This window comes from Cornus florida, unplaced genomic scaffold (genome assembly GCF_030987335.1).
Source record: "Cornus florida cultivar Cherokee Brave unplaced genomic scaffold, ASM3098733v1 CherokeeBrave_3.0.0_Hap2_Chr01, whole genome shotgun sequence".
NCBI lineage: Eukaryota > Viridiplantae > Streptophyta > Magnoliopsida > Cornales > Cornaceae > Cornus > Cornus florida.
The window spans coordinates 41,671,687-41,732,634 of record NW_026775571.1 but is presented as its reverse complement, the minus strand read 5'-3'; the positions used below and the strand labels follow the sequence as shown (position 1 = coordinate 41,732,634).

The 60,948-nt window shown below is 35.0% G+C and overlaps 1 protein-coding gene across 3 annotated transcripts; it reads right to left on the bottom strand.

The window, feature by feature from the left end:
* Positions 1 to 543: 543 nt before the first annotated feature.
* Positions 544 to 26,733, bottom strand: LOC132295322 (uncharacterized). 3 transcript variants are annotated; one of them, XM_059793539.1, is made up of 10 exons: positions 26,429 to 26,729; positions 24,004 to 24,181; positions 23,737 to 23,895; positions 16,545 to 16,638; positions 13,271 to 13,341; positions 10,078 to 10,129; positions 9,573 to 9,621; positions 9,338 to 9,475; positions 987 to 1,106; positions 544 to 912 (listed from the first exon to the last, which is right to left on the bottom strand). In XM_059793539.1, the coding sequence occupies exons 1-10, from the start codon at positions 26,629 to 26,631 to the stop codon at positions 777 to 779; spliced, it is 1,200 nt and encodes a 399-aa protein (XP_059649522.1). In that variant the 5' UTR covers positions 26,632 to 26,729; the 3' UTR covers positions 544 to 776. The 3 variants fall into 3 exon arrangements, with proteins under 3 accessions (XP_059649522.1, XP_059649530.1, XP_059649540.1); XM_059793547.1 differs by having other exon boundaries at positions 24,004 to 24,178; XM_059793557.1 differs by lacking the exon at positions 987 to 1,106 and having other exon boundaries at positions 26,429 to 26,733.
* Positions 26,734 to 60,948: the final 34,215 nt, after the last annotated feature.

Genomic DNA, 60,948 nt, shown 5'->3' with positions numbered 1-60,948 from the left:
AAATTCTAACACAAATTACCTATTTATTTATTTATTATAAATAGATTTCCAAAAAATAATATAATTTCTATAAAACTCTACCACAAATTATCTATTTTTTTTTTTTTTTAAACTCTATCACATATAACATGTATTTATCTATTTATTATGAGTTTTTTAATGAAGGAAATCTAATTAGACAATGATATATTTAAAGAAAATAAATATTTTTCTTAAAAAAAATACAAAAAATATTTTTAAATTAATATAAAAAGAGTTACAAAAAATTGTAATTTTTTTTGTAACGTTTATTGTTACAAGCTCCAAATCAACAATTAGAAAAAATATATATAAAAACAAAAATTCTATAAGTTATAAAACATTCATCACGTGCGATGCACGTGCCTTTTCCTAGTGTACGTGTGTGTGTGTGTGTGTATATATATATATATATATATATATATATACAGTAGCATAATAATCGGTAAGTCTACATCATGATGTTTACTACACCACAATTTTTCTTAGAATGTGACTCTAATCACTTTTCAAATATGCAGATGGTTTGTTTGAGAATGAGAGACATTGCAGTATATAGTAATAAATTTGGAATGATCAGTGTTCTGATGACAATCACATCTTAGAAGAAGATCAAGTCTGGTATTGCAGTATAATAATAGATGATCTATGCTATTGACCATTTTCCTCTTAATCGATCATATAATTTGAAAGGAAATACAATCTAGTAAATTAGAATGTATGTCTCGAACTATAATTTGCTCAGATAATATTATATTTCATGCACATAGAGCAGCTGTGAAAAGATGATCACACCTACTTTCAATGAACTTTTGCCGAAATTCCTCAAACTTCCCTTTGTGGATTGCTCCCCTGATTGCGCGGAAGAACCCCAGATAATGGTGAGTGTTGTGTCTGCAAAATATATTAAACGCTCGTAAACAACAAACAACAAGAACAACAACAAAAATGTGAGAAAGAAGTTGCACATTTCTAGTAGAGTCTGAGCCAGCATTTCATGGACATTGAGTAGATGATTAATGTATGCTTTTGTATGATTCTGGCAAGTATGGCAGCCACAGCTATCGAGAATTGGCGACGTATCTTTCCTGGCAAAATAAAGAACTCAGAAAAATGTATCGCCTCACAATAATTAATCTTTAGTGATGATTTTTTTGCGGAGAATGAAGAAAAACTTGGAAGAAAGAAAATAAGCTCCAATTCACAACTGATTACATTGACCTAAAAAATAATAAATAAATAAATAAAAACCTCTTAGCAGTGGTCTGGTGTAAATATCAAATGGTTGTAAAACCCAAATACAAACAGATGCCATAATAGCTCGGAACATGTCAAATGATATTGAGGAGTGTCTTAGTGTGTATCCTTCTTTGGCAGCATAGAGCTACTCGTCGTGTACTATAGAAATGACATTAGGATTTTCATGAGTAAAACTTCTACTTATCACTTATCTCCAAAAATAATAACCAAATAATATTACCAGTGAGGTCATCATCCTTACTATTGTTAAAAGTCGTCGTTATTTTTTGGTTTCCCAAGGGTACCTATTGTAATTTTATTTGCCTTGATATAAATAGGAGAGGGGTGTGTACGAACGTATACCCATCAGATTTCATTGTCCAATCTCTCTCTCTCTTCTATTCTATAGCCCTAGACACATTATTTTATAGAATTCAACTTCTATATTTGGCCATTAGCTAATAGTAGAAAAAATAATGTGATAATTTCTGCAAACCTGAGGAATGGCCAAAGTTATTTTAGAAACTTCAGGGAGGTCCCTGCAACTTTCAAAAACTCATGGGAGATAATATATTATTTTCAGGGAAAAGAAACGGTTCATCGATCCGTCAAGTACTGGCAATGAAAATAAGCAACAGCTATGCACGTGGACAATTAGAAATGCATCATTTGAGGAAGGATTTAGGGTCCAAAAGAGAGAGAAAGCGCGAAAGAATAAAGCAGTTAAGAATTACTTCAGCCGCTAGAATCATTGTCAAATAAAAATAAATAAATAAACAACAACAAAAGTCATATCCATAGAGTAACTATGGTTGGATTACAGGAAACAAGTTAGTGTTTTATGTAAACTGAGTTCAGCCCTAATATTATGGATATTTGCGTTCTTCACAAAATCTAGTTATAGAAGCCAACTATTGCTAAAAATTATTAGAGATGCTTACCAAATTTCCAAATTTCAGCACATTCAAATGACAATAATATGTTCTATCTCTCAACCCAACCCACCCCACCCCCCCCAAATTGAAAGACTCGAGAAAGAGTCTCTCTAGCACTTCCTCTCTCAGTCTCTCAAGGGTTCCAGTGGCTTTTCCACTGCCTGGAGCTGGCTTTCTTCTTCTCAGTTCTCATATGTTCTTCATCCTTTCAGACCTCATTCCTCTATTTCTTATCAATCTCTTCCCACCACGTAGTTTTGTTCTTACATCCTCTGGCTGAACTCAGTTCTGTGTCATGTTGGCGGGTATCCAAGCTGGGCATGTATCTAGATCGGGAAACCAAGACAATTCTAGAACTCTAAATCAAGTCAAAGATACAGTAGATGTCCAAGTCCAGGCTCAGGAGGGATGGAGAAAGCTCACTCAATTGAGAATATCGATGATGCTGTTCCTGATAGTCATGAAAGAAACAAGGACTTGGATGCAGTTCTAAAGGAAATTGGTTCTTTGAAGAAATGATTGCAGGAAATCCAGGGGAAACCAATAAAGGCAGAGAATTTGCTCCAGAGGGTGGTTACTAGAGATATCCAAGTTATGGAGGTGCCTGAGGTCAAGGTAGAAATGGTTAAGAGATACAACTAAAGATCGAGATGAAGACCTCGATTTGCTAGTCCTTCTGTATTAATCAGAAATAAACTGCAAGATGAGGAGTCAATTGCTGAAAAGGTGCCACCCATTAAAGTGGGAAACAGAGCTGCTCAAATCCCATAAGAAAAGAAAAGAACAAAAAAAATATCTGCAATTCCCATTTTGGATAAGGCTACAAAACTCAATATTCCTAGGGCAGATGTGGAATTAGGTTTAGACCCAAATAATAAACCTGGTTCCAGACAAGATCCGAAAAAATCTGGGGCCAATATTCTCAAATCAAACCCAGCTAACTGTAACAGAAGAATGGCTCTGCATCTTTTCAAACTCAAAGTTGGATAATAGATTTGATGTGTAGCCTCCCCCCTGCGCAGCTGATTGATTTTGAAATGGAGTGATCCAGCTGCTTGGTTGGCTACTTTATGATAAGAAATTACCCTTTCTTATTCTTAAATCAATGGCACAAAAGATCTGGGGAAACAACACGTTTTTAGAGGTTCTATACAATGCTAAGGACTTCTTTTTTTATTTTTCCTTCTTCAGATTTGCTTCAGAAGCTGAGAAGGATACTATATTTGATAGGGCTTTGGCATTTCCTCAACAGACTTCCGGTTCTGGAAAAATGGGAGAAGGGGACTACTCTAGTCTCTCGATAACGAGAAAGCTGGACAAAATTCCAATTTGGGTAAAACTCTATAACATTCGTCCAGAATATTGGAATAAATTTTTCCCAAGTTATATATCAAGTGCTTTGGGGAAACCATTGTGTGCATATTCCATGGCAAAAATGAAGAAATGTCTCAACTATGCTAGAGTATGTATTGAAATTAATATTTGTGATGAATTGATTGAAGAATTTGATATCTGAATGAGTAATTCAGAAGCTATTCAGACAGAGGCCGAGCATCAACGAAGCTGACCACTTGTTCATTTTGTCATGTGTTTATTTATACTACCTCAGCTTGTCTGAAGAATGCCACTGAGCTGAACCCTTGTTCGGGCTAAGGAATATGAGGATGGTCAGAATGTCAAGAACAATTGGAAACTAGTGAATAGAAAATGGAAAATTGCATTTCAGGAGTTTGATAATACCTCTATGCATCAAGGGGAAACATCAACTCTCCACAACGTTAATCATGATAGCAATCAGTTCCTCCAAATGATGCTAGTATCTCAGTCAGACAAGGATGACCATGAAGGTAAAGAGAGTGATAAGAATAATCCAGATACGGTAATTAATGAAGGTCAGAATGATGATGATGTTGGCTCATACCACCTACCTACTCAAGAGGAATCAAACAGCAGTTATGAGATGGACAAAAATCAATCTCTGTCCCAAACAAATGCAAATCCATTGCAGAACTGGATTAAGCTAATTGAGAAGATGTCAATACTTCCCCAGAGGTGGAGGTGCAGTCCAAGTGCCAGTAAGAAGACCAAGAAGAAAGCTGGTGTTGCTAGCGGCAAAGCTAGAAAAAGGAATACTTATTACCTTGGGAGGTAGATTTCTTCTCCCATCTTCTGTTTATGATGATTGGTTGCTGGAATATGAGGGGTCTCAACATCTCAACTAAACATATGGTAGTTAAGAAGTTCATTAAGCTATATAAATATACCTTTAGTTTGTACTTTGGAAAAAACTTATCAAAAAAAAAAAAATTTGTACTTTGGAAACCAAAGTCATAAGTACAAATATGAATGGAATCTTTAGAACTACTATCCCTAAAAGATTGAATGATCTTAACAACTATAATTGGTCAACTTTGGCTAGGATCTGGATGTGTTGGGATCCAAACAGATCGGAAATTGTTGTAAATAATAAAAATATAAGTGAAGAGAGAAATGAAACAAGAACGCATGGATATTACGTGGTTCAGTCACTAGGATCCACAGCACAAAGAGCCAAAAGGGCTACATCACTTTCATAATAGTGTCTCTTATTAATCTGTGTATACAATGATCACCTCTATTTACAGGTGAAATAATAAAAACATGTGATAAATATGATATAGGAAAGATTCCTAAAATCACTCCCATGATTCGATCATATCAATATCATATCGAGAAGTAATTTAAGGGCTTAAATCACTCCAATAATGATATTCCCCAAACATGACCTCTTCCAACAGAAATTAAGGTTATGGGTGAGACAGATCAAACCATGCACCACTCGGTTTACTTGAAAGAGCTTGACGAAGAATGTTTTAAATATGCGGGGAGCTAATGACGAGTGGGGGGCAGCTGGCAAGCAGTTTGAAATTCAAAAAGGATGATCACGTGCTGGGGATGTTAAATATGATTTCACATGAAATGGCTAGCTCGTGCTCATAATAATTTCATAAATTATATAGGTGGATTCGGTGATCAAGTTTTATTGGTGGTGGGGTCTTAATCAATGAGCTTAATTGAGGGCTAGATTACCGGAATTGTCCTTGAAGTTAACAATTGCTAATACATGGTTCTCATTTTTGTAATATATCTTATACTACTAAGTTGTTCCGAATTATGGAGATCAATGGTCCGGTCCATTCGAGGAAATCCTTTAAAATTTCAAAGGATAGTACTACCATATGAGGGGTCTCAACACCTGAAATAAACAATGGTAGTTAAGAAATTCATTAAGCTATATAAATATACCTTTAGTTTGTACTTTGGAAACTACTTATCAAAAAAAAAAGTCCGTACTTCGGAAACGAAAGTCAGAAGTATGAATATGGATGGAATTTTTAGAGCTACTATCTCTAAAAGACAGAATAATCTTAACAATTATAATTGGTCAACTTTGGCTAGGATCCGGATGTGTTGGGATCCAAACAGATCGGAAATTGTTGGAAATAATAAAATATAAGTGAAGAGAGAAATGAAACAAGAAGAACACAAAGATATTACGTGGTTCAGCCACTAGGGCCGAAATCCACAAGCACAAAGAGCCGAAAGGGCTACATCACTTTCATAATATTCTCTCTTAATCTGTGTATACAATGATCACCTCTATTTACAGGAGAAAGAATTCAAACATGTGATAAATATGATATAGGAAAGATTCCTAAAATCACTCCCATGATTCACTCATATCAATATCATGTCAAGAAGTAATTTAAGGGCTTAAATCACTCCTATAATGATATTCCCCAAACATGACATCTTCCAATAGAAATTAAGGTTGTGGGTGAGACGGATCAAACCATGCACCTCAGGGTTTACTTGAAAGAGCTTGATGAAGAATGTTTTGAATATGCGGGGAAGTAATGATGAGTGGGGGGCAGCTGGCAAGCAGTTTGAAATTTAAAAAGGAAGATCACGTGCAGGGGAGGTGGTGCTTAATCCCTCTGTGGGCTTTAGTCAAAATGGACCAAATGTTTGGCAGATAAACCAATTCAGCTCGGTCCCTAAGCTAATAGTAGGAAATAAAGACTACTTGGACCATGAGAATTGGCTGGCCCATCCCATGTCGACTTTCAACAAGCTGAGGGGAACACAGGCCATAACTCTAGGGTTTGATCGTCTTCAAGTACTGAAGATCTGGAACCGTAATCAGAATTGGGCTGCAGAAAAGCGTTGCACGCAAAGTGGGCTAGACCACAACCAACTCAATGCAAAGGCCCAGCCCAGCAAAGAGGTAAATCAACCCTCATCTCCATCGACTTCTCAAATGGAAAATCTGGGAGAGGGGGGAGGCGGCCTGGAGGAACACAGTGTTGACATTGGGAGGGGAGGAAATCTGCCAGTGCTCGAAGGCAGATATCACAACCGCGTGATAGGAAGATCTGACGCTGAATGTGAACGCAAAGGAGCGAGGTCCCTTTGCCGGAAAGCCATTTGGTGCAGAGCAAGTGGCAGGACGATGGGGTAATTACTGTGTGTCGGAAAGGACTGTGCAGTGGCTCTACTGGAGTATTAGAAATTGCATAGTGGGGAAGATGAAGCTCTTCAGGAAGGAGATAAGGGAGAGAACAAGAGAGGTGGTATTGATAGTATGACAGAATATAGTGCTGATGAAGGCCACAGTACACAATCCAAGTGGTGTTCAGAAAAATCCTTTGATGGTGATAATTTGAATGGAAGGGAGGTGCAACTTTGTAAATTTTATGGACCCAAATATAATGGAAGAAATAAAAGCACAAGAGGCAGAAGAGATGCAAGCTTTGGCTGTTATGGAGCTTCAAGAGGGGGAAGAAATTCTGGACCGAGGTAACAGGGTAAATCAAACTGAGTGGAGAACGGAAAATATTAAGATATTAGCAAGGGCTTGGGGCTGACTTATGAGGGGCATGAAGATTTCAATTGGACCAAGTAGGCTAATTTCATAGATTAAACATTTTCATTGTACTTTTATTTCAATTTCCAGTTAGTTAGAAAGTAGTCAAAAGCGAGCCAAGTGTATATTACCTATGAGGGGAAGATAAAGCTACTACAAAGGAAAAATGTTAATACTCTAATACAAGGGTATAAAGATAAATTTACACTGTGATGCACACTCACCAAATTAGGTACACGCATTGCATAATCATGGCATCTTAATTTCAAAGTTTTCAAAACTTAATTTGATTCCAAATATGCATAAGCATGCACATGATTTTACATTAAAAATAATTTCTGTAAATTTTTCGCAAAGTATCAAAACTACAGGATTCTCAACCGAACAACATATCGATCGAGACTAACTGAAGTTGTGTCAATCGATTGACACATCTCTCCATCGATTGACAGGGTCCACAGAGTTCTAATAGGGGTAACATTCTGTTTTTAAATCCAATTAAAACAGAACTCTTGGTTGCATATAAATACATATCATCTCATAATACTAAATGAGTGCAGAGAGATTATTTTAATTTATATACACAAGATTAACATCTCATTCATGATTTACATCTATTTTTGAGACATTACATGTGAGATCATTGGGTGCATCTTTGTTTTTCAACATTCATCATATGCACTAGTATATTGGCGAGATGTAGTTCAATGTATATCTTTGTTGCACTGATCAAGCATATTCAACACATCCAAGCAATTCATATGAGATTGTCAACTGGAAACTACTGGCTAAGACTAATCACTAGAGAAGCAGATTTGTGGTTGCAAATGTTGGACACGAGCTGAAGGAAGGCCTGGAGATCTTCAAAGGATTGAAGATTTGGTGTTCTATTGTCTATAGAGGTAACTAGGGATTCAAGAGCACTGAACTATAACCTAGGGCGTATCTGTTTCTTTATAGTGGATTAGTTTGTCTGGACTAGGTCTCGTGATTTTATGACTCTCAATTGAGAGTTTTTTCACGTCAAAATCTAGTGCCCGTTTATATTACGGTTTCACATTTATATGCACTGCTTATCTTGAGCGATATAATATATTTTTGTTTATCAAGTTATTGTCCAAGCTAAAACCTAATTAAAACAAAATAAACTAATTTTTTTTACAAGACCTATTCATCCCCCGTCCAGGCCTAAATCAGAGGACTTTGCGTGTTCCGGTTCTAACATTTGCATACAATTGTATAAAAGAAGAGGCCCAAGCTATGTTCCAATCAATTAAAGATGAGAGGAAAACTGCAAGGGAAATCAGGGTTCTCAACAGAGCAAGTGAGGTTTAAAAGAGGTGAAAGGGAGTTGAGAAATCTGATTTCTTATGTAAATTACGACAGTAAAAATGAAAAAGGATGGTGAGAGTAGTGAGAGTGGAAGAAAGCGGGAGGAGAGATCAATCATTTCTACATGAAGTTAAAAATTAGATCATGGAACATGACCTGGATAGAAGGATGGTAGTGAAGATGGTGTTGAGGAAGTGCGGTGTCCAGGTGGTTTGCTTGCAGGAATCCAAATTGGCATCAGATCTGGTGGAGATTATTCTGAGCTTTATTGGGAGGTAGATACATAGATTGGGTGTGTCTTGATGCAGAACGCACTATGGGCGGAATTTTTGTTTTGTGGGATAGGTGTTGGGTCTTTAATTGGAGGTGGAGAAGGGAAGATATACTCTTTCGAGTTTACTTTTGAAAAAGATGGGTCAAGTTGGGATGGAACTTCCTATGGAGTGCATGGGTAGGTCAAGTTAGTCCGATTCCCTTATGAGAGATCCACAGGGAGTAGGTGGACGGCAGTTATAAAGGAGTTAATTGACGAGTAACAACTGATTGAGTTGCCTATGGAAGTAGAACACATCACTTGGCCCTGTGTCCAGGAGACTCCAACTCTTTTCAAATTGAACAAATTCATGTTGTTAGGAGATTGGGAAAACAATTTCTGGATGTTGCTCAAGTGGCTATGGCAAGAGTAATATGGGATCACATTCCTGAATTTTCTATATTTCAAAAGAGTAAATAAATAAAGAGGAAAAAAGGAACAATAAGAAACTGAACCAATCTCCACAGAGAAAGAAAATTCAATTGTTATTTCAATAGAAAGTCTAAACCTTGATAGCCAGAAGGAAAGAACAAGAAATAGCAAGTTCCTTGAGCAAGTTAAAAAAAAAAAAAATAACAATATTTAGTCAGATACCTGTATATTGTTGCTTTCAGATTAATCTTGGTGTGGTCGCTTCCTATATCACTTAACTGTGAATAAGATGCACGTCCCTCGATTTTGCAGAGCGGAAAGGTAAGTGCAAAGCCTCCAAGTGTAAGATGATAAATATACCTTAAAAAAGTACAAAGGCACTCAAAATTTAACAAGAAACACATCAAAGAGAGAAAATCTCAGGACAATCATGCTGGAAATGGAATGAGCAACATACGTGGAGTCAAAGAGATCAATGCCAGCAGCAACACCCTGCAAGACCTCCTCTGCAAGAAAAAAAGACATTCACTTAGCAACAAAACATGTACCAGGATGGTTCCCCTCTGCCAACACAAACATCAGGAAAAAAAAATGCATTTGAGTATTGACAACATTATACTGGGATAATGTGGCTAAATCTGAACTGCTTTATTTTTAAAAAAATTTAAAAAAAAAACATTAGATGGTCAATAGAAGGGAGTCGCAAGTTATGAACCACATTGCTCCAACCAAATCCGAGCCAACTTAAAGGATCAAGTGATCAACAGCAGACCTCAATCTGCACTAGAACCTAAACTAAAATTGACATTCATTCTAGCGGTGTGTGAGGAACTACACAGTTCTGCTTTCCAATCATAACAAGAGGTTTAAAATAGAGTTTGACTCATCCCCTAAGAAATGAAAAATGAAAAGAGAAATGAACTTAATACAACTAGAAAGAATAATAAACATCAACATGATACCTGGAAGTCCAAGGCCAGAAACCTGCCGCGGCTTTTCATCTGTTAAATTATCCTGAGCATTAACGTCATATGTAGTTAGGAAACATTAAATTTTCTATTTTGTAAAAGTGAAATCATTACCTAAATAGAAAGATTGAGAAGAAATATAAAAAGAAGAGAAATGAGAGAATTGTGTAAAGACTTGAATGAGATTAATCACTCATTCATAGCTCTAGTATTTATAGATAAAAAGAGCACATGCTCATATTACAAGAAAGGAAATTAAATCAAATCTAAATCAAATCAAAGCATATTCTAAAGCATATTCTATGGCATATTCTATAGCATAATCAAATTTCTACTAATCCATAAATCATGGCTATCATATCTGCTAACACTCCCCCTCAAGTTGGTGCGTAGAAATATGAAACGCCCAACTTGGACAATGCATTCTCAAACAAAATCTTACTGACACCCTTTGTAAGAATGTCTACAAGCTGCTGAAAGCTTGTGACAAATGGAGTGCAAATTTGACCAGCAATGATTTTCTCCCAGATGAAGTGCCGATCAACAAATCAACAATGTCTCCACAGACCATAAACAATTAACAATGTCTCCACAGACCATAAACAATTAACAATGTCTCCCCAGACCGTAAACAACCAACAATGTCTACTCGGACCTTAAACAACCAACAATGTCTCTTCAGACCATTTCCCTTCGTACACATGTTTAAAACATATAGATGGAAGAATCAATAATGTCTCTTTAGACCATTCCCCTTCATACATATGTTTAAACAATGTAGATGAGAGAATCAACAATGTCTCTTCAGACCATAAAAAGAAACAACTATATCTCCTCAGACCATTTCTAAATAGGTGGTGCCAAACTCGCAACGCTCTTATTGAGGTCGGACCACCCTGCCTACCCGACACCTACGAGATGGGCGATTTCACCTTAGACCATTCCCGAATGGGTGGTGCCGAACTCGCAATGCCCTCATTGCAGTCGGACCACCTTGACTCTAATACAAAGAAGAAATATAAAAAGAAGAAAATTAAGAGAATTGTGTAAAGACTTGAATGAGATTAATCACTCATTCATAGCTCTAGTATTTATAGATAAAAAGAGCACATGCTCATATTACAAGAAAGGAAATTAAATCAAATCTAAATCAAATCAAAGCATATTCTATCGCATATTCTATAGCATAATCAAATTTCTACTAATATGGTAAGTCATTCCATAAATCGTGGCTATCATATCTGCAAACAAATTGGCATATGGATAATGTTGCCGATGAAGAGTCAAAGTGAACATAACCCCAGTCAACATGTATTTAGTCGTTAAACTTTTCATCTTCAATTAACAAGCAGTCGAACTGAATAAAGCAAATCTTTCCATTTTGATCATCTACTTCAGTACTTGACATGTAGCTCCCACAATACCAAAAGCCATTCATAAGAATTTTCAAGAAACTATTTTGCTAGTACTCTCTTTGATGGAGGATGTTCAGAATGGAAGCATCATCATTATACTAATTAATGGATTTGACACCTAAACATGTTAATGTCATCACCATTGCCTTGATCCCATTCAAATGGGGTCAGCCACATGAACTAATCTTTTCCATTCTTATCCATCATAAGCCATGTCTCTTGCCATATATAGTAGTTTTTTAATATCATTTCTTTTCTTTTAACTTCAAGCCAAGTTCATCTTAGTCCACTTCTTTGCCTCATACCATTTATTTAACTTGTGTTTCTTACTGATGCATTTCAGGCCTATTTTCTATGTGACCATTTCATCTAAAGCCAAATTTATACTTTACCACTAATAGGTGTCAACATCTAATCCTTCACCAACATGTTGATTACAATCTTATATTTTTTCGTTACTCCTAGCATCCATTTCAACATCCTCATTTCAGTAATGTGAGTGCGTTCTTTTTTTATTCTTTTCAATCCATATAAGATAGTTACTCTAATTACCGTTTTTTCCTTTTTTTTTTCGATAAGTCGCTACTCTAATCACTGTCTTATACAATTTCTCTTTTAACATATTTGGTATTCTCCAATCACATAAAATACCACTGGCATATAACAAAATTTGCCCATGCTGTTCTAATCCTACTTATTATATGGTCATCTATTTCCCCGTCTATTTCTATTATCAATCATAAATACCAAATTATTTTTGAATAATCCTCCAACCTGAAATTATTATCATTACACAAATTGTGCAATTACATTTCATATATTCTGTTTTACTTCTAATTTTCAAACCCTTTAACCCTAATGCATTTTCCAGGTTTCCAATTCTATATACCAGCATATAACAAGATTGCCCCCTTAGGTATTGTTACATAATTGAAGCAATTCAAAACCATGAGAAAAAGTACAAGACTCACGCCATGTAAATGTCAATAAGGATGCAACCATTTACTGAAGCAAAACAGGACAACTTTCTACTAGTCTCAAATGAACCAAAGCCCAAATGGATGTCCTGCATGAAAGAACTTAATCTAGTTTTGAACTGGAGTTGATACAAATTTGTATATGTACAAATCTATTTATAAAGAATGACAGCCATATGAGGCTCAAAAAAAGGAAATTTAAAGAGAAAAATATTGCAAATTGATCAGATCTCAAGCAGCTATTTACACAGAAAACTCATAGAATCGTGTACCATTTTGAGTCAAGTCCTATATTATGTTTCAAGTTCGTTGGCAGTTGGTTTAAATTTATATATGTTTTCATCTTTCTTATGTTTTACGAGTCAAAAGTGTTTGGGTAATTCTAAAGATTTGCTAGATTTTGGTTGTAGCAGCGCTCAATTGTCATATTCTGCATCATGACAGTTTAGCCCTCGTGTGAGCTATAGTAGGTACTTTTTTATGTACCACCAGTCAAAGCCTTCAATTTTCAAGTATGGAGTCCGATAGAGAGCTAGTAGAGCCTAAAACTCTCTATATATAATTCAATAGTAGCAAGTTGGAGAGAAATTAGTATAAGCTTTTCAAGCACTTTGGGAACGCGTGATGAAATTCTATATATATATATATATATATATATATATATATATATATATTCAGCTTCAAAGACATTTTCTATATAATATAAGAATGCTGCTTTCTATTTCCAGAACTAATGAAATTCCCCAACAAATTTAAGGAAAGAAATGAAGCTTCCATACTAGAATACAATCTTACTGTAACTGCATTAAGAAGAGCAGTGCGCTCATCCATGCTCTCTCCAAGCCCAAACCCCCCAATCCAATAACCTGCATATGACATTTAGAACAAAATAATACTAGTCTACAAATTGAATTCAATATATTAACACAAACAAATAATTCATGGCATCTTTAAAAAAGAACAATATCACAACAATGACAATAACTCATCCCATTTATCAATTGTTTCAACTTTCATTCCCTATTGGTTGCAACAATTTTCTATTATTTTGCCACCCTTCACCCACAACTTAGTCATTCTTCCAAAAATGATTTACTGAATTAATCTACTTTCCTATTTTCTTTTCTTCTGATAAAGGCAAAAAAATAAGTTAGGAAAATGATGTTCTACAATTCTCATCTTTTCAAATTCTTTCTTTGAAAAATATTCTTTCCAAAATAATCTTCTAAGGATATTCCTCTTCCAAAACTTTCCCATGCTAACAATGCTCTTCTTTCAAAAAGACACCATTGCATAAACAATTTCTAGAGTACCGACATAGACAGGACAGGACACAACACCGACATGGATGTGGGACACTAGTAGGACATGGCTGGAGAAGACAAAACAGAATAGGAAGGGAAAAAAAGAAGAACTGAAGAAATACTAACCTGTTCGATTGATCTTTGCCGCAGCCAAAACATGCATTATTGAAGATCCTCTAGGAATGTCTTCCCGATCACCGATTAAGAGGCTAGGGGCTAGGGTTTTATCTCTCTACAGCCGCATAATCGTAAATGAAGAGAGAGGAAAAAGAAATCATAAAAGCAGGCTGCAACCCTAACGTTTTTAAATAGTTTAAAAAGTTACAATTGCAGTTTTGCCCCCAACTTTTACATTTCCTCAAAAATACCTAAAAGTAATGCTAATCCCAATATTTTATGTTCTTTTTCAATGTTATCCTTAATTTTAATTCGTCATTTTAAACACTCTATAACAATTATTTCAAGGATTCGTTGACACATTATCGGTGTCTACGTATCCCAAATCTTAACGATTAGAAGGATCTGACATCTAGACAGGCACCTGTGTCCAACACTCAAACTCAAGTCCAAGTAACATAGCCTTTGAAATTGTTTCTTTGAAAAATATCCTTTCCAAAATAATCTTTTAAGGATATTCCTTTTCAATAACTTTCCGTTGCTAAAAAATTAAAAATGCTCTTCTTTTAGAAATATTTCCATTCCATAAACAAAATATTTCTTAATATAACATTTAATCTTTTTTCTTTTAATATACTCCCTCTGTCCCAAAATACTTGTCCACCTTGGGAACTGTGACTCACAAAATTGTGACTCACAGTTCCCAAGGTGGACAAGTATTTTGGGACGGAGGGAGTATTATTTATATATATATATATATCAATGAATAATATTTGTATGTATTCACATAATCTGTGTGTTTAGATGTATATAAGGTAGTTGAATCTCCATAATGAATTATAATTATTTTATTAAATCTACAATAATGTCAAACAATAGTAAATGTACATTATGTGCATTTCCCATATTGGTTCTCTTTAAGTGGGTAAATCACTTGAATAACACAAAATTCACAAATATCTTCCTGAATTTGTATATAATATGTAGTACTTGTTTGCTTATTATATTTATACATACATAGATTTTGTTAACTCCCTTTAGAACTTAGCTGAAGCAAAACCTTTTTTCCGTCTGTTGGGCACTACTAGACATACTTGTCCATAATACACAAACTGTACATTTAAAATATGAAATACACACATTTACAAGCTGCTAGTAGGAGATTTCTTGGTATAACACTGAGTCACCTTCCATGGGATCTTATAGTTATATCAGGTATATATATATTTATCCTCCATGATTTATGATCTTTGCATAGACCCAACCAATTTACTGATCCAAATCACAACTATCTTGATCCCAAAATTGATACATCCAAATTTGTTTAATATGTAATGACGGTATCTGGGTATTTATCGGTTTTTCTCTCTTTTGCTTTATTTAAGCTACTGTCTAAGGTTCCAAATTTGATATTTATTAGCTGGAACACACGCATGATAGGGAAGTTTGAATGCATATTACATGCAGAACTGTGTGGGGTCTGCAAATTAAAACAATTAGCTCACGGATTTTTAAATTGGATCCCGAATTGGGGGCACATCTGCTTTCAAACTGCTGATTCATGCACCAAAGGTGAGAGTGACCACCCTCTTCCACAAATCATGTGACTAATGCAATGACCCTTACCTATATACCCTGCCGTTAAGATACACTTGGATTAAATTTGGGCCAAAGAGATAAAATCACTATAATGCCCTAGGCGTCCTTTTGCACCTTAACCCATCATTAAAGTCATGGATCATTTCGAGCGCGGAGGGTAAAAACATTCCTAATCACTCACGCATCCAGTTATGCTGCTGTAATTGTTTTATAATATCCAAAATTGACCAAAAAAGTTAGAAATGCAATTGAACCCATGACCTGATATGTGGAAGCATTGGTTACTCGTTGAGCTACTTCTTGTATAGAAAAAGTTTGACTAATTTATTTATCTAACCAAATGTTAAACCACTAAAAAACAAAAATATCTTTTACATATATTTACATACATTTTACACTGATTTAGAAAAGTGGAAAATGAACAAATAATAAATTAATATGATGTTGTATTATGTGGAATAGAAACATATATGTGCAACATATAAATACTCTAAAGACGCTGCTAAAAGAAAATTTTACACTTAGGCACTCTAGTTCTCTCTCCCACTCTGTGTGACTTGGTTGGAGGGATCAACTGGGTTGAAGAGAGTAGGAGAGAGAATAGAGTCTAGCTTCGTGGAAGGGTCAGCCCACTACTAGAAAGTAACCCCATTTTTTACTTCTTCCATTTCTTAATTGTTGTGCAACTAACATTGTAGCCATTATTGGCATGGGAGTCTGGCCTATTTGTCAACGTGTGGCCACCCCTTGCCAGAGGCCAAAGTTCATGGGTCTAAGTGAAATTTTCCACTAGATTATATAAGTAATATGAGATTATGTACCCATACATTGCTAATATACAAGATGGATTTACTCATGTGCAGTCACTATTCTCTAAACATAAGGAATAATGAGATAATCAGAAGGTCGTGATTAAACATGAAATGGACTGTCTGCTGACCTGTATTCCCAAGAAGATAACATGTCAAGAGTTCTAACTAAACAGGCACTATAACAAAAAAAATAAATAGATAAATAATAAAAATAAAAATAAAAAGATTTGTAGTAACCTGATACATTTCGCCTCACAACTTCCTGTGCACAACGTCGGCGTTCTTCCATGCTAGAGCCTCCAACAATGGCTCCAAAAACATCTCCACCTGTCTACAGTTCACGGATTAATACAAGTGGCATGTCTTTTTTCTCAGTAAACAAAACCATTATCTCCAACTAACAATTCTGTATTCACCCATTAGCTACATAGACTAACCAGTAGTTCCAATAATAAATAAACACAAAAAAAAATTAAGGATTCATAGGTAAATATTATTGGGAAAAATACCACTAAGTCCTAACTTTTCCCTTCATATAAGCCCATTAATAATTCCTACTTTTGGAATCATTTTCATTTAAGTTCTAAACCTGTGACGTACCACATAGACTGGGGCGAGAAATTCTTGGCACTTACCTGTCTAGATGCGTTTTGAAAACCGTGAGCACGGATAGTCATAAACATAGCACTTAGTGGGAAAAGATTTAGTGCTTTTAGCATGATGATAAGCAAACCATCTTAACCATACATAGTTTGATGGCAGCCAATTGATGACCCCTCACCAAAAGGAAAAATCAAATAAAAGATAAATGGATTAATTGAAATAGTTCCATGACATGTTCCAAAGGAGCTGAAGATTTTGACACAAAATTTCTGCATACACCAAAAGGAGGTTACAATAGATTTCCCTATCTTACAATAAGAGAGTTCATTGGAGTCCCCTTCGGGTTTTTTTTTTTTTTTTTTTATTGGTCTTGCAATTTTTTATACATAACATTCCCTTTGGCTAATCCCACTATATTGAGGATCATGATTTTTACCCCAACCATCAAAAATTAAAATTATAAAGCAAGTTGATGGAGCCCCAATGAGTTAATTAGGTCCCATCCAAATGAAAGATAAACGTTTCCTTTTCTATTTTACCTTCAGAACAACAAAAGATTCCAATTAAATACTATTCAACTGTCAGATAATCAAACCACGTAAGCTGTTGATAGTCAACTGCTCCAATTTTTTTGTTCCTGAATGTGGAGATATATTATCATTAAAATACAGCAATAAAGTACAGAATACAAGACAGAGTCAAACAGACTCAGACAAAACCTCCATTGGATAGGACAGAACCCTAACCAAAGGTGCAAGAATGAAGGAATAAACCAAAACTACAAAATGGAGAGAAGTCCTGCACTTGCATGCCCAAAGCAGTAGCAGCCTCCATACAAAATGTCAACTGCCACAGACTCAATTGATCTCCCCTGTCCATCTGCATTCTGCTTTTTTCTCTCTTCCACACATTCCATAGGATAAGAGTGAAAAAATAACTAAAAAGCTGAGCCTTTGCTTGTACTGTAGAACCATGGTTACAAAACCAGTGAACTGCCTCTTCAAAGGAACCCAGACTCATGAGATCATTCCACCCACAAAAATCAGCAAACCAACTCCGTTAGGAAGTAGCAAAATCACAGCACCAAAACAAGCGGTCAACTTAATCATCACTCTTCATACAATTATGACATATAAAAGTAAGGACCGGGCCTCTTCTTCTAAGATTAAACAAGGTAGGAATGGAATTCTGTAAAATAAGCACAGAAGTGATCAACACTCTAGGCCTATTCTTGTTCTAAACCAGGTTATACCGACTCACCTTTGCAGCCTTACTCCTCACCTGATTCCAAGCAGATTTAAAACAAAATCTCCCATGCTTCATTCAATGCAATCCTTACCTTGATGGAACTGGAATCTTTGTAAAAAAATTTGGATTGCTGGTGGCCAGTTATGAGGAACTCTCCACTGCCCACCGACTAGCAATTCTGCCAACGTTGCTTCCTTTTGAAGAGCAGGACTATACAACCTTCTAAAGCCATAAGCTTGAAGCAAAGAAGCTCCCTGAAACCATGGATTCAAAAGCAGTCTAAACCTTCTGCTATCCTTGATTTGAAACTGAAGGTGCAGAAGAAAGTCCTCTCTAATGACAAATAAATTCCTCCACGCTGCAAAATCCCCTGCAGGGCCTGCACTTGCATTACATGATCAAAAATTGGTTCTTTTCAAGTACTTATCTTTGAACCATACAAACAACAAAGACTCTTTAGATTTGCATAAACTCCCACAGAAGCACAAACTTAGCAGCAATATCAATATTGCTCAAACTTCTGATACCAAAACCACCCTCACTCTTAGGCAATGCAACTTTATCCCATTTCATCAAATGCAATTTCCTACTGTCATTCTTCTTACCCCATAAGAAGTCTCTGACTTCCCTATTAAGAGTACTCTGAATTCCCACAGAAAAAAAAAAACTGCTGCCCATTAATAATAGTAAGAAGAGAGAACAGAGTTCACCAATTGAATTCTCCCAGCCAGAAAAACATTGAAGCTACTCCATAAAGAAATCTTAGCATTCACCTTGTCCACCAAATCAGAAAACTGAGAATTTCTAAGGTTCTTATCAGACAAAGGTAACCCAAGGTAAGTCATAGGAAGAGTACCTATGTTGAACTTCAAGATTCTCTGAATGCTCTTCTGTCTTCTCACAGACTTAGAAAAGAAAACCAAACTCTTCTCAATACTAACTTGAAGGCCAGACCAGTCCCCAATCTGATTAAACACCTCAGCAAGGACCTTGGCATTTGCAACAGAAGCTCTACAAATCAGAAAGAGATCATCTGCAAAAAAAGAAATGGGATACTCTCTGACCTAACCTTCTGACATATTTACGCAGCTCCAGCAGACCCTCATCCACGTTCTGGTTCAAGGATTGGGAAATATAATCAGTTACAAGGCAAAATAATAAGGGAGATAAAATACACCCTTGCCTTAACCCTCTTCCAGGCTTGACAAGTCCCTGAAGTAACACAGCACATTATCCATCTGATCCAAACATCTCCAAAACCATACCAGTGAAGAATATGCTCTAGGAATGTCCATGATACTGAATCAAAAGATTTGACCAAATCCACTTCAAGGCCATAGTTGAATCCATGCTTCTACTCCCAAACCCCTTTAACAAATCTTGGGCCATAATGATGTTACTCAGAATTCTCCTACCTTTCAAGAAGGCCACTTGTTCCTTGCCAATTAAATTGCCTGCAGTCCTGATCTCACACAATCAGACTTTTTTTGGAACCAGAGTAATGAAGGTACTAGTAAGTCCTTGAGGAAGACAGGAAGTGTGGAGAAAATTCTGAATAGCTTGCAACACATCACCCTTGATCACCTCCCAATACCTCTGGTAAAACCTATTAAGAAAACCATTAGGTCCTGGAGCTATCAGGCTTGGAGCTCATCACTGCAATCCTCACTTCCTCTTCTGTAATCCCAGCCTCCAGATTCATCCTCTCCTCATCCATCAAAGTTTTCCTAGGAGTAAAGTGAGGCGGAGCAAAAAAATGAACTTCATAATATAAACCAGTATAAAAGTCCACAATCCATTGCCTAATAGTACTTGATCCATAGAACTGTTGCCATTCCAATTCTGCAAAAGAGTAATAACATTGAAAGCTCTCCTTTGTTTAGTCTTCTGGTGAAAATATGCAGTACACTTACCATTATCCTTCATCCACACCATTCTAGATTTCTGCACCTTAGAATTTCTTCCATCTTCAAGGCAGACTCAAGATTCTCCCTAGCAGAATACTCCCTTAGGATCAGATCCTCATTAAAAGGATCATCCAACAAAGCAGATTGCAACTTGGACAAACTGTCTCTACAATGGCTGACATCTCGTTTCATTCAGAGATAGTCCCTTTCTTTTTATTCCATTCCTTGATATCTCATCTCACCAAACTCAACCTCTTCAGAAATCAATGAATTGGAATTCCTTGCACAGGTTGATTCCAAGCCTGCTCCACAATCAGGTGAACTTCATCCATCATACCCCAAGCTTTCAATAATTTAAAAGGCTTAGGACCCACACAGCAGTCCTCTGAAGATTGAATAGCCAAACCAAAATGATCTGAAATTGAAGCCGAAGAAAGCATCACTTTAGAGTTCAAAAATTGAACACTAACTGTTAACCAAACCCCTATCCAATCTAGCACATATTCGTCTTCTGGTAAATTGATTATTAGTCCAAGTCCAGCCCCAGTTGAGAACTGGAAGATCAAACAACCCACAACCATCAACCACTGCACTAAACTCATCAACAATAGCTTGAGGGACAGCCAACCCTCCACGTTTCTCACAATGGGCTTTAATAACATTCCAATCCCCCACTGCAATCCATGGACCATCCACCAATTGAAACTGATCAAGCATAGATTGCCACAAAATTCTTCTCTCCCTCACTGTATTAGCAGCATATACAGCTGAGAAAAAGAAAATTTTTTGAGTGGCAATGATTGTGACTTGCATAAACAAACACTGGGCAGATTCTTGCAACACGACGACATCAAAAACAAAGGGATTCCACCCAACCCACACCCTACGATTCTCAGAACTATTATAATTAGCTATCCAATTATACCTAGCTCTGATTGCATAAGAAAACGCCCAAAATTAGAAACACTAACCCTGGTTTCAAATAGCCAAAACCAAAGAGAGAAAAAGATGAGATCCATGCTTGCACTTCTCTCTGCATCTGAGGTCTATTTAGACCTCTCACATTGCAACTTCCTAGCATTGAGCATGAGAATGAGGTGGAATTTGACCACCTACCCCCATAGCCCTAGTAATTCTATCCAATTGAGGGACCTGTGTCTTCTTCTTCTTCTTATGTTTGCTCACAGACCCTTCCGGGGAAGTTTTCTTAACTGGAGAAGAGAAGACAAAGCCATCATCAATAGCACCTTCTTCACTCACATTCTCCCCTCCTGCACCATCTCTTGTCCCTGGATGATCTGCAGTAATAGGCACATTACAATCCTCTCTCTCAGTCAAGTCGTTCGGCACTTTGATTTCATCATCCACAGGTCCTTGTAGAGCCTCAAAATGGTCTTGAATAGAGAGAGATGAAATTGCCTTATCCTTGCCCTTTCCCTGACCAGAATTGCCTCTTAAACTTGTCTCTGGAGAATGATCATCTTTCTTCAGCTGCTGTTCCACACTATCATCCTCAACAAGAACTAAACACCCCTTCTTCTTCTCCACCCATTGGCTAACCACCTTAGGCTTGTTCCTAATTTGAACCTTTGAAGGACGATCACTTTCTACACGACCCACCCTCTTGCAAAGATTACAATATTGGGGTTTCCTAAATCGGTGACAATCTTGTTACATGGCCAAAAATGTGTTGTGAGGATTGAATTTTGATCAGGATAATAATACAAGCTAGATATAGCTACCTACCCAAGATGAGACTTTTCTTTATGATCGTGTTGCAGAATAATTATAGGAGTGATTTAAGCCCTTCTTAAATCACTCCTTGACAGAATGTTAATGTTGCTATACTTGGGAAACAAGTTGTTGCCGTATTTATATTTGACTTTCAGTATAATTCCTTTATTACAAGTCTTTCCCAATTCACCTATAAATAGAGGTGGTTATTGTAAACAAAATCAAGAGAAAAGGTAATGAAAGAGATGGAGCCATTTGGGCTTTGTGTGTCACGGATTTAAGCCCTGTGGCTGAACCGCATTATATTCTTGTATTCTTCATGTTTTAATTTATCTCTTCAACTTTTATTTTTCTTTCAACATGATATCAGAGCAAGTTTATCATACCCTAGTCTATATTCTACTCGTCTCGGATCTTCGGATCAACTCATCTCGTCTCTTCTCGTCTCGGATCTTCGGATCAACTTGCCTCGGATCTCCGGATCAATTCATCTCAGATTTACTTATCTCAGACTCTCAACAACTTCACATTTAATTTCAAGTTGGACATTTGAGTTAAATCTCCGTGTACCAACTTGAGGGGGGGTGTTGGAGAATAATTATAGGAGTGATTTAAGCCCTTAAATCACTCCTTGACAGAATGTTAATGTTGTTATACTTGGGCAACAAGTCATTGCCATATTTATATTTGACTTTCTGTATAATTCCTTTATTACAAGTCTATCCCAATTCACCTATAAATAGAGGTGGTTATTGTAAACAAAATCAAGAGAGAAGGTAATGAAAGAGATGTAGCCCTTTACGCTTTCTGTGTCATGGATGTAAGCCTTAGTGGCTGAACCACGTTATATTCTTGTGTTCTTCATGTTTTAATTTATCTCTTCAACTTTTATTTTTCTTTCAACAGATCGTATACTTCCCTTGCTTTGTTGCCTGACCCAGTTGGTACGGAAGTTGGAACAAGGAAGCGTGACCTAGTGAATAGCTCAAGAGAAGGTGAATTGCCCTGTGAAGAAGCGGCTGGCTGGAGTAGGCTTTTCAAAGGAATTTTATAGTGACCCATCCCGACAGCGAACCATGATATTAACACCTTGAATAGCCCGTTTAACTGGGATCTCGACCTTGTACCTTTCTAGTGATGCCCTCATCGGATTAACAAACCACAATCTCAATAGAAAAAATGCCTTCCCGGCTGCCATGAACGAATTAACTCGCTCTCTTTCTTTTCTATTTGGTAATGTGTGCTGGGCCCTTTTCAAAGGAATTTTAAAGCAAGCTCTCTTATTCTTAAGGCTAAGATTGCAGGATTGCTTTTTACAACTAGTGTTCATGCTCTATGGACAGATACAACAGTTCGAGCATGCATAGGTAGGTTACTGTGCTACTTGAATGTAAAAGAGAGAAATGTATTTGTTTTAGGTTGCTCTTTCTTCGTTAAGACACTGAAGAAGAAAAAAAAATCATTCCCTTGTTAAGAGTGGTGAGATCCTTCTTTGATCTTCTTTTAGTAATATCCTACTTCCTTGGATTAGTATCGGGACGCATATATCAAAAGCTTACTGTGCTACATGGAAAAAAAAAAAACACTCTTTTTCCTTTTCCCCAAAAGCACAACTGCGATAACCTTTTTATCAATTTTATGCAAATAGGTTTCAAACAAATGGTCAGTTCTCAGCTTCCTCAAGTCGAATACCAAAACACTAGTCATGAATTACCATAGTAATGGAGTTTGAATAGATGGATATGCACTGTCAAAGGTGTTTATAAGCCATCTTCTTGTCAAGAAATAATGTTTCACCTCTAAACTCAAAGAATGTATTCTGCAATCCACAACAATATTATATGACATGGTGACTAGTAATATATTTAATATGGATTTCAAACAATGATTCTTATTAAATCCAAAATAAAAGACGCATATATGCAGACAGTATATACCATGTTTAATGATATGCAATCATCAAGCCATCTCACAGTACGATCTACCGAGGTTTTATTCCTCTTCTCGGAAACCCAAGCTGGTACTTCATCGGCTAAAGAGGCCCATAAGTTTGGTTTCATGGAAGAAATCATCCCCATAAACTCTACAGGTTTTATCTGTATGCATACAATAATTTGGAAAAATCCAGCAATCAATCCAACAACATTGTAAAAAACCAAATAAAGGGAAAGTTCATGCAATTAAGCAAACAAATTAAGAAGTACCAAGACACGACCACAAGGAGTCTCAAAAGATGCTCCAGTCTTGTTAGTGCTATTGAATTCCGGAAGACATACAACAGAATCCCTTAGGACTGCAGCAAATCCATATTCTTGCAAACCAACCATCTTGTGCAGTCCTCCAATATTTGCTATTGTTTTGGAAGACAGACCCTCCATGCTGCTGAACCAAACGATGAAACATAAGTGATTCAGTCTACAGGAAAATTATAAAATTTCTAGGTATATGGAACCTACAATTACCGTTCTTTTTTTTTTTTTTTCTTTTTTTTTTTTTTTTTACTTTAGGAAATCAGAAAAGTGAGATTTGCATTAAACAGAATCTCTAGTCCTTGTCCCGTGCAAGATGCAATAGTGCATAACAAATAGGACTCAAACAAATAAGAAATCTAAGATTTGCATTGCAGAAGGTTTTGAGTTTATTAAGTTATTAATCTACCTGAGGTGAGTTATTATTTATCATAATCCTGGTTCTATACACGGAATTCAAATGCCAAAAAATTTCTCCATATCGAACACAACCCGGGCGCCAAGCTATGGAGATCAATGTGTTTGTAGAAGCGAATCGTGTGTGGAGCAAATCTGTGGACAGAGCTGACAGACTGAAAACTCAAGTGGAGTGTTTGGCGCCAATCCATGTCATGAGGTAATTAGGGGTTTTCAAGGGTTTGAGAAACTGGTAAATCAGTTGTAAGAACTTCTTTCTCATCAGTAATTTTGATCTGCCAGGACTAGACTATGTCTCATGGTTCTTCCCTGTTAGGTTTTTTCATGTAACAATTGTGTGTTCTAGTTGTAATAGAAGGTATGGGGCGGAGAGGGAAACTATAAATAAAATGGGATGAGGTTATTAAAAATGATTTTTAAAAGTTAAATATAGTAGGTAAAATGGCTTGTAATAGAAAAGCTTGGAGAAAGAGAATTCATGTGGCTGATCCCATTCATAAGGGAATAAGGCAAGGATGATGATGATAATGAATTGTGTCTTCATTGGGGTTGCTTGGCTTATATGTTTTTGCTCCATATACTTAATTGGTTCATATTGTTGTATTCTACATATAATTGTTATAAGTTAAAAATTAGTTATTGTTAGTTAAAATCAAATAAGATCTATTCACCCTTCTGGATTTATTTTAGGGTCTTCCGCTTACCCTATATCAAAGTTTCGAGTTACAATATCCTGTATTTCTTAATAATAACTCCATGACTAAGTCATAGTTTTATTAACCTTGTTCAATTTGATTTGAATTATGATTCTCACTCTAATGGCACATCAAGGCAGATTTCATCAAGAAAAAAATTTCGAATACACTCATAGAAAAGTTCCTGGGTAGAAAAATATATGCAAATTTTTTTCCTGTTCCTGTGAATGTCCTTTACTTGCTTCCCAATGTTCCATAGCATCATTCAGTAGGTTGATAATGCAATAGTTTATGGAGCTTTAAATATCTAGTTTGATTTAATTTATAGGTACCGAAACACTTTTTTTACCATTCTTGAGGCCTTTTTTTTAACGATTAATTTATTATAATTTTACTAAATGACTTCATTGATCCCACATCACTTCAAAGACTTGATAGGAATACCATCTACTCCAAAAGTCATCCCACTTTCATCTTCTTCAATGCATTTCTAGTTTCAAATTCTACAATTCTTATAGCATAGAAAACCTTTGTTTTATTTATATCTTTCAAAAAAAAAAAATTCTCATTGGTAGCTTTATGCCAATTTTTTTATAACAAGCCCATTTTGCTTTTATTCTTCCAGACTTCCTCATCCCACCACAAAGTCTTTTTCATGAGCCTGAACATTGAACCTCTTATGTCATTCCTATGTTTAGAAAAAGTAAAAACGACAAAGGAAAAAACTTGCATTCAAGTGTATTATTTAACCATTATCATTTTTATTTCAAACATTTCTAGCTTTTTTCCCAAAACATATAACATGTTTATTTTTGCTAATTGGGTTATTTCCTAGTATTATTTTCTTTTATCAGATAAGTTTTTTTCTTCTTCTTCTCTTGGACAAAGCTTCAAAATTTTGCTAATTAAAACATGTGATTGAAAAAGTTGTAATTGATATTTGTGATCAATTTGATTCTAATTCATCTTTTGGCTAAAAAAAAAAAAAAGGAAAAAGATTGCGGCTTAGCATCAGTACAAATACATATAATATGTACAAATAAACACATGAATAAACTGTGCTAAAAAAAGAGAGAAAGAAAGAAAAAACACACTGGCACACACACCCACACATGAATAAACACGCATACATACAGAAGTGTTGGGGTGATGGCATTCATGTGAGGAAACATATCACAAACATCTGATGTGCAATTATGTAGATTTCATAAATATATATAGATATATGTATATATTAGTTTTAGAAAGATATTAAAAAAAAGACTTACAAGTGAAGAGGACTAGTTTGAAGAAGGTGGGAATCAGGGGAAGGGAGGGAGGGAAGGAGGTCAGGGGAGATGAAAGCGGGCAGCCCTTTACGGGCCGAAAGGAGTAGTGCTGGAGTTTCTACTGGATACGGGCAGCTCTCCAACTGAACAACCCCTGCCCTTGCTTTACTTCCATTGCTCCATGCTTTCACCACAAACTTCATCCTCTTCCCTATTTCTCTCTCTACCTCTCTCTCTCTAGAATCGGCCTGGTTTTGTTGTCTTCTCGCCGTCCGGCCGTGAATTCTCTCTCTATATAACCTTCGGGTAAATTACACTTATTTCCCCTCAAGTTTTGAATAATATACTCACCTCCCCCATAGTTAGGGATGGCAACGGGGCGGGTTTGGAGCGGGTTTCTCTAAATCCCGCCTCGCCCCTTTTAATTTTTGTCAAGTTCATGCCCGCCCCGAGACCCGCGACGGGTTGGATTTTCATATCCAACCCCGCCCCGTTAGGAAATACTGTGCCCCCGTACCTGCCCCACTAACAAATTTTTTTCTCCCACTTTTTGGAACTTAAACTCCTGCTATTTAAATGTGCAAAGCCTAAGAATGACACAACATAAATAAAATTATGTATCCTAATAAAAAAAAATAAATAAATAACATGCACATAACATAATTCAGAGAATATAATAAACAAAAATAAAAGTTTAATACAACCAAATCACAAGAAGTTTTAAGCTCCAACTTGCACCATAACTAAAACAAAAGCAAATTCAATACCAAGTTTACATCCCAAATTAGGATTATAAGAGATGGGTAATTGGGTAAGCCGCTAAAATAACTTATATATATATATATAGTTATATAGTTATATGCGGGGTGGGGCGGGGCGGGGCGGGGCCCCTAGGTTATGCATATTGAACCCTTATCCGCCCCGTGACCCTCGACGGGTACAAAATTTGTATCCATGTCCGCCCCAACGGTATAACAAGTGTTCCCATATCCGTTATTAAAGGGGCGGGACGGGGCGGGGCGGTAAAAATTGACATCCCTACCCATAGTTACTCCGTTAGTCCAGTTACAATCAAAGGCCATGTAGACACTATCACTCCCTCAAGCTGAAAATATCTATTTTACCCTTAAAATTTATGTGAAAACACTTTTGTCCATTTAAATTAGGGGTGGCAAAATTATACATAACAGGATAACACGATACGAACACGACACGGTTTGGGCGGGTTTGGGTTTAGTATAAATGGGTTTGGGTCGGATAAGGGTCGACACGATTAGAACATGAAAAAGTTGGGTTGGGTTCGGGTTCAACCCGCGTAACTCGTTTAATTAAACGGGTTAAATGGGTCGTGTCAACGCGGATACGACCCAACCCATTTACAACCCATTTAAAATATAAAATAGTAAATTGTGAAATAGGAGAGGGTAAATTAGTAAATTTGTCCATATAGGTGTAAAATAAAAAATATAAGAAAAAAAGCACTAACCCTATCGCATTCGCATACGACATATTCCATTTTCTTGTTTCTGTCGACAAAGAGTTAGAGAGCAAAAGGCGATTAAGAAGTACGAACCCTAGCTTTGAGCCTTTGATCGTCTTCGATTTCTCATGTGATTTTTTCCTTCTATCGAGTTCTAACACAAAGTCACAATTAACAAAGGTACAGATCATTCGATTTCAATTCCTATTTCATTTCTTATCTCTTATATTCATTATTCACTATTTCTATTTTTTTGTTTCTACCGACAGAGAGCAAAGGCGATTACGAACCCTAGCTTTGATCGTCTTCGATTCCTCATGTGGCAGTTTTACAAGCAGCATACTAAAATATAGTTTTTATCACTACGAGCTTGATATTCCGAGGTTCTTTTTAGCAAATATGGTTAGTGTTAGTGCTTTCTTTATTTGTGTGTTGTGTTGATTGGTTCATTGGTGTTTCTTCTGAGATTTGACAGGAGATGGTCGAAGGGAGAGTAATCAAATCTTTGCTTAGGCTCAAAATCTAATGAATGTTTCAGACACTATCTCTATATTTTCAATTAATACTGGTTCTGTTTTTAGTATATGAGATATGGGCTATTTAATCTAATTTCTTCCTTCTGTCGAGTTCTAACAAAGGTACAGATAAATTTCTTTGATCATCTTTAGCTTTCTTCCCAGAAAGACGAAGCTGGACCACCATCTATAAGTCATATATATATATATATATATATATATATGTCTGTGTGTATTTCTAATATTCTATGTAAGCACACACATGTATGTATGTCAGTGTAATTCTTGTTCTTTTTTAATTTCTTTTATGCTTGGATTAAATCGTTTAGAAATATTGTGTATTTTTTACTAAAGTATAAAGTTTCCTCATTCCACAAACATTTTTGAGTTAAATAATTTCTTAGACATCTACACTCACTTATATTTTATTTTCTGCGGAAAAATTTTTTGAAATACTTTTTGTTGAAACAAAAGAAAATTTCTATGTTATAATTATTTTGTATTAAAGTCTAGAGATTATTACAGAAAAAAGAATTTGGGTGTATTAGAAATTAGAACAATAACTAATCTTTTCTTAAAATAAGAAATATATATTAAATTAACTTAGTAATTTATTTTTGTATTCTATTATCTTATCTTTTTACTTTTCTTTTATTTCGGTGCAAACTTGTATATGGACGCTGCTACTGATATTCAAATAAACCTTGAAGATGTTGAAGAAAGTGGCGATGAAGTTGAAGAGATACAAGGAGATAAGGAAGCTTTCAAACCAAAAAAAGCTGTAAAACGAAAAAGAAAATTCACCTCTGCTGTTTGGAAATATTTTAAGATACGTCCTCTTGCTAAAGACAAGAAGCCAAGATGCGAGTGCAATAAATGCGGGATTGTTTATTTGTGTAGTTCGAAGTATGGAACTGGGAATATGAAGCAGCATATTGATAATTGTATCAGAAAGGACACACGTGATATAGGTCAGCTTCTTTTATCTCAAGTGCATTCATCAAAATTTGATCCTGAAAAGTTTCGTGAATTATTGACTACTGCTATTATAATGCATGAGCTACCTTTTCAATTTGTTGAGTATGAGGGCATTAGAGCAGTATGTCGATATTTATGTGAAGATTTTCAACCTATTAGTAGGAATACTGCCAAGGCTGATATCTTGAAAATGTATAAAACTGAAAAGGGTAGGCTTCGACACTTGTTAGGATCAGTGCAGGGTAGGATTTGTTTGACATCTGATTTATTGACTTCTTTAACTACCGATAGGTACTTATGCCTCACTGCACATTTTATTGATGATAATTGGCAATTACAGAAAAGAATCTTGAACTTTTGCTACATGCCATCACCACATAATGGGGTTACCATAAATGAAAAAATTTACACATTGTTAACCAAATGGGGGATTGAGAAAAAACTGTTTTCAATCACTTTGGATAATGTTTTTTCAAATACTTCATTTGTTGACATGTTGAAGTGTCAATTAAATTTAAATGATGCATTGTTAAGTGATGGTAATTATTTTCACATTCGGTGTTGTGCTCATATTTTGAATTTGATTGTGCAAGATGGTTTAAAAGAAATTGATGAATCTGTCATTAAGATTCGTGAAAGTGTTAAGTATGTTAAAGATTCTCCGGGGAGAAAACAAAAATTTTTGGAATGCATTTCTCATGTGTCTTTGGATTCTAAGAAAGGTTTAAGGCAAGATATTTCTACAAGATGGAACTCAACATTTATTATGCTTGAGTGTGCCATTTATTATCGTCGTGCATTTTGTCACATGGCATTAAGTGACTCAAACTATAAGCATTGTCCATCTAAAGATGAGTGGAGCAAAGTGGAGAAGATTTGCAATTTCTTAGGAGAATTTTATAACGTCACCAAAGTCTTTTCTGGAACAAAATATGCTACAACAAATTTGTACTTTCCTGCTGTGTTTTTAGTTCAACGAAAATTGCTAACTGAAAAGGAGAGTTTGGATGAGTTCTTGTCTAACATGGCCACTAAAATGTATTCGAAATTCTCTAAATATTGGTCAGAATTTAACATGATCCTTGCTATTGCTGTGATTTTAGACCCTCGTTTCAAGCTTTATTTTGTGGCTTTTAGTTACACGAAGATTTATGGTTATGATTCTAGAGAGATCAAAAGGGTCCGTGATAACTTGTTTAGTCTCTTTAATGAGTATTTGCATGATTTTCCTTCTCCTATGAGCACAAAAGCCACTTCATAAACAGTTGAAAGTTGTTCTTATAAAAGAGAAGAAGCACTTTGGACAAAATAGAGTAGAGAAATCATGAAGGTAATTTGATATTTTATTTTTTCATTTACGTATTTTAACTAGTTTTACTTTATTCTTGTAAAATATTTATTTGAGTACTTGCTTTTACTTATTTATTTTTTATATAGGAATTTGATAGTTTTGAAAGTGATGAATTTGCTAGTGCTCAAAAATCAGAATTAGAATTGTATTTGGATGAGCTAAAGGTTGACAGGAACGTAGACCTTGATGTGCTTGTATATTGGAAGGCCAACCAGTTCAGGTATCCAGTACTTTCTCGTATGGCTCGAGATGTATTAAGCATTCCAGTGTCTACGGTTGCTTTCGAGGCTGCTTTTAGTGTTGGTGGTCGAATTCTTGATCAGTTCCGTAGTTGTCTTAAACCCGAGAATGTGGAGGCTTTGGTTTGCACAAGAGATTGGTTATTTAATATAAAAGGTAATCAATTCAAATTTCTATTAATTAAATTAAATTTACTTTCATTGGTATTTATATTAATTTTTCTTTTGGTGTTTTTAAATGAAGAGAGCATGTAACTTCAATTGGATGACCTTGTTATGGAGTTTGATGATTTGACCATAAGTAATAAAGAGGGCGTTCCTTCAGCACAATGTTTAAACACCTGTGCTGATATGGTTTAATAAGGTATTAATGATGTTATAACTCAATTTATTATTAATATTTTAGCAAATAAATTGTAATACTTATATAACTTGTGCTCTTTTTTTTTTTCAGCTCTCTATTTGGTGAAACTTTTTTTGGTGCTACTACTATTTTGGAAGTTATCTTTTGATCATGCCTTCTTCATTGAAGCTAGTGATTATCCTTTTTAGTGGTTTTGATTAACAAAGAGCATATGCTTGGAGGTGACCCTTTTGTTAGTAATCTGCATATGACAAAGAGCAATATGATTCTACTGAACTACTTTCTTTTTTGGAGGTTGACATGACTGTATTTTACTGCTGCTGCTACTATGAAAGGTAAAACACTAAAAGCTCTATAAAAACACTTCTTTGTTGTTGTTACTCTGACGAATCTGCATAAAACCTTCTATCATGTCTGCTAAATGCTCTTTTTTTATTGCCAATTATTGTTTCATATTCTTGCTGCTCCTCACAGTTAGACTTTGCTATGTCTATACTGTAGAGATTAGCATAATTAAACTTCCCTGATTGGTGATGACTTTTCTCATTAATAAGTGTCAAATTGTAGTGCTAGGAAACTATAATCAGATGAACTTGTGTGTTTACAATAGATTGGATAAGTGATTTTGCATATTTTGTTTTAAGTTACTGGAACTCCGGTCGCACATATTTACTTTCTTCTTCTTCTTGTTGTACTCCACCCCCCATGCAACCGAATAGGTTGATATTGTAGTAGTCGGAAAAATGGGATTACTTCATATATAACATCCTTGGAATTTCAAGATTTTCTTTGTTCTAATCCATATAATTTTATATTCACATCATTACCAAATGCTGGCTTATTTGATTCGCATGGTCTTGGTGCATTGATTTATGCTGGAACTGGAATAGTGGAAGGAAGTAATTCATCTGGAGAGTGGGAGGAACTGGAACTAAAGACATCTCAGGTTTATATACATACCTGTGTATGTTTTTTTTTTCCCCTTGTTTTGGGAAAGGAGGGGAAGGGGGTTGTTAAAGGGGGTTTTTATGCATACAAGCTTCTTTGTGTTGGAGTGAATCAAGGATTGATCATTTCACATCATTCACATTTGAGGAATAATAATAGGAACTAAAGTCATTTTGTTTTCTTTCCTCTTCTTCTTGTTTTTGTTTTTTTTCCCTTTATTTTATTTTTTTGTCATGTGTGTCACTTATGATGCAGTTTACCAAATTGATGAAACTAGAGGTGCCTCTCTCTTGATACTAAGAAACAGTGACTCGAGGACTACGAACTGTGAAAGTTGGTGGTTCTGACATAAAAATTACATCTTGGAGCATCTTTTCGAAAATCGTATTGTTTTTTTCCTGTTAGATGGTTTCTTGTAGAAATAACTTTGAACTTTGAGAGTTTCACCGATCACATAACTACACACTGTAATTTTTATCATTTCTGTACACAGAAATCAAGCATTGTAAATGTATTTTCCCTTGAGCATTTAATGTCATCGTGTGAGCTAAAATGATTCTCTTTGATTGGTAGCAGTCTGGGTTCACCAGTTTGGTCTCCAATTCAGTTTATTCTTTTATATTTTCAGTTAAGTCCTTGTCTATTTTTTATAACATATATACTAGACAATTTGCTTCAACTTGAGGTGTCCATTTTTAGCAAGGAATATGGATACAAATATATCAATATTTTATCATCCCAACTGTAAAATGAGCTAAAATCTGCTGCAAGTTGAACCTATTACAGACCCTTATGGTCCTTTAATCATTGATGAGAATTTAGAGGCTATTATTGTTGTCAGGTCCTTTAAATTAATTGTTGTTCTTTAATCCAAAATATCTAAATGAGATATGAGTTTCTTGTGGGGGACTTGTAGATTGATCTTCTGCCTTTTGAGCACGAACATATTAGAATTATCATTTCCATTTTAGCATAGATTAGGTTGCTTATGCCAGAAAAAACATGTTCGAGTTCAAAATATCTTACATATTGCTCCCAAAAAAAAAATAGATAGAAAAATAAATAAAAGGGCTAAAGTAACTTATACGATTCTGAATTGCTCATTTATTGTTTCACTAGTGATTACATTTAATGTTTCAATCACTTTTGCAGTTTTGATGACAAAGTTGGTTTAATAAGTGGAGCTAATTATGAGGATATATCTATGATATATCATAATAACCAAACAGGCAGATGGATCTCTTCATTTAGGTATGGCTTTTCCTGGAAATGTTGATTTGACTATCTTTTGTTGAAACAATCTGCTTGACTATGGTTAAACTAATTAGGATGGTTTTCAATCTTTTTTAACACATTTACTTCACAAAAGATAAAACCTATGCTAAGAACCTTTATATTTAAATCACATCCAATATTTCTCTCTCTCTCTCTCTCTTTTATTTCAATGGTTTATTCAAAAGCACTCTTACCAGCTTGGTTGATTAGAAGGACTAAATACAAAAGAGAAAGCCACTCTATTGTATTTGGGCCAGTAATATCTCCATTTGATCAGATAGGAAATTTTCCACACAACTTTTATAGAGAAAACTTAAACTTTTAGGCTGTTGATCTATATATTTTATACTAAAGTTATTTTTCCCATTTTAAATGATAATGATATATATATATATATATATATATATATATATATATATATATATATTAAAGAAAGTTGATTTAATGATGACTTGTCATGTACATTGATTCTCTTTTTTCATCCCTTTGTATTAAAAATCATGTTTCCTATCATATTTGATTTTTTAAAGTCATTTCAATATGCCATTGACCTCACATAAGGCAATCGATTGTGGTATGTAAGGGGGAAAAAAAATAGAAGTATGGCATACCCAAGGAGATATTTATAAAATGAAACTGCTAGATTTTCAAGTGTGCCAAATATATAATGTTCACAAGCTTAATCAATTTGAGTTATGGGTGCCTCAGGCTTGGTTTACTTAAAATGAGTTTAGATCAAGTTTTAAACTTGGCTTATGAAGTTGAGCTATTTATTTTGTCTCCTTTCCTGTCTTTGATTTTGTCTGTCTGTATTGGAGCCTGGGGGTATCCATATGCGTGTTTGTAGAGATTACAGACTCTCGAGTCTGATTAAAAGGAATTTAATATAACACCATTATATTCATTGGGTCTGGTCAGCACCACATGACTATTCTTGGAATATATTAGTCAATTGTGGGAATATATCTATATATAAGCCAATTTATCTTGGAAAATACTCTTTTAAGTCTTTGTTATGTCATCCAACATATATATGGGTTTTTTTTTACCTTGAAGTTTTATTAGTTTTATCATTTTATATAGATTAGAGGTAAAAAAATTGGGAACAACATACTACAGTGGGGGTGAAAGATTTTGACAAGCTTGGAGATGGAATGTCATGATCTTTGTTTGGTGATAGGCTCAGAGAATGAAATAGCCTTTTTCATTGAAGCCAGTGAATGGTATGTTTAACACTTTGCTCATGTGCTCATAAGGTTTTTTTTTTTTTTTACTTGATTTTTATTAGTTTTATCTTTTTATATAGATTAGAGGTAAAAAGACTGGGAACTACATACTACATTGGAGGTGAAAGCTTCTTGACAAGCTTGGAGATGGAATGTCATGATCTTTGTTTGGTGACAGGCTCGGTGAATGAAATAGCAAGTGACAAGCTTCCAGTTCTAGAGCATGGCCACTTTTCTTTTTTCTTGAATGAATGGGACTTTGTGGATTTTAGTTATATATATATGTTGGATGATTTGTTGAAACAATTTGGGTTGAAAAGATATGTAACTGATATTATATTGTTTCTATTTATTTTGATGCCTTAGAAACATAAATGGGTTGAAAAAAAGAAACTCACTCAACCTGATTTATTTGATAAATGGGTTAAATGGGTCTTGTCGTGTTGAATTCAACACGACACGACCCAATTATTACATGGGTCATGTCGTGTTGAACTCAACATGACACGACCCAATTATTAAACGGGTTACATGGGTCGTGTCGTGTTGAACTCAACATGACACGACTCAATTATTACATGGGTCGTGTCATGTTAAACCCAATATAACAGGACCTAATTATTAAACGGGTTACATGGGTCGTGTCGTGTTACCCGTTTAATAATTGGGTCGTGTTCGTGTTTATCCAACTCGACACAAAAATTAAATGGGTCGTGTTCGTGTCGACCTATTTGTTATAATACCCATGTCTCGACACGACACGAACACGATCCATGAATATGAATTGCCACCCCTAATTTAAACTAGTGTAAAGAGATATCTGTATACTAAAATCTATGTACCAAAGTGACCTCACAACTCCTATATGTATAAGTTCTGCATATTTACATAAACCCTATGCAACAATCTCATCACAATCTATCTCTTGATTTATATACATGGCTTTATGAACCATATAAAAATTTTCCATTTTTCTTACCTACATTGAATGCGATTAGGGCTTTTATTTGTTTGCATTTTTGAACTTTAGATTTTAAGGTTTTTTTTTCTCATTATTTCTTGACTCATACTAATATTACTAGAAAATTCTGTGAGACCCTTCAAGTTAACAAATGATCGATGTTTCTCGTTACAACTACACCCTCGTCGACAACACCACCATTACCTACATCGCCAACTCCCCTTTTTTTGTTTGACTAGTCGTCACTGGCCAAACATTTTTCAATGAACGCTTTGATAGCTTGGTGGAAGAATTCATTATTTGGGTGAAGACTCCTATTTGAACCAGCAGCTCGTATAACAGTCGAAACATCCTGTGGATGAAAGTTACGCCACATCAGCAAAGTAGTTAATACATACAACCATAAGCAGGAACAAGACCAGAATGTTTTGAACACTTGGTCTATGTACATGGACTGGTTAGCTCAGCAAAAGCATTAGTAGCAAGTCGATAAAACCAAGCCACAAACTGTCGATCGATGGGCCAGAACCTCGATGCGACCAAACCACAAATTCTCGATCGATGGCCTAGAACCTCAATCCAACCGAGCCACAAACGGTCAATCGATGGGCTAAAAACCTCAATCTGACCAAGCCAAAAACTGTCGATCAATGGGCCCAGAACCTCTATTCGACCAAGCCACAAACTGTCAGTCGATGGGCTGAAACCTCAATCCAACTAAGCTACAAACTGTTGATCGATGGGCCCAGAACCCCGATTTGGCCAAGTCATGGCCCATCGATTGACGGGCCTAAACCCTTGACATGACAAGCGCTAAGCGAGGGAACTAACAATGAAGAGTAATGGTAGGACTTTTTAAAGCCATTGGGAATGCTGAAGGGATTTTGGAATGGAGAATAGAGAATCAGCTTTGAGTCTTGCATGGGCAGACACAATTTGAGGAGAAAAAGCGAGAAACAGTCTGGAGTAAGCACAAAAACCCCTTACAACCACCCTTAATTTAGAACATTCAAGGAAGGTACGTACACCTTGTAGTAGGTCTAGAAAAGTCAGCATTAAGGCATTATGATCCATAAAAAGGACATGGGCCCTGACTCACTTTATTCGTAGGCCCAATAGATACAACCTGGATGACCAAGGGCTATAAAGAGGTGGCTGACGAAAAGGATAGGGGGAAGAAATTGGGCTTTATCAGAACTCCAGACTTGATCTTTCTCTACTAGCGTTTTCAATCCTTAGATTGGACTGATTTTCTCTCCCTTAATCCTCTCTTCTGTATTCCTCACATTATTTTAGTGATATTCACGGATACAATTTCATTCTTAGTTTGACTCAAAAATCAGGTACATACACACCCACAATTGCTTGTGCGTATTGAATTTCTTGTTCTTGCTCCATTCTTTAATAATTGACTATGGGTTTTCTGATTTCATCCACCAGTTACAATGTTTGCTAAGACTTCTTGATCTTAATCTAAAAAATGAAGGCTAGTGCTAGAATAGCAGTATGTAATAGTTTAAATATAAATAAAATGTCCATGTTTACAAAAGATAGGATAAATGATGATAGTGGAGATGGATGTATTATACATTTGATAATGAAAAATGTATTTTTGACGTTGTCGCTTGTAAATTTTTTTTCCATTAAAGGTGAGGGACGATTATGGTTTGATTCAGATAAAGCTCAACAAGTGGGGTTATTGGAGATTCCCTAATTGGACTTGCAAACCCTAATTTGAGAAAATTAAGAATAAAACAACAACATAACTTTACAAGTTAATCTCAGTTTCAAATGAAAGTTAATTTCAAAAAATTAAGATTCAAACCCTTATTTCAATCAACCATTGTTGGAGAGAGTGCCATGGACCAAACAGTATGGCTACAAATGAACCGAGCTGTTCATGAATAACTCGGGCTCGGCTCATTGAAAGCTCGGCTCGAGCTCGATTCGTTAGTAAACGAGTCGTGCCTGTAATACCCCTAATTTCAAAAGGATAGTATCGGTATTATTTTAATTACATTTTAATTGTTTATTTGATTTATTGGCTAATTGTTTACTTGTTTAATTGATTTCATTGTTTATATCTTAATGAAATTATTTGTTTAAATTAAATTGTATGTGATAATGTGTATTTGTTTAGGAATTTAATTATTTTATTTTTATTTTTATATATTTTTATTTTTCATTTTTAAAGAAATTGGATATGGATAGTATTAGTGGATCAACTAATTGGGTCATTTGGACTACTTGGATAGGAGGTTAAATAGGTATAGATAGTTACCCATGGATAGTTGTATGTGTGTGTATATAAGGAATGTAATTTATTAATTAATATTGTTTGTAATATTAGTATTAATAATAAATAATCTAATGTGTATATGTTTGTATTTGTATAATAAAGGATATATATATATATATATATATATATATATATATATAATTTAAATTAGTTATCTTTTAATATTTTATTTAGATTAACTTTTGTATATTTTTTTTAAATTATAATTGGGTTGGGAAAAGGATTAGGGTTATTTTATTTGCTTATAAATATATAACTATAGGGTTGTAAAAGAGTTTAAAAAATAAATCACGTCATATATTTTAGAGAGAAAAAGAAGGAAGAGAAAAAAGAAATAATGAGGTTAGGGTTTTTATCAAATCCATAAAGGTAAGTTTTAATTCTTCTCTTCTCCTTTGACTTATACCCTATGCATGCTAGATTAATTCTAGGTTTTTTTTTATAAATAAATTAATTGGATCTAATTACATGGATTGATTTAAAATTTCAGTTCATATGTTTTAATAATGGGTTTGTAAAAAAATTTCATATATTAATGAATAGATGTATATATTGTGATTACGATGTTCAAGGTGTGTTTATATAATATTTAATTGCCATTAGAACAATTCTAGAACATAGATTGGTTCATAGGATAATTAACAATGGTGAAAAATAAAAAAAAAAAAAATAATAATAAAGATTTTCGCATGTCCCCTGTTCGCATATATCAGTTGGTGGTGTATATATGAGTGATCAAAATTTGTGATTCCTAAAGGTGCACGCCAAACGAGGAAGAGAAAATATACTGACTTTGAATGAATTAGTTTGTAACATAACTGTAATTGAATTTGTTTCATTCATGAATGGTGCACGCCGAAGGAGGAAGAGAAAGATAATGACTTTGAATGAATCCGTTTGTAATGTAATTGTAATTAGAATCTTCATGAATTGTGCACGCCGTACGAGGAAGAAAAGACAATGGTTTTAGGAATGAATCTATTTGGTATGCAACAGAATTGGTTTTGAATTAAATATTTTTAATATTAATCCTTGGGATTTATAAATTAATTTTGTTGTTTTTGATTTATGGATCATTATTAAATATTTATTTAATGTAAGTAGATTCATTAAGAATTGGGTTGCATGATTTAAAATACTCATGTTAAGTATGAAATTTAATTGAAAAGATTAAATTAATTATATAAGATTAGGTTCAATTATTTAAATCAATTATTTGGATTTAAATGGATTTAATCAGATTGTGGAGGAGTACAATTAATTGAGAAGCATGTTAATTTCTTATGAGGTAAATTAAATGCATAATACTTGAATTGTTATTTTTGCTCAATTAAATGTAAAGGATGTGTGTATGATTTATATCATATTATGTGGGTTATTGTGACGGCCCAAGTTTTGTAAACCTGGTGCGTCAGTGATGACCAAAAGATAACCCGATAACGGATCTGAAATGCGGAATTGAAAGGTGGAACAACGGTCTCTAGAGATACAATACGTCTCTAAGACACCAATGTGACCCTCTATGAGGTCATGGAACCCAAAAGAAAACAAATGCGAAAGTGTCGTTTCAAAAACGGACAAAAAGGAACCTAGGGGCAAAATGGTCATTTTGCAAAAAAGTGGATTCAAGTGCTATCGAGCACACCACTGGGAAGACAATGAAAAACTAATCATGATGGACTCAAGAATTTTATTATTCGGATTCCGGATGAAGGAGAAACGACAAAACAAAGAAAAACGAACAATAAAGCTAAAAGGGGTAAACTGGTAATTATTCAGAAATATCTAGATGCAACCGAGCACACCGTTGGATAGACAATGAAAAATTAATCAATTTCAAAAAAGAATTCACTTGATTTGGAGTCCGGATGAGGGAGAAAGGTCAAAAACAAAATCGACGTCGCAGCGACCCGACGAAGGCCATGACAGCTACAGTGCCATCAACCCACTACTGCTGCAACTGAGAGTAAAAACGGGCATCTAAACGGACTTTTCTGGAAAAACTTAAAGAAGAAACCCACTCTAAAATCAAGTTTCCTACCCCAATAGTGGACGAAAACAAAAAAAAAAATACATTGTAAAATGCCCAGAATGCCCCCAAGAAAATCTGGTCAAGGGGGTAAAAATTTCTCCGAGCTGCTGCCCAAAGAAAGGAAATAGGGCTTCGGGAGGTTTTTAAATTGCTTAAATTGAAAATGCAATCTTAAAATACACCCATAAGACCCCCAAAAGTTTTGGATCGGTCGTCACACTTTTCAAAAAAAAGTCGATGAATAGTACCAAGTACATTTGCACTAAAAATCTGCAAAACCTGGCAGCAAGGATTTTTCGCACAAATATGGATTTTTGAGGGCCAAGATGGCATTTTCTGGAAAAACACAAAGAAGAAACCCCCCTCAAAATTGATTTTTCTACGCGATCTGGTGAGGAAAAATGAAAAAAACGTATTGTGAAGTACCCGAAATGCCCCTGGAACAGAATTGGGTAAAACTCCCTAAAAATGCTACTTAGAGTTTTTGTTTCATCAATGATGGTGTTGTTTGCCAAAGTGAGTATGCAAGTGCATGCAATATGATAAAATAGATGTACCAACATGGCCTAAAGCCTCTTTACATTCCATTAACAAGTTTTAGCATACAAAGCCTCCATAGTTGATAAAAATACATTTTTAAGCAAAATATGGCACCAATTGAATACAAGTGCAAATATAAACTTACTTGGCCCTTAACCTCATGTCTTACATGTCAAATGCATTAAAAGGAGTGTACTTATGTACACTTTACATACGTAGAATCAAAGAATACAAGTTTGATACATAAAGCTACCAAACGATCCAAGGCAATGAAATCTTCAAGTCTTGAGTCCTATACCTGAAATATACCCCAGTAACGTAGGGGTGAGTAACATAAAGCTATTCGTAGGAGATGAGCATGCATCGACCTAGCATTTTACAGTTTTATCACCTTAGGGTGAAACATGTTAAAGGGGCTCATGCCACCTAACGTCTATGTCAAGTGAGACTCAGGGATCATCCTAAGCTACCTAGATCATTTCTAGCATGGTCACATTGTTCATGCAATTCAAACAACATGGAAACATGTTATACAAAGCAACTGGATATAGATTCTTAAAGTCTTCAACTTGAAATCCAAAATACGAAAACAACAAGAGTGGGTCATGCTACCTAACGTTTATGTTCAAAATTAATCTATAGGATCATTCCTAAACTACATTTGAACATCAAAATACAATTTAACCGACAATGGAACTTCCAATACAATGCACAAAACATGCTTTCACAAAGTTACATCTTAAGCTCAAAATAGGAAATCAAATAAGGAACCACAAGTTACGATATCATCTAGTTATCAACTTGAAATGAAATACGAAATCAAACAAAGTGGATACTCGGACGTCACGCCGGATCAGACCGACAACATAGTTACTTTAGGGTTACTAGCCCATGGGTAATCTCCCTATGTGCGCACTAAACTATATAGAGGGACAATCCCTCGTACTAGAACCAAGTCCTAGCCGTAGCCAACAACGACATCCCCAAGTTTCCAAAATCAACAAATTGTGCAACAACGTATATATATCAACATGTATATACAAGATATCAACCATTTACTAAGCACAACCTAAATTTTGGAAACATATACAATACATGCTCAAAGTTTACAACTACTATGGCATGAAAGATGTCAAATACAAAGTGTGCAATTCCTTACACATAGCAACAATATATTCAATAAGGAAAAACATATTCTCATGAATATAAAAGTAACAACTATGTTATCCAATACTCAAAAGTAATCAAGTGAACATACACCAAATCCAAATCCATGATTTAAATATAAAAACAACTTCCAAAATGCAATTAAATCCATGGAGTAATAAAATAGAATTTAATTAGACATAAATAGTTAAATTCTCTAAATTCCAAGTTAATCCCAAATAACCTTAATTTAATATATATTGAAGGACATGTCATGGTCATCACATATATAACATCAAATGACAATTTAAGTGATTAAAGCACTTAAAACAAAATTAATCAAGCTAATTAATTAATTTCCTCTAGATTTTTAAACAATTCCAAATGCCCTCAATTTAATCTGTGTTAGAGAACATGTCAATGCCTATTTAAATGCCATATTACAACTTGATTTCATGCTTGATACAACCATGTAAATTAAACTTTCATTAAAGATAAATATGAAATAAAAGTTGTAATTCTTAATCAAATAAGCCAAATTTAATATATATTAACCGACATATCCAAGCATAATTTCTTAGCATGTTACAATTCAATTCCAAGTCATATATATCCTTGAGCATTAAATCATTTACAAAGAAATTAATTAAAATTAAATTTCAAGATTTATACAAAACATGCATACAAGTTTTATAAGCATATATAATCATCAATACAACACAAATATAATCCTAAGACACCCCCTACCTCAATTTGAGATGAAAATCTCAAAAGCCATCAAAACGAAACGGCTCCGAATCCGACGAAACTCCTAGGTTTTGTCGGGGACAACACGATCTATATGAATCTCCAAGAAGCCCCATGAAAATTCCAAACTTGGCCTAAATCCCAAACTCAAAATTTGGTCAGAAATGGTTTCTAATAAGGGGTAATGGTAGAGCACGACGAGGCAAGCAACAAATGCAAAGGCCGAAGGATTTTCACTTAGGAAAAGTAGGTTAAAGGAGGAGAGAGAAGATGGCAGCTCCATGGGCATCCATAGCTGCCTTTGGTCGTGCCAGGAGAGGAGGAAGAAAAAGAAAATCTGATTTTTCTTCTTTAAGGAACCTATTTATAGTAAATCACAAAAAGTGCCTCGCTGGGTCCGAAAAAGTGAATTTTGAGCAAACGCGCTCAAAAGGCAAAACTCCATGAACAAAAAAGATTCAAAATGAGAAAATATGAATAACAGAAGAAACGGCGTCAAAAACCGAGTCCCGAGCGGAAAGTTATGCCCCGATCAAGTTTGGCGGCAACCGAGTCCAGAAACTCTGAAACTGAAGAAAAACGACCAGAACGGAATTTTATGAATTTACAAGTCAACAAAAAGTGAAAATGAATCCCGTACAAGGATCCAGGCTCCAGACGAGACATTTTGCAATAACTTTCGTTAATTGCACAATGACCCTACAAAAAGGGTGAACTGCGAAACTGCCCCAGAATGAAAATATCTTCCAAAAGATATTTTCTTAGATGCCCCTGAAATAAAATATCTTCAAAAGATATTTATGAAGAACACCCCAAGAAATGAAATTAATTCCAAAAATTTATGCATCCATGCCCGTATGGGTACCGGGAGCAACTAGATTACTTTCTTGCAAAAGTAAAGATACGTATTTCGTGGAAACCACTCACGATAAGGATACGTGAAGTCAAAAACCAGCTCCAAGCACAAGAAGTGAGGTTGTGCCAAAAACTGACAAATGGAGATAAGACGAAATAGGAAAAATGACAGAATAGGGAAAAGACGAAATAACACATAGTGTCCAAAAACGAAAAATGTGAAAATGACTGGGTCCTCAAAGGAAGTTGTCAATTCATATGAAAGAGTCTCATAAATCAATTCTAAGCACTCGAGATGACACTAAGCGACGAAAAACCATCCACAGAAAAGAAAAGACAACGGAAAAAATTTATCCGCAAAATTTGAGGAAAAAGAGAAATGGAAGAAAATGACCGGGTCATTATAGTTATTAGATGTAGATGTTGTTTGCATCTTTATATAGATATGAAAACCTTTATGTGGTTATATTGTGGATTAATGCACCATTATGGGATGGGCATATAAGGGAATTGATTAACTAATAAAGTTAAATCCTACTTATTTTCCTGTCAGGTCAACGGAACAGTTAGATGACATATTATTAAAATAATATTTGGATAGTTTATTTAATGGTTGGATAGGATGGATTTTATATATATAATTATGCCATGATATGAGCTTGAGTCTCAAGATCAGTGATTAGGGTGTGTATATTGCCAGGGATGTGTAGCTAGATATAATGTAGTTGTATACCCTGGTAGGTCTAGGTACTTATGCCCGTTATATATGCGTTTTGCATGTTGCTTACTATTCAGGTTGAGCCAACTCTATAGTTTAGTGAGGTTCTTTTAAGGTGTATATATCTATATATGAACTATCTAGTTATCGTTGAATTAACTCGGATGTATGCATGTATCGGGTCTCTGTTTGTGATTTCGTAGATTAGAACTTGTTTATTGGCCTGACTCACCATTATTTTTCAGGTGTTCTTCAGTTCCAGTCTTAGAGATTGTTCATGCTGAGCAGAGACAGTCATTCATTTGTCCGACTCTACGTAGGACTCTTCTTCATGTTTTAGTTATTGGATTTATTTCAGTTCAGTTTTTTCAGTTAGGATATTATTAGGGGTCTACAATATAGATTCCCAAGTTGTAGTTTAAATAAATACATGGTATCAGAGGATTGGAGGATTTTATTATTGGATTTTTAATTATTATTTATTTGAGGATTATTAAGTGAGGATTTATTATTTAATACCCTTCAGCTTATTATTTACTTATTTCTTTATTATTCTTTTTTGTATTCAAATGCTTGTTTAAATATTAATTGTTTGATTTCCCTTGTATTATGTGCTCGAACTTGATCACCCGTGACTCTAGAATCGGGAGGTATCATAATGCCCAAGCTTAGATTCCAAGCTCATTTAGTATAGGCCAAGCTCATGAACAAGCTCATTAAGATACAGGCCATTTGTAATATCATTTTACATTTAAAAGGCTTAGCTCACATTACTATATGAGTACAAGCTTAGCCCAATTTAAATCATTTTATTAGCAAGGCCTAAAAGCCCATCATCGAAATAAGTTCTCATCTTAACCATTAATTTTTGACATATCTTAATCATTGGTTTGCTAAGTTAAAGGATAATGTAAACCCTAAAACTAAAAGTCTTTTGCTGTTGTCCTCTACAGCTCCACTGGATGATCCCGCTAGCAGCCCCTCCTCCATACGGCTTTCTCTCACACTCTCTCTGTCCCTCATGAATCTTAAGGACAAGCAGTGCAACATATATGTGGATCAAGTAACAAAAACTTTGTAAGGTTTGAATCATTCGATTTATATCTTAAACTTTTTTTTTTTATATATTATGCCAATAAAATGTTGTAAGATTTGATCTCATCTTTAAATTTTCTATATTGAGTCAATAAAACCTTATAAGATTTGATTTCATCTTAAAATTATTTTTAATAATTGATTTCATTTTGAATTTTTGTTCTGTATTGAGTCAATTAAATCTTGAAATATTGGATTTGATCTTGAAATTGCGTTATGTATTTCTTCTCTTCTCTGTTATCAAAGACTAGAGACCAGATTTCATGACAGAGATACCGTGACTTATTGATTTGGTGATAGTTAAGTATGTAACCGATCCCGAGCCGAGCCTGAGCTTACCAAAATTTACCAACCCTGAGCTCAAGCTTGGCTAGGCCAAGCTCGCCCGAGCAGCTTAGTGCAGAGAACAAACCAAGCCCGAACAACCCAAAGCTCGGCTCAGCTTGGTTCATTTGCAGCCCTACCTAATGGTTATTTCACCTTATGAGATATTTTATGATAAAGAAACACTAAAATAATGAGGATATAAGAGTAATTTCAAATGAGCCATTAGTCCTTGACTTTAGGGGAGATAAGTGTGATTATCCAAACTAGAGGGGGAATTTGTTTTTTTATTTGACCAATCTACAAGGGAGGTATGTGTATTCTATCTTATATATATTTTTTAATTTTCAAGCTTTCCTCCAATTTTCCCCTCTTTTACCCTTTTATTAATAGAATTCTCCTAAATTTTAATGTTGTAGATGAAAGGTTCAAAAGTGGTAGATCAAGCGTTCAAATCTATCTAAAAACTAAATGAAATATTTAAATATTATTTGCTGGTAAAAAAATAGAACTAAAATAAAAGAAAATTAGGATCCTTCAAACTTTAAACTATGATTCAAACCAAATTTATCTCAGGTGGACGGTGGATTCATGATTTAGTATATAGAGAATTATTATATGATCCTAGATAATTATGGAGCTTGGTGGTGCATTCCAATCAAAATAATTGTTTGAGTTTATTTGTAAGGATAATGACTTGAAGGTATGGAGCTGTTAAGGTTACATCAATGCAATAACTTTTAAGCACTCCCATCCCAATTAGAAGAGAATGGGTCACCTCCGTAACATGACAGTGTTTTCTTTTAGTTACACTATTCTATTGTGGTGTATCGGCACAAGAGGTTTGATGGATAATCCCATTATCAACAAAATTACCATAAATAAACTCTCATCCATTATCATATTCAAATATTTTGAGGGGACAACCAAATTGAGTATATATCATCTTATGAAAGGTTTTAAAAATGGAATGAATTTCATCTCTGGTTTTCATAAGATAAAGCCAAGTATAACGACTAAAGTCGTCAACAAACACAACAAAATAGCAAAAATCAAGTAATGAAATAATAGACTTAGGACCCCACACATCAGAATGAACAAGCTGCAAAGGAGTTGTACTTTCATTAATTCTATTAGGATAAGAAACACGATATTGTTTGACACGAACACATGTTTCACAATTTAACTCAAAAGATTCAACATAAGCAAACTACGGAAGCACATGCTTCAAAACAATAAGAGGTAAATAACTGCATCTATTTTTCCATTGCATTAACAGATCTTTATTGACATTATTGTTCCTAACACGAGATTGATTTGCAACATAATAAAAGTTGGCCTCGCATTGAGCAAATACAAGTTATTGTCTTCACGTCCACTCCCAATCGTCTTCTCTATGTCCAAGTCCTAAAACACACGATGAGATGGAAAAAAAAGTTACACTACAATTCAAGCCTTTTGTAATATGACTGACAAATAGGAGGTTATTGATAAAATTTGGGACATAGAAAATAGAAGACTAGGTAAGATTAGGAGAGGCGGAAACAGTGTCATTCCCCGCAACAGAGGTGAAGGTTCTATCATCACTCTAACCTTATCTTTACTAGGACATAAACTGTACGAAGAGAAATCAGATGCCATACCAATCATGTGATCAGTGGCTCCTAAATCAATGATCCAGGGTGGATCACAAATAATGTGGAAACCTAATGTGTTGAATGAGAAGTACCTCTTTGAGCAAAGTTAGAGGTGGAAATGAAGGCATTTTGAGCTGCCAGATGTCGAAGAGCGTCAATTCTACCTTCGACAAAAAACTCGTTGGCCCTGAGAAAGCATGATCAGTAGAAGCAATATCATACATTGTAGTATGTGCCATAGGTAACCCCCTAAATGGACTAGGTCTTGACCTAGCATTCACATGCGTATGAGCTGGACTAGGGCAACTGTATAGATTCCAATATGTTTCCCTAGTGTGGCACTGTAATGTCTTGGATTTTTCCAAATTTATTTAATTTATTTTTTCATACCTAGTTTTGTGCGCCATATGGGACCTGGTGATTTTATTAAATTTATTTAATTATTGGGACATTGAGGTGTTATATGTGTGTGGGGGGTGGGGGGGGGGGGGGGTTAGTAGATGAGGATATTTTATGGCATATGTTTGTATTATGTGATAGAAAGTAAGGTCTTTTGGTACATTGGTAAGTCAATGGGAGACCAACTTTAGATAGTGTCAAAGACCCATTTTTGGATCACATAACCTTCACTTTCTTCTCTCTCTCTCAGCACTATCTCTCTCTCCTTCATTTTATTTTATTTTCTTTTTCTCACATTCTCTCTATGATCTTGCCTTCTTGAGTAAGATTTGTGAAAAGCTATAGTTAGAGAAAGTGTAGAGCTTGGAAAGGTGAACGTTTTGACACCGGTCTTGTATCATTTTGGTTGGATTTCATATTTTGATCTTGAGCTTTGATTTTTTCATTTGAGGTAGGGATGTCTAAATTACAATTTCTTTGATTTTTGTGAGTTTTCTATTATGTGTATTTGTTGAAAAGCATGATCTAGGTGAAGGTGTTATTATTTGCAAATTTGATGTTCTAGAGATGATTGTTGCCTTACATGATTCATGCTATAAATGTGATTATTTGATTTATTCAAGTTAAAGCATGCTAATTTGATATTGAATTGAATTGATTTCCTTGAGAAATGCGAATAATTTGATTTATGTATAGTACGCATATCATGAATATTGGTTGGGTTCATGGATTGGAAAGATTTAATGAAATGGTTTTTAAAAGGTTGATTTGAAATTAAAAAGTTTTCGAGAAAGGTTTTGTAAAAACGAATGCTTTGGAGTTACAATGTGGTCCGAGGTTAACCAATCTAAAAGGGGGCACGAGACGAAATTTGGACGTGTATAATTGAGTTACCTAGGCCCTAAATGATGCTAGGGAGACACCTTAGGTCAGAGATAGCTAGCCAATTCCCTTCACGATGCCTAGGAGTTGCCTAAGGTCATATTGTATTAACATTTTCGGTGTGGGTTGTGTTGTGTCGGTTATAATTTTGGAAAATGGGGAAAGTGCATCTCATAGCATTCATTTCAATAATTGAAAGGTATAGAATTTAATGTATGACGTATGATATTTTTTTTCCCCATTGTTTGATCATTTCTCTTGTTATCCCTTGCTTTGGGTGTGATTCACGGGATTACAAGAAATATACTTTAGGCTATCTCTATTGAGCCGTTATGCTCACTCTATATTCTAACATTTTAAAGACATAATAAGGAGGTTGTAGATGATGTACCCCCGCAAGTTTAAACGTAGTTTGACAACCATTTTAGTATCTATTGTAAAGGCACTCTTTGGAGCAATTAACTATATATAATGACCTCATTCTTTTGTTAACTCTATACGAAGTTGTTGTATTTTGGCTATGGAGGCCTTGAATTGTAATCATATTCTTTTGGACATGTATGTATGCATTATAGTGATTTGATTCACAATCAATGTATGAATGGATATATTTTGAAGATTCAATGAAATGTTTTAAGGTTGATGATGCTCATAGAGTTTTGGTTCATGTTTTGTTTTGGGATTGCATTTGAATAGGTTTGGGAAGTAAACATTTCGACCAATTTACCATTGGGCATAATCTAACCGGTTAGATAGGGGTGTCTACCCGGTTAAATGAGCAGGTTAGTATATGGGTTTGATGGGTTTCTCACATATAACCGGTTAGATGCCATTATTTGATCGGTTAGTTGTATGGGCAATGTAAAGGTTATATGAATTTTTCCATCTAACCGGTTAGATGGGGTTATCAAACCGGTTAGATGCTTCCATCTACCAGGTTAGATGGATCCTCAGTTTTTGCATGTTTTCTAGTTAAGCTATTTAACTGGTTAGATGAAATCATGTACCAGGTTAGATGAGCTGATATTTACTGTTTGACCCTAGATTTTAGTATAATTACCTAATTACCCCGAAACTTCAACCAAAACTCGGAATGACAATAGAAAATAACAGTTTTGCCCCCGATGAGTTTAGAAGCTGTAATAAATGTACCAAATGACTATTTTAGCCCTTTGGGGTTTTAAAGCATTATTTTACTACGGTAAATGACCATTATACCCTTATAAACTCTATAACTATTATAATGACGTGAAACGATCATAGTACCCTTGTATGACTTCGGGTTCGGGTAAGGACCCAGTTAGTAACCCGAATCTTAGGGTTTGGGTCGTTACAAGCGCGTACTCCCACAATTGTCACACTTCAACTTACTCTTATCATCCTGCTTCCCTTCTTTTGGAGGGTTGGGTTTGTTTTATTATTGAGTGACAAGAACGTACCTCTCAGACAATGGTACTTCTGGCTCAATAATAGTGTATACAGGTACAGACATAGCTATAATGACCCAGTCATTTGTCTTCCTTTCCTTTTTCCTGAAATTTTACGAATGAATTTTTTTCGTTTAATTTTCTTTTCTAAGCTCTGTTTCGTGTCGCTTAGTGTCATCTCGAGTGCTCAGAATTGGTTTCTGAGACTCTTTCATGTGAATTGACAACTTCCTTTGAGGATCGAGTCATTTTCGCATTTTTCGTTTTTGGACACTATGCGCCTTTCGTCCTTTTCCCTGTTTCGTCTTTTTCCCTATTCTATCCTTTCCCCATTTGTCACATTGTTGGCACAACCTCACTTCTCATGTTCGAAGTTGGTTTTTGACTTCACTTGCCTTCATCTTGAGTGGTTTCATCAAAATACGTATCTTTACTTTTGCAAGAAAGTACTCTGGTTGCTCCCGGTGTCCATAGGGGCATGAATGCAAAGTTTTTTGAAATTATTTTCTTTTCTTGGGGTGTTTTCTGTAAATATCTTTTGAAAATATTTTATTTCAGGTGTTTTTAAGAAAATATTTTTGGAAGATATTTTCATTCTGGGCCATAAGTGCAGTTTTCACTTTTTGGAGGGGCCATTGTGCAATTAATGAAAGTTATTGCAAAATGTCTTGTTTTTAGCCTGGATCCTCGTACAAGATTCATTTTCACATTTCGTTGAGTTGTGTACTCATGGAATTTCCTCCTGGTCGATATTTTCCAGTTTCAGGGTTTTTGGCCCCGGTTTGCGCCAAACTTGTTTTGGGCATAACTTTCTGCTCGGGACTCGGTTTTTAACGCCGTTTCTTCCGTTCTTCATATTTTATCATTTTGAATCTTTTTTGTTCACAAAGTTTTGCCATTTGAGCACGTTTGCTCAAATTTTACTTTTTCAGACCCGGCAGGGCCCGTTCAGGGGCACTTTTTTAGATTTCTATAAAAGGGGGGTGAGACATTTCATTTTTCATCTTCTCCCCTCTTCATGCACGACCTGGAGCTTTCATGGGAGCCCAAGGGGTGCTGCCATCTTCTCTCTCCTCTTTTGGTTCACTTTTCCTTGATGGAAAGTCTTCGGCCTTAACGTTTGTTGTTCCCCTCGCCATGCTCTACCTTTCCCCCTTATTAGAATTCAATTTTGACCATTTCTTGAGTTTGGTTTTGAGGTCAAGTTATGATTTTCATGGGGCTTCTTGCGGATTCTTGTTCACGGTGTTGTCCCCAACAAAACCTCTCGGTATCGTCGAATTTGGAGCACTTTTATTTTGGTGGGCCTTTGGGATTTTCATCTCAAATTAAGGTAGGGGATGTTCTAGGTTTAAATTCTTGTTATATAGCATACTTGTGATGCTTATACTACTTGTTTGCATGATTAAATATAAAATTTAGAGATTTTATTATTTATTTTTCTTGTACGGGATCTAATTTTCCCGGTTGCTCATGACTTGGTTTAAACATGTAGAATGATTTTATATTACCCCTTGATATGCTCATTGTCGTGTATTAAAATTGGAACATTTGAATAAGTATTAAAGATTTTATTTAATATTTATCTTAAGCGAAAGATTAATTCACATGGCCTTAACTAGCTTGAAATTAATATGTATTAGCATATTATATTAGGCCTTAGCATGCTCTTCAACATAGTTAAATTTGAAAGTAATTGGAGGTGTTTTGAAAATTAGTAATTATTAATTAATTTGATTAATTAATTTGCCCCGAGTGCACTATTCATTCTATTTGAATTCCGATTTGATATTCTTGATCTACATGCCATATAGCTTCACATATATTTGATTTAGAATATTCGGTGAGGTTTTGAAACATTTCCTTTAATTAATTTCCTTGTTTAAAATTTAATTCTCATGGTGATGTACAACTTGGAATTGAATTGTGGCATGCTAAAAAATTAAGCTTTGGTGTGGTTGTCTACATATATTAAATTGGGATTAATTGCATGAGAATTGTAACCTTTATTTTATATTTAACTTTAGTGAAAGTTTAATTTACATAGGTGTAACTTGCATGAAATAAGCTTGTAATGTGATATTACATTAGTCCTTGGTATGTTCTCTAAGATATGTTAAATTGAGAGCATTTGGTTAAGTTTAAAAATCTAGAGATTTTAATTAAAAGAATTAATTAAAATCTAGAGATTTTAATTAAAAGAATTAATTAAAATCTATTTTGTGGCCCCATTAGCTTAATTAAGGTTTTAACTTGATGTTTGTATTGGCCATGACTTGTTTACTAGTATATATTAATTTGGGACTATTTGAAGTTGTTTTAGGACCTTGGGATTTAAATTAGCATGATTTAATTAAAGTTCTACTTTCTTGTTCTAACAACCTAATTGAGTTTTTGAATGGATATAGGTGATGACCTTGCCATGTCCTTTAACATGTGTTAAATTGAGGTTAATTGGAATTGAATCAGAATCTATAGAATTTAATTGTGTTTATCTATTTAAATTCTATCAATTTGCTCCATGATCTAGTTGTGTTTTAGAAGTGGTTTCTATATTCAAATCATGGAATTAGACTTGTTATATATTCATTTGGTTATGTTTTGAACATTGGATAACAAAGTTGCTATGTTTGTATTCATGAGAATATATGTTCCAATATTGAATTATATTGTTATAGCGTGTAACGAATCGCACACTGAAGATTCGACATGTGATGTTATTATAGTGCGTAACGAATCGCACTCTGAAGATTCGACATTGTCATCCTATAGTAGTTGTGGATTTAGAACATGTGTTGTGTGGTTACAACCTACTTATGCATGAAGGTAGTTTCGTGTACTGTTTAATACGTATATAAGTTGTTAACTTATTTCTTTTGGAGTCTTGGGACATTGTTACTGTGATATGGCTAAAGTTCGGCTTTAGTGCGGGAGGTATGAGTTCTCCCCAATTGAGATAGTGCGCACTAGGGTGGTCTTCCCAGCGGGTTAATGCCCGGAATAACCAATTTGTTCTTGGTTTAGTCCGAGACGTGATGTCCAAGTCTTCCACTATTTGTTTTTCGCATTCAATTCCAAGTTATCAATCATGTTTATATTGTGACTGTGGTTTTGGCTATTGGCGATTTGATGTTGTTAAGTACATCCATACTAAATTGCTATATTTAGTTGATTTAGCATTTAGATTTCAAGTTGATAACTTTGAGAATCTGTATCTAGTTGCTTTGTGTAAGCATGTTTCTATTTGGTTGCTTTGTGTAAGCATGTTTCTAACTAGTTGCTTTGTGTAAGCATGTTTCTAACTAGTTGCTTTGTGTAAGCATGTTATATCTTGTTGCTATGTGCAGCATGCTCTTGTGTTGTTGAAATTGCATAAAGGATGTGTTTTATGCTAAAAATGATCTTAGGTAGCTAGGATGCTCCCTGAGTCTCATCCCTGATATAGACGTTAGGTGGAATGAACCACAATAATTAAATCATGCAACTTGTAAAACTTTAGGTCGATGCATGCTCATTTTCTACGAGTAGCTTTATGTTACTCACCCCTACGATACTGGGGCATATTTCAGGTACGAAGACTTGGTTCGTGAAGCTTAGCCTTCCTTGGATGTCGTGTAGCTTTCAAGTTTCCATTTCAACGCAAATGTTAGCATGAAATGTCATTTTGTAGACTTATATGTCAAAATATGTATATTTGATTCCATGTATGTAATGTGTACTTAAGTACACTTCTTTCAATGTATTTGATATTTATGAGATGAGGCCGGAGGCCAATGACCATCATATTGTGTTCTATGTACTTTTTAACTTGAAAAATCATATTGTTTCATCATATTGTTTTTTATCATATTTATGAAAATCTTGAAAAATCGCAAGTCATTGTTTCACCATAGTTGCATCGGGTGTGGGAATTCCATTCTGATTCTTTCATAGGGTCTCATAAATCATGTTTGAAGTGTGTCCAGGAGCCAAACAGTTATTTGATCCCGTTTTGTATTTTTGGATTCCGAGTTTTCATTCCAAGTTCCATTTTTGCCTTTTTGCCCGTTGGGGGGCCGGATTTTGTATCGGTGGTATATTTAAGTCGTGGACCATTGTAGCACGTCCAAATAGGTAAGTTACGTTTGCGTGCATGGTCGTTTCCAGGCAAAACCTTATCGTTTGTGTTTTGAGCCTCTTGTGAATTCATTTCGCATTTTTTTTGCATATTCTGATCTAGGGGCATTATGGACCTTTCACGATAGTTTTATTTTCTTCTTTCAATATGGTTGAATAGAAAATATGATTTTAGGGGGGGTTTCTTTTCTGTGTTTTTCCAAAAAATGTCATCTTGGTATCGGAAATCGCATCCGAAGTTCAGCTCTCAGTTTTTAAATTTAGCAGCTTTTTGGACCCTCTGGACTAGTTTTCTTGGGAGGGCATTTTGGGCATTTCACAGTAAGTTTTTTTTTCGATTTTTCTCGTGAGTCACGTAGAAAACTCGATTTTGAGGGGGGTTTCTTCTTTGTGTTTTTGCAAAAAAATTCATCTAGGCCTCCAAATTTAGCTTCTGATCTGGATTTTTCTGAAAAATAACCCCATAGCAGCTTTTGGGCTGCTGATGCCAGCCTTGGTGCACTCAGCGCGCGCGTGACGTGCATGGGCACGCGCATGGGGCTGTCATGGCCCCTCGTCGGGCCGCCGCGACCTCAATTCTTCTTTTGGGCTTTTCTCCTTCGTCCGGACTCCGATTCAAGTGAATTTTTTTTTGAACTTGATTAATTTTTCGCTATCTTTCCAACAGTGTGCTCGGTTGCACCCGATTATTCTTGGATAATTACCAGTTTACCCTTTTTGCCTTAAGTGCTCATTTTTCTTCATCATGCCGTTTCTCCTTCGTTCGGACTCCGAATCATGCGATTCTTGAGTCCATCTTGATTAGTTATTCGTTGTCGTTCCAGCGGTGTGCTCGGTGGCACCTGAATCTATAGTTTTCAAAAATGACCATTTTGCCCTTGGGGCCCTGTTCGGTCTTTTTCTGATCATTCGTTCCCGCATTAGTTCTTATTGAGTTCCAGGACCTCATGGAAGGTCACTTTGATTTCTTAGAATCTTGTTTTCTATTTTCGCTTCCGCATTCGGATCCGTTATCGGGTCAACCTTCGGTTCATCACAGGACACGCTGGCCTAAAAACCAGGGTCGTCACAATAGCCTTCATTCTGCTTTCCTCAGCCTAGATATACAAAAATACATGTAATACCCCTAGTTTTCAAAAAGATATAAAGGAAATTTAATTATTTATTTTATTACATTTTATTTAATTATGTGGTTATGTGTTTATGTGACTATGTGAGTATATAATGTGTGCTTAATTGATTTCATTGGTTAGTGTGTTTTGTGTGTATTATTTGTGTGAATTCGTGCGGTGTGATCTATGTGATTTATTTGAGTAGTTGGTTATATTTATTTTATTTTTCTTTATTTGTCTGTGCTATTTATTTTATTTTAAAGGATGGATTTGGAAAATAGTAATGGACTAACCAAATAGGTCTTACAGACTACTTGGTTAGGAGCCTAAATAGGTAGGATTATGACCCATGGGCGTTGGTTTTATATATTATATGTATATATATATGGACATTATTATGATTAGTATTATTATTATTATATTATTATTAATACTAATTGAGGAATCAGTTATACATATATTAATGTCCTAATAATACATATTATAGCAATAAACGTAAAAATATGTGTGTGTATATATATATGTGAATATATATATATATATATATATATATATATATATATATATGGTATATACATATTATTATTATTAATATTATGATGGTCACTATTAATAAAGGAAGGTTTTGGTTTATATAAATATATATATATATTACGGTAGGTTTTGGTTTATATAAATATATATATATATATTACGGTGTGTATATATATATATATATATATGTACATGCATGTAGTCAGATTGTAGTAATAATATAATTACTATATAATTATTTTATTCCATTTTCTTTTCCTTATACAATTAGGATTAGTGTAGGGTATATTTGTGTAGCTTATATATATATATTATGAGCGTCTGCTAGAGGGTTTTTCTTACGTGAGATTTTATAAAGACGCGGAGTGTTTTTAGAGAGAGAAAGAGAGCAGGTAGATATGGAACGAGAGAAACAGAGAGAGAATCTGTGAGAGCCAAGACTGAACCAAGGAGGAGGAGGAAGAGCCTGGCTTGTAGGTTGAACCAGGAGCAATAGAGGGGCTTTGACGGCAGCCAAAGGTCGCTGAAAAAATTAGGGAAGAAGGAGGTTTGAGGGTTTTAATTTGAAATCCTTGAAGACAAGTTATTCTCCTACCCTTTCCTTTAGATTTGTGTTCTATACATGGCTAGGAAATTTCAGGAAGCTTAAACAATATAATTGAACAATTGTATATGCATGCTTAAATCAGATTAGAATAGAAGCTTTAGTAATTTTATTCACATGTTCTTGAATTATATATTCTTGAATTTTGTATGCATGATTTGGTGTTTACTTTGGATCTTTACATGTTAGAATATCTAAAAATAAATTATTATGGGCGTATGGGACATAGATTGAAGTTTAGAACCTTTGAAAATGGAGTTTTAGGGTTTACAGAGGTTGGACAGACGAAGAAGATAAAGCAGAACAGGAACGAGCCGACTCGTTTGAGAACAAGCCGACTCGATTGGCAAAGGAGTCGCCTCCTTTGAGAAGGAGTCAACTCAGTTGCTGAAGGAGCCGACTCCTTTGAGAATGAGCAAATGACTCAGTTGGCAACTGAGCCTGCTCAGTTGGAACCGAGCCTGCTCAGTTGGGCTGCGACCTGGGCATTTGGTTACAAGCATCCAAAATGTATTTTAGCCTATTTTGATATACTTTAAATAGGTTTAAAGGAATTGGGAAAGTCCCGAAATGCATAATATACTTATATATGCTAAGGACATGGATAATTTGGATGTTAAATAACCTCTAAGTTGTTTAAATGGATGAATTGATTAATTTAATTGTTTTAACAATTGAAATTAATGTTTAAATGATTTTATTCATGATTATGAGTTTTATATAATTTATCTGAGATGTAGGTTAATTACTTGGAATGTAAGTTAACTACATGCTATTTAAATTGTTGTATTTGCTTAAATAAATGTAAATGAAGTTGTTTAAATGGATGAATTGATTAATTTAATTGTTTTAACAATTGAAATTAATGTTTAAATGATTCTATTCATGATTATGGGTTTTATATAATTTATCTGAGATGTAGGTAAATTACTTGGAATGCAAGTTAACTATATGCTATTTAAATTGTTGTATTTGCTTAAATAAATGCAAATGATTATCTGTATAATTTATATCATGCTATGTATGGATTTATTTGATGTGATATTGTATCTGTTGCATCATTTATGGATTTTATGCATTATATGCACTAGTATGGGATCGTGGCATATTAGAGACGGATTAACTAAAAACGTTAAGTCTTACCTATTCATGTATAACGAAATGGATTAACTAAAATGTTAAATCCTACATATTTTCATGTCAGGTCAACTGAATCAGTTGGATGACATACCGGATATTTATTTTATATTTAGATAAGACGGATTATATATATATAGTTATGTGTCATAATATGAGCTTTGTTACCCAAGTATTGACTCTAGAGGGGGGGTGAATAGAGTCTATGGCATACAATGGTCAATTTTCGGTTTTGATTGTTTTGCAAATTCTAACACACACTTTATAACATTTATGCAATAATCAATATATAGGCATAAGCAATTAATAGCATAAATGTAAAGGAGATAAAGGAAGAGAGATTTGCAAACATTCATACGGCGATTTTAGCGAGGTTCGGAAACTCCTACTCCTCGGCTCAAGACCCCTCTTGAGACTTTCCAATCCACTATGGCACCTTCTTAAGAGTGGAGAGCAAACCTTTGTTGGAAACGGGGGCATTAAAAACATAAACTTTGGATGAGATTTGAAATAGATTCCGTTAATAATTTTTTACGGATCTCTAGACAAGCGCGTTTCTCTCCGCAAGGAGATGAACATGGTATATTTACTTTCTGAAATCCATTTCCGGATGAATGAGAAATTAGCTCCAAAGTGTAGTGTTTTGATAAGCCTAAATAGGTATGCAAAATGTGGGAAGTGTTTGTCCCACATGGAAAAAATGTTGAAACAAATTGAAATTTAAATAAGCTGAGTTTAGGATTTGGGCTTGGGCTTGGGCCTAATTGTAAAGTCCTGATTATTCTTTTTTGGAATTTTGGATTGGGCCTAATTTTGGGCTGGGCTTATTTAAATGGGTTTCACAAATGAGTGGGGTTTTTGGGTGGTTGGTTTTTTGAATTAAAAAAACTACTTTTTAGTTTTTCTAAAAGGTTACACCTTTTAAATTAAAAAACCATATTTTAGTTTTTTCTAAAGGGTTACACCTTTTAAATTAAAAAACCACTTTTAGTTTTCTCCAAAGGGTTACACCTTTTTCCGAACCATCATAACCCATAGTTGCACCCACTCGAAAAGGCACATTGCAACCTATTGGAATGGATGTGTCTATTGGTGAACAGACACCATGTGAACCATTGCAACATATTGGAATGGATGTGTCTATTGGTGAACAGACACCATGTGAACCATTGCAACCTATTGGAATGGATGTGTCTAGTGGTGAATGGACACCATGTGAACCATTGCAACCTATTACAATGGTTGTGTCCAATGATGAAAAGACGCACTCTATTCGGAAAGGCATTTCTGTTTCTATAAATACCCCCATTTGGATCATTTGCAATTAATTCATTTTTTCATTTTCTTCTATCTCCCTCTCTAGACTAGAACCCAACCCAAGTGGGTTCAAACCATAGGTTAAGTGGTTCGAGCCACTTCGAACCTAATCCAATTTCATCGAGCCATATTAAGATTGGTCCGAACCATTTGGTTCGGATTACACCCAATTCAGCATTTATATAGTATATAGATGCATTTTTGAGTCAGAGAGAGTATTACACGGAGAAGGTTCGTCGTATCCACGAGTTTGTAGTGCTGCTACTGGTGGATGTAGACCGTTGTATCCTGGGAGATAGACGCCACTGAGTCCGTTAGCACCATAGCGGGGCGAATCTGTCTTAAGGACATAGTATCCAATACTAGCCTCGGTTCAGGTTCATTCATTGCATATTATTATTATTTTATTGCTTTATTTTGCATATTTAATTAAATATAGAGTTGCATATTTAATTAATGATTTATTAGCATATTGTTAATTATCTCATGACATATTAGTATAAGGGTTGTTATATCTTAAAAGTCACATTAAGCATATATTTTTCCAACAATCTTAAGACAGATTCCTTCCTTGCGTAGATTTTATTATATGTTTCTATTTAAGATATAAACAAGTAGATATTATACTAATAGTTGAGATATGATAAAATAATGTTATATACATTATTATATGATAATATGTTAAATATTAATGCATTCAATATTATGTGAAATTGAAGCATGTTATATAAGTGGATTATTGAATTATTCAATTTTGATTGAATTATTTACTTTTGTAATATGATATTATGAAGTATATGACATTACCTTAAACATGTATCAACTAGAGGTGAAAAAAGATACTTCGTTACTTTTATCATTGGTTGCACAAGATACCGTTATGTGTATTTGCCACGAAGCAAAGATGAAACCTTAGAAATGTGACACCATATGAATTATAAAAAATTCGAAAACCTTCTTATAAATTCTTAAAAATGTGGGGGTGTCTAACTAAGGTTGTACTTTCTCCTAAGAAAGTTAAAGTGAGACCTATAATGTGGCAACCTTGTGGGTGGGTGTGCCGTGGGCGGGTGCAAGAGGCACTGACATGTTATCACATTGAGCAAGTTACAGGTGCACAGTCCCACACCACCTACGTAAGGGAAAAGTAAAGTGATTTTATGTAGTGGTGTTATCTCCAATTGGTATGAGGCCTTTTGAGATAAAATCTAATAATAAAATCGTGCGGGCTTGATCCCAAAGTGGACAATATCATACTATGTGATGGAGTGGATCGTTACATAAAACCTTTGATAGGTTATGTGATACCCCTCGGATCCGAGACACGGGTTGATCAGGCCCAGGCCCAAACCCGAGGGAATATCAAATAATTAATATGTTATAGCGAACATGGAATACAAAATGAATTAAGAAATGAAAGTTTAAAGCTGAAAAGAAACTAAAAGATACTCCTTAAATAATTAAATACTTAAAGTTGATAAACCAAATATCCATAATTTGAACAACTCGGGAATCCATCTCTAGTGGACCCCTAATAAAAATCTCACATTAAATGAAAGTAAAAAGAAAGATAAAACCCAAATCCAAGATCTGGAAAGAAATCCTACATCGTCGGTAGAATGGAAGATCGTCTCTGCACAGCACGAACAAGCTCAAGCCTGGAACTGACGTACACTTGAAAAATAGGAGTGGGTCAGGCCCACGAACAAGTTCTATCCTACTACAATCCAAGCAGAGACTCGATACGCATGTACATTCTAACCAACTCAACAATAGCTAATAGTCTGTATGTATATATATATAATCACACTAAAGGACTCTCACTGGACTATAGGCCGGTCTCAACCTGAATAGAGGCAACATGCAAAACGCACACAAAGTGGGCATGTGTACCTAAGCCTAACAGGGTACACCTCCAACCATCATAGCCAGCTATGCATCCCAATGCATATACGCTCCCTAACCGTCGATCCTGAGACTCAAGCTCATATCGAGGTACCATAAAAATATATCTAAAATCCATCCAGAATCCATTGACACTACAAATCCATAGGATTTCACCTTTAGTCAATCCATTTCCTTAATCCCAGAATAGGTAGGACTTAGCGGTTTTTGAGCTAATCCCCCTTGTATGCCCCCGTCCCATACCGATGCATACATTCCATCCATCCAGTAGTTGATAATACAGACCATGCATGTAAATATCAACTGATCCATAAATCCAACAATTTAGAATAAAAATATTAAACTAGACATTCAATT

Bases quoted from the DNA above. Each gene is read 5' to 3' on its own strand.
- LOC132295322 (XM_059793539.1), bottom strand. From the start codon at position 26,631: ATGAAGTTTGTGGTGAAAGCATGGAGCAATGGAAGTAAAGCAAGGGCA. The intron at 23,896-24,003 runs GTACTTCTTAAT...GTATGCATACAG, and splicing joins CTCCTTGTGGTCGTGTCTTG to ATAAAACCTGTAGAGTTTAT. The intron at 10,130-13,270 runs GTAAGATTGTAT...GTTAATGCTCAG, and splicing joins CTCTTCTTAATGCAGTTACA to GATAATTTAACAGATGAAAA.